This window comes from Polyodon spathula, chromosome 25 (genome assembly GCF_017654505.1).
Source record: "Polyodon spathula isolate WHYD16114869_AA chromosome 25, ASM1765450v1, whole genome shotgun sequence".
Classification (NCBI taxonomy): Eukaryota; Metazoa; Chordata; class Actinopteri; order Acipenseriformes; family Polyodontidae; genus Polyodon; species Polyodon spathula.
The window spans coordinates 20738272-20810360 of record NC_054558.1 but is presented as its reverse complement, the minus strand read 5'-3'; the positions used below and the strand labels follow the sequence as shown (position 1 = coordinate 20810360).

Genomic DNA, 72089 nt, shown 5'->3' with positions numbered 1-72089 from the left:
TGCTTTCACATTCATCTGCAAAGACTAATACAGCAGCCTTGCAAACAGAATCATTACAATCAAATGATTTCCAGCCTCATTTATTTGTTTTGTTTGGTAGCACCGTACACAATCCCCTAATGCATTAATAAAAGCAGATTTGGCAATGGTTATGGCAGCAGAGGGCATCAGAGGGAGGAATGAGAAGAAACCAGAGGGGAAAGCAAAGGGAAGGACAGCACTGATTTCCGTCCAGAATTGATTATCATGTCTTCCTCCAGGGGACAGTTAGAACAAAGACGGGTGCAATCGATGGCTTCACTGTAGCTCAGCGAGGAAATTGGATAGGTTTGGTTAATTTGATCAGGCGCACTGAGGGGGTGTGGCGGCGGATCTCAGGGGTCGGGGACAGTAATAAACTGGCCTCGGCAGCAGACAAAGCTTGTCATAATGTGACTGAGCCATCACAGGAATGTATCTTACATGAAACGCTTCAGCAGTTTGGAAAGAAGCTTGATCGACCAGGTACTGCACCCTTGCTTAAGATCGTCTAGACTTTTAAAAAAAAACTTTTAAAAGATCTCCAAAACATCAATACAAGCTGGAATTTTGTTAAAAGGAGCTGCAGTTCAAATATTGCGTCTCAACCAGACCATTCACTTCTTAGTTGGGGGATACAATCTAAAATAAATTTTAAAAATCTGCCATGCTCTTCTACTCTGTAGAGTTCAAGCTCCAATACTTTTATTTCGAAAATTGAACCGAGGGAAATAGGTTTTCACATGATTTTGTATGTATTATTTTGTAATGGAAATATAAAGCCAGTATTAATCCTTAGTGCCCCAGGCACTTGTGTAGTGTTCCAGACCTTCAGAGGGGAGTTTAGAGGTCAAATATAGAGTCCTGGCAAACTTTACTGTAAACAAACACTGGTAAATTCACAGTCTAGTGGGCTAATTTATAGTTTCAAACAGAGAAAGGAGAAACTGTTTGTGTGGCTGCTACAAGAAGACAAACGGCAAGACGGAGTGAAATACTGTATATTTTCCTCCTTAAGCTTTGTAACAATAGTCAGGCTGGTTTGATGTTAATCCAGGACAGAAGGCAGTATAGAGAGTCCAGACATGGATTGTCAGTACAAGCGCAGAGCACAAATGCTTTAGACCATCCACTAGTTCAGCAGGTTTAGAACTGAACCTGTGTTGTAGGGGCTGGTAAACTTCTATTGAAGTGATTGTGCAGTTTGGGACCAGGGGAAGGTCCTGTAAATAGGAATTCTAACAGCGCTTCATCATCTTCCCCACTGCAGACACTCATTTCAATAGCATGTGCACCTCCAGTAATTAATCAAGCCTCACACTGGTTTTTCATCTGTTTCTTGTAAAGGGATCTTGAGATTTGGCAAGCAAGGTAAATGAATGAGGCATTACCAGGAATTTCAATTAATCTTGGCTTCCAAGACATGTTGTGTAACATATATGGAAAAACAATTAAAAATCCATTATTCACAGTCCTTAATATCAAAACTCATTTTATTACCTGGGATCATATTTGGAGAGATAAGCAGCAATATACTTAATACTACTGCAATATCAATATCAATGATTGTTTTCTTTTTCATATTTGAGGCTTTTTAAATCCCCTCAGGATTTAAAAATGTTTTACATGGAAAGCAAAAATGAAACACATTTATTAATATGCCTGCTGATATTGATGAATTTCTCCACAGTTTATGACTCGTGTTGTTATTTAGTTTCTTTGTTGCTGTTAATTTTCTTCTATATTTACTTCCTTTGATACTACCAGTAGCGTCAAGAGATTATTCTTTTATACAGAACGTTTTATTTGAATCATTCTTTTACTGTAATGGTTTTATTTTAGGAAAGACTGTGACAAGCATCACAGAGCTGTAGAAATAGCGAACCTCATCTTTTTTTTGTTTTTTGCTGAAGATGTTGCTATTTTTTCTGCAACATATAAGTTTGTATTTAATTATGCTACAAAATAGAAATGTTGAGGAAGAATCCAAATCCTCTGCTTAGTTCAAACAAGTTGTCACAGGCCCAAACCCAGCTGACACATTGCTGTTATTGCAGATAAGACATTTTATATGGAGCATTTTAAAAGTTATTTAATTTGATGTGTTTGTTTTCTTTAGGCTTCACAGTATGTTTATAAATGGCAGGTCTACGAGCATCGGCATGACTGGCTCCAAAAGCGATTAAGTACAGTCACAAAAAAGATGTCTGCGCTATGGAAATTACAAGAAATAAGAAGAACCATCATTTAAAAAAATATAATCCAACCCTTGACCAGCCTTGGATTACAATCCTTGTGTAAATATAATCCAAACCCTGACCAGCCTTGGATTACAATCCTTGTGTAAATATAATCCAAACCCTGACCAGCCTTGGATTACAATCCTTGTGTAACAGGCATACCAGTATGCTATGCATCTTGTACATTTTATCACACCGTATATAGCAAGCAGAAATTCTTCAGAAATGTGTAAAATATTGCATGCTATACACCTAGAATTATGATAATATAATTTTAGACTCAAGAATAAGTATGTGTGGACAATGGGGGGGTCATTGTCCTCAGCAATATCACCATCTTCATTGAAACGAGATTTTATCATGTATTACCCACCAAAGAGACATCCAGGAACTTTATCAAAGTTAGATTGGATAACTTTCAGCAGTGATGTGCATTGGATCATGCTGATTGCCATGCATGTGCTGCAAAGATAAATATTTTCTTTTATCAAGTGCAAAGCCAGCTCAGGTACTCAATATTTTAGTGAGCCTCTTTTCAGACTCTGTTAGACAAAATTGGGAGTGTTTTTAATCTTGGCTCACATTCTTAACCCAGAGACATATGGCCTCTAAGGATAAGGGAAGGATGCTCTGTGAGGGAATATAAATTATTACCAGCCCTTTCACTACCAAATACTAAACAATATTTAGTGGCACAGGAATGATTAATGAATTCATCTCTAAAACTTGTGTAGCTGCTACCATTGCCTCTTAGTACAGAACCATAGCACTGCCATAATATTCTAGTGACACTAAAAATCCTTTTGGGAAATGTAAGAATGATATACTACACACACCAGCATATGTTAAAAAAATAAAAAAGATACCTTATTATGGAGAATAATCAGCACAATCTGATGGAGAGTGCTGTATACATAGACACTAGCAGCTTAAACTAAGACAGTGGTAATGCCATCCCTCCCTTCCTACTCTTTCCATTTTTGCATTTCTATTCACTTGAAAGGTAATATTTACTTGACATATGGAGCATCATTTTTCATTTGCCTGCAAGGGACTGAAGGACTCTAGTGCCCGACCTCCTGACAACAAATTAAATTTGAAGCAAGCATTTCAGGTGTCATTGATACGCTTGTCCTAAATTTCATTTTGAAAGGAAGCAAAACAACAGTGCCTTGTCCGTGTCCCACAAAAGACAAATAACAATTCAGAGTGCAGAGAAAATAAATTGAAAGAACTGCTTGGAAGTTGGTTTCTGTTGCAATGCTGCAAATATATATTTTTCTATCCATTATGTGTATGTCACAAGAGGCATACATACACACACACACCCGCGCGCACACACACACACACACACACACACACACACCCCCGCGCACACACACACACGCGCGCGCGCGCACACACACACACACACACCCGCGCGCACACACACACCCGCGCGCGCGCACACACACACACACACACACACACACAGATGTGTATACCGTACAGATATTAACATAAAATGTTCCCCTGCCATTAGCTGAAATGGATTCAAGTAGAACTGACAATGAAACAGCCCACCTTGTATTTCTTTTTTTACAATATTCTTGACTTGCTTTTCCTGGTGCTGTCAGCCCAGTAATGATCAATAATGTTGTGTTTAAATGATCCATTTTCATTTTTTGTAGCAAATATTGCTCTATTTAAACAGCACTGTTTATTTTTTTCTATAACGCATATTGACCAAACCATATATTAATAGAATTCAACAGTCTGACTTTGTTATGCAAGCATGGTTCAAACACTTCGGTTGGGAAAAACAAACTTAGCAACAAACAAAAGTAGAGTAGCGTAACAACATCCAACAACCCAACAATCCTCTTCTTACAGGATGACTGGTCCCTGCCTTTATCTGGGTGTCAAAGCCACAGAATCAATGACAGTGATTTAGTCCTTGAGCAAAAGAGGCTTCTGGAGCCAGCCCTCTAATTTATCAGGTGGGTCGCATTTGGTAGACACTAGGCGCTGACAGGAAATTCAATAGAAGGCAGAGCATTTTACAGCTGAGAATACCGGCCTCCGTCTGATACTGTCAGGCTAATCCCACTCTGGCTGTTAAAATAAAGGTCCTGAGCTTTCCAAGCTGCACAGGCTTTCTTTTATGTCTCACAGGTATAAAACGGCTGGCCCTCTCCTGATTGCTAATTTTCTCAGAGAGTAATTTGGAGTTATGAGTTTTATCTGGCTGCTATGTAGGCTGGATTTAGAGCTGGGGGACATAAAGACAGAGAAACACCGCCTGCTGAGCACATTCAGAGGTTACATTGCCTGGAGAACGGCACCCAGATTTGATTCTCTGTATAGGGAATCTCTGAAATGGAAAGTGAAACCCACGTTTTCCGCACACCCATACAGTAGTTTGGGAGGGCTTGATTGGCATTATGATTTCCATTACATGAGAGTAGGTGTTAAAACTTCACTTTGATATTGGATTCTGCCAAGATAAGCACCAACTAAGACATAGCTTCTTTTACTGTACACTAAGGTGATTCATCTATGTTTCCTTCCATCTGATGATGTAGATATCCTTCTGCCTGGTGTTGATGGCTGAAGTGTAATGCTGGCTCCAGGGATCAGCCTATTTTGCCTCCCTAGCGCATCAGCACACACAACAGCTGCAGTGCCGGCTCCAGGGAGCAACCACAGTGCGGCCTCCCCAGCGCATCAGCATGACAACCATCTGGACTGAGCTATGCATCGCAACTCTTGACCACTGAATCTGATGTCTCTGAGAAACTGCGTTGTGGAGGACTTTATTGGCATTATGAAAACTAGACTAAGGTTAGGGTTAGGGTTAGAGTAGTTAGGGTTCAGGTTAGGGATAACCTTAAAATCCTGAACAGGTTGTAAAATTGTGCTCTGCGACCAAATAAAGCAGCAGCTTTGATTGATTTATTTATTTAAACAAATTATTTCTGTCGACGCAGCATTGCAGTTAAGAAGGGTTATTACTGGATTTAAAATGCCCTCATTTTAAATCCACACATCCTGTTGACATGTTAAAGACAGTAAATAGCAATGTAGCAATGGCATACTAATTGGTCTATAATTTAACATAGCGCTTTGTAACCCTTTTGAGACTAGTCGATCCTGGAGATGGTTTCAAAATCCTGTCTGTGCCTGTTTCGGAAGAGGATTTTTTATATTATCCGTCACCTCCAGGGAAAACAAAAGAAAGGCTTAATTTGAGTGTCTGTCCTTTAATCGTAAAGCTGTTGCAAGATTTTAATGGGCTGCTTAATACACTGATCATGCTTATTCTTAGTACCAGTGTGTATTCTAAAATGCACATTCATTTTAATGAGAGCACACTTGTAGGCAAAGTCTCTATCAATGCCCCTCTTTGTCCTTTATTAAAAATACTCCCCGAGAGAGAGAGAGAGAGAGAGAGAGAGAGAGAGAGAGAGAGAGAGAGAGAGAGAGAGAGAGAGAGAGAGAGAGAGAGAGAGATTGTGGTGGCTACGGTTGACTAATGCAGGTGGATAAGCAGAAAGTCTCGATACTAACTACACATTGACACTAACCTTGTCAGATAACATGTAAAACAACATTGTCTCCTTCAACCCAGACCAAACAAAAAGAGAGGAAGCACATGAATAAAATCATAAAAAAGATCAAATAAAATGATAAGAATAAAAAGGTAAAAAAGTACGCTGAGAAAGGCTCAGTCCAGGGATAGAATAGCGTGCGGCTCAACAGGATTAGCCCGTCACAAACATCAAGACTTGCTCCTGAGCAAAGACAATTACTGCAGAGCGTTTGGTGGTTCAAATTAGCTTTGTATTAAATCTGGAGTTCCCAGGGAGTACAAGTGTATCTGCCTCTTTCAACTTGTCTTTCAACTTCTCTAGAACACCAATCCCCAGACACACCCTGATGCTAGAATTCACAGCCTGTAGTCTTTACCTTATTTCATAGTCATCAGCAGACTCTTGTGTTTCTTGTCTATATTATCATCATCTTTTCCTACACTTTCGTTGATCAAGTCAAGTCAAATTGCCGTTTAGAAATAATTCAGTGAAACTCAAAGATCCCTTCAAATACTTCCAATCTTTCTTTCAAAGACATCCCATGAATATTTCAAGTTGCGTTTAAATATTTCAGGATATATTTCAATATTATAACTTTTGTATTTTGAGATACATTTGTTAAGAATTTATGAAATCTTTAAATTACTGTGCGGGTTTTCTTAACAGCTCACCAGTACAATTACTCCTTACAAATTGCTTTGACAGAAAGAGTACGTTTCATCACTACCAACCCTAGATTTGAAAATTAACCCAGATTTCATCACATGGAGACTGAAAAGCAGACAGATTTAAACAGCAGCAGAACTAAACAGAGATCCCTTAAACTCCTTCACCTGCTCTTTCCACGGTGTTCTGTGTTACCAGTGCCTGCAAGCATTCAGAGTAGCTTTGCTCCAGTACTGTGTTCCTTTCATTCATTGTCTTTTGTATCTCTAAATCTGCCTTTACTTGGCTTTCAATTTGCTTTGAGCTTGTTGAGAGAATCCTAACTGCTGGGACTGTAATATGACCTTTCAACACTGCCAGCCACACCTGCTCTCTCTATATATAAAAGGACAAGAGAGGGGGAAGAAGGGGCTGGCAGAGTTGGAGCCATTGCCACAGGGTTTGAATAGGAGGAAAGCTGTCCAGTACCAGATTCTCTAGATTTGGGCAGATTTAGAGAAACATTATAACAACTCAATAGTAGCATAACCCAGAAAGACACTATTAAATAGAACTGTGAATATAATTTTATATTTGATGTCACAGTATTTACTCTTCAAGCAACCCATTCTAGAAGGTACTGAAGTTAGGCTGGCTGAGCTGGTAAAAATCTGCTACAATCTACAAATCTTTGGTGCTCTGCCTCTTTGTGAAGTTTAATCACTGAATACTTTCTGAGAATGAAGCTGTGAGCATTAAAAAAAAAACATTTCAGAAAAATAAAGAGAAAAACTATACCTTGGTGCTAATAGGATGCGCTGGTCCGTTTCAAAATCATTGGAACTACAGAGCAAGACTGAAAAGCCATAGTGAGGCTCGTTTATAATTTTAGGGACAGAAAAGGGGCTTGCTTTCCATGCAGCCCTGCTACAGTGGTCTGACTTACCCCGGACCCCCAAAAAACGGAGGCAACATTTATCTCAATAATTGATCCCACTCTGATAGTGAGCTCCAGCTTCCCATCTTGCCGAAGTGGACACCTTTGCAGACAAGCTCACACTAGAAGTGTTAACATCTCAAAGCCATTAGGGCATCCCTTGATCTTACACTTGGAGGAGAGGGGCCCTAGTTCAAGAGGTAGTTTAATGACCAAGACAGTGACAGTGGCAATGGCATGACTGAGACAATGACTCAGAGCTATTTACTCAAAACCAGTATAAAAACAATTCAGACATTTCCAGTCAGTGGCTTGTGAGGAGTCCTATGTTGTTTCTTACTTGTTTTAGAACTGTAAAATGGTGTTTTTCCTTTCAGACCAAAACTTCACCAATGCCGATTTAGAGTAAAATATTTAGAGGTTTGAGAATCTAGCCTGTAGCATTCGCAAGAGTACGTCTTTCACAAACAAGAAAGAGTAAAATATCTCATGGAAACTTCATCATCTTGTTCGATAATGCTGATCATTTCAATGATGCTTCCTTTTAAAAGAAATTGCCTCAAACGTTTCTCCTTGCTTATTAATACCCTTTGAATAATAAAATATAGAGAAAGAGCTCAGCTAAGTTGAGTACCAGCAAACGTGAAAACCAAACCTTAAATGATCCAACATCAGAAGTGGCATGATAAATCATTAGCTGCGCGGGGTAACTGGCCTTGATTCACAAATATCTAACAGCGAACATAAAATAAAAAAAATTCCCCAGAGGGCCTATTTGCTCTAACAAGAAATCAAAAAACTTTCTTGCTTCACCGCAGAGCCAGAAATGTTAAAAGGCTGATTAGCGGCTTGCAATGTTTTGGATTGATAATGTCTTCTGGTCTTGATTTAGGCTTGTGAGAACTCAACCTTTTATGATACATCCTGCAGTGTAAGCTAACAGGCTTGCCAAGTCAATGAAACGGCAGGGATAAGTACACAGGTGTGTTCTCTCTGGGACCTGGGGCTCAATCTCGCTCATGCATGTGTGATAGGCATTTGGCATGCTTCTGATGGTGCGCAGTTGGAGCCTCTCCTTATCAAAATCAATGAGCTCCCTTGTCTTTAAACCCTGGGATGTAACGTATGTTTTGTCTATGTTTCTTTGCTCCTGCACCTCTTCTCACCAATGGTGGTACAGAGGGGGACCCCTGTGCTTTAAGCATTGCTCCTGCCATGAATACATGCATTAGGAAAGCTTCAGCAGCTCTAGTGAGGGAAGCAATAGTATGTAAGTATTAGGATCCTACTTTTAGGGTGGTCCATCTGTTTTTGGAAGTCTCTGATTGAAGATAATGCTCATCCTGCCTCAAATTAGAGTTGTAATAAAGAACAGCATGCTTGGCAAATTACATGGGTGGATCCCATATGTTTTTCTTTATTTAATAATTAAGGAAATACATGCAAACATTTAAACTTTAGAACAACCGTTTAATTGAAATAGAATTACGTTTGCACTGACATAATTGCTTTTGAATTCATTTGAAGTATGCATCCATTTAGAATACATTCTGTACTTATTGGTGGTAAAGTATGTTTAGTTAATTTGAATACATGTGTTCATATTGTATTTTATTACGATACATTCAAATTACAGACACTTATTATAAAGTGTTAGCAAATAGGCTTTAAAAACAAAATGCCTCTTTCTCAAAGATACTGTACCAGAACTGCGTTTCATCAAATGTGTTATTCTACTTGTTCTAATGCCAGCTGAGGTTTGTCCATCTTTTAAAAGCCACATTACAGCTTGTTTAGTCTGATGAAACACACCTGAAATAATTGAATTATGTCCAGTTGGCCTCTGTTTAGCAGTAGGAATCACATTTTGTTTTTGCATAATCACAGTTGTGGAGGGCTAGTCCTCTCCAGCACGCAATGCCAATTGATATTTCAATAGGACCTGATGCTTAAACATCCACAGCATCTGTGGCTCTCTGTGTGGTCTAACCAGGATTCATATAAACGCACGACTGGACACCTGCATGGAGGTTTCCAGTCCTCATTAGTCACTGAATTAGAATCTGAGACTGCCAGTGTGTTCCCGGTACATGGAGACATGCCATGGCGCCATTCTTTACAGGCCAGGAAGCCAAAGGGACAGGAATATCTAATAATTGAGTGAGCCCTGGATAACCCGACCCCCTTGAATTTAACGAGCCCAGCAGAGCAGAGTGACAGCTGATCAATAGCTGTGATAAATTAACTTCTAATGAGCTCATCTGAGCGTGTAGTGCTAGGGAGAAGAAGACACCCTAGTCAGAGAGTATGACCAAGCTCTGTGACAAGCTTTTTCTTACCAGAGATCAATTATTATACAACACAGTGAGTATGGATTTTTGTATTTATTCAGGTGTTTTACAATTTAAAAGTGTATTATTCATTTTATTATTAGCTATTGGGTACGACATGTGATGTGACCTCAAACTGCAGACACTATCCTAATGTACTTAATGCACAGAATTGAAGGTTTAAAAACCTCACTGTAGCACATTATATTAAGTATCTTTAACTACTCTGCAATTATACTGTAATTATACAGATGGTTACATACCAATTGCATTCTAAATACATTTTGTCAAACTGTTGTGTAACTACAAAACAGGCTAGCAATTAACAACATTTTTCATGTTGTAATTAAGCATGTTCTTGCATTGTAATGGCACAGCCATGTGCGTCATGACTGTGTTACTACACTGTTATGACAGTGTGGGTTGGGACACTTAATGTAATTCGTCACTCTTATTGGTGTTATAGCAAATTTAATCTTACCAGTCATGCACTTATTTAGCAAACGTGGACTTTCATTTTAAAATACAATACCTGGTGACATAGCAGGTTAAAGGAGTCTTCAATGTCTTTGGCTTGTCATAAGGAGAAGGATATCATATTAAAGGAGGATATTAAAAGGATATCATACTTATCATCACTTGAAGTACATTTCTGCTAAAACATGTCCTTCTTTCAAAACTGCACGTGAGACCTACATTGTGCATGAGAGGTAAGATTTATATGGAAATATTGAATTATGTATGACCCCCTTTACAACTCCAAATAAATACATGCAGTTTGGCATTTAATCATCTCACTCAACCAGAGGTTTAAAGGTTGGCACCTAAATTCCTAAATGAGTTGCAAAATAATCTCCCAGTAATAATCTGGCCAAAGCACCCATTAAAATACCCATCTGGAGATAATCACAGCCTGAAATAGATTCCAATGGAAACGTTCCTGATTAAAAAGGTAACTGTCTGTTATGTATCCAGTGTATGCTGCTTGATGCAGATCCTCACCAAGATGCAGCTCCTTGTGGAAGGCCAGCATTAACACATGCATTAAGTGTATCTAATTACACTGTAATTACAAGCGTAGTTACATTCTCATTACACAAACACAGTTATTAATACAGTGTCATTACAAAAGATGCTAGCAACGCTCCCATGTTTTCATTCTGTAAATATCCTTTCAGTAGTGTAAGATGAATCCCGCAGTGCAAAAACTTTTATTGATGTTTATGCCATGTATCTGAAAAACAATTTGGCATCAGACCCGCCTGGTTTGAGTTGAATAGCAACATAGAACAACACAACGATTAAACTGTGGATTTGAACATCTTATCCAAAAGAATGGCATACACAAATCGAAAGGGTTCTGAAAATAATTGTTTATTGTCTGTGGGTAGTTCAAATAATGACCTACTTCACTGCCTAAAGGTTTGTGATTAAAATGAATTTGATATGTTTTATCAAACGGACAGGAAACATGGTTTTGAGGGCTTGGAAAGAGTGCAAAGCCTTGAATTCTTTTCCTCACCTCATTTTGGAAAACCCAATACTTATGTGACAAAAAGACATGCAAGCCAATGGAGATGAATGAATACATGGATAAATAATTCAATAGAGAGCAAAGTAATTGAAGTTTGGCTCCTGCTCTGCTTTTTAAGTACTCTATCTGCTCTGAGTTTAAAGATTGGGTGCAGAATAATTTATCTTGAGTCAGAATTAGTAAACATTGTGCCATCTGTCACGGCCTGACCCATTATCAATTGCCTGGGACCAGTTCTCTTTGGCAGAATTATACACATATACAGTATCAATCTTTTGTTAACCACGCCCCCTAAAAGTAACCTTAGGCTTAGGCCATCAGTCACCTATGAAAAGAGAGACAGACCAGCTAAACTTTTGCTGTAAAGTGTGCACCAGGTTAGCTCATCCCATAATTGCAGGCTGAGTCACATGATCAGGAGCACTCTGGTTCAGATCCTGAGAGCTGAGTTGCTGATCTTGGCTGGGGGCTCGCAGGAAGCATTGCATTGGCCTTTGCACTCCTTCAAGTTGGGCTAGAGAACCTTAGTTTAGGGTTAGTTCACCTTATCGTGCTTCGGTGACCCCAATGGTAATGTGCAACACAAGTCCTGGTCAAGATTGCCCAGGCTAGACCCTCATGTCCAAGGGTCAGTAGCTCAGTAACATCTGTTTTGAGGCTGTGTGGGTGAAAAGAGCCGATTACCTTGACAACAGGAATGCTGAGGTCCATAAAAAATTCGTACCAAAAAAGCAATGTCCTCTTTAACCCTGAACAAACTATAAAGCTCACTAAAAAGTAAAAATGGAAAGGAAGAAGAAGCAATTACATTTGGATTAAACAGATTAATGAGGATCTAGCTCTGCCATGGCACACATTAATTTAGAGTTTCAGGAGATTAAATAAGGCAACACAGGGGATTGGACTGCATGGAATTCTGTACCTCTGTCCTGTCTTTTCCAAAGGCACCACTACTGAATTCAATGCAATGTATTATTTAATATCAACCATTGTAAATTAGAGTAATTTTAAAATACCAGTACAGCAATTGCTTGGAAACAAGCATTGTTACTCAAACAGCTTTAAATTTGAATTGTACTCTTCTTCTTCTTCTCTTCTTCTTCTTCTTCTTCTTCTTCTTCTTCTTCTTCTTCTTCTTCTTCTTCTTATTCTTATTGTAGTGGAGCACACCAGTAAATGTATATGCTTGCACTGGACACTTAGTCTAAAGGTTTATGAATATGCCGTGCCAATGTTGTTTTTTGTGTGCTGCATAAATTAATACAATTGGTCCTGAAAGTTATTTTCTGTTTTTGTAAAATTTGTTATGTAAATTTCCAAGCACTCTAACCATTACTTTGTATTTTCTCAAGAAGAAACTTAAAAACAGCTTCTGGAGAGAAGCTAGACCTTCCCAACTCCATACTCACTCAGAGAGACCCTGCTCTTTCATTATTTGCCGAATTTCAGCTTGCTTAACCTGCACCAGCACTCAAAGGGGCTTCCATAACAAACTGCTAGATGGCAAAAGAAAGAACCAGCTGAAAATAAAGCTAACAAATTCAACAAAAGACAACGTTATAAAAAAGTTACAATGGTTAAACTGGGGCTCAGACAACATTTTATATAATTAATTAAATGGGGAAATCTGACAGATAAAGGTTCCTTTGAATTAGAGAGGCTAAGTCTGATGTTTTGTGTTTGAATGGGATATCAATAATGGTAGAGCTGTAAGCAATTGCTTGTGTCCTGAAAATTACAGGCAGCCAGATGGTGGCTTATGAAATAGCTTCACAGCATAAAGCACACTCTCAAAACATCAATAAGACTGTATAAAGTACTGTGGTGCTCATACGAACATACTAATTGCTATAGAAATTGTAAAGAAAAAATAAATAAATAACGAAAAATGAATATTTTTTCTGGTTTGCAGTTTAAAGCTTTGAGATTGAGAGCAGGTTATGCAGGAATCCAGTAAAGGGTTAACTGTTTTAATTTATCACTAACTAGTCAAAGCGAGACCGGAATGCCGGGTGTGCAGGACGTTAATACCACTTTTAATTTCCTGAATCCCATTCCATTTGTAGACAGCTGGTAATAAGACACAAAAGCACCACAAGCTGTTAGCTGTGGCCCAGATAGCTGGCCTTAAAAAAATGGGGAAAACCTCCATGTAATGCAAAGCTCTAGTGTTCGGTTGCCTGGGACATGGTTGAAAGGTCAACTGGCAGCTATTTTCTTACTCAGTACCAATGCACGCTGTTGCTTCTTTTTTTTAACAATGCGTGATATTGGTGTGATATTAATGGAGTTTTCGCTGAGCTTTGGGATTGAAAGCAATGCTACACAAAAGGAGTCACCTCAGAGCAGCCTTGCAACTTTTTCTAGTTCAACAGCTGGGAAATAAAAGGTACTGGGTATTATATTCGCACATAGAATTTTAAACACGTATATTGTTCCTGAGGAGGCTCACTCCCATTTGATTTTTACCAATCCATTCGCTCCCACTTGCTGGGGATTAGTGGGATCACTCAGGTCAACTGAGGATGGATTGTGAAACTTGGAATATGGTGAAGGGGTGGACAGGGGAGGCTGAAACAAAACCACAGACATCTGGTGGTTAATTTGTTAACAAGTAATTAGATACTAGAAAGCGCAGGAGGCGTTATTGTCTTGGTGCCCTTCAGAACCATTGCCAAGCCTTCAATTAAGTATATCACACTGATATATAATCCATATATAATAGATATATGTATATTTTTAATACCGGCCTTTACAGCTGTGTGAGATAAAAAAGTCTAACAATTTGAAGGTACCTGGCTAACAAAAAAAAGATCTTATTTTGGCCTGTCACAGTTTTATCCGGGGAGTTGCACTGATACTGAAGGACCAGCATTCTCTAGGGAGAGGAGAGCACAAGATGAAATGAAAAGATAAAAGGTAATATAATAGAGGGAGGAATCTCTTTGCTGCATTGAGCCGGAACAGTAGTCTTTGTGTTCAAGAGCAAGGTGCACCTATAAGTTTACCTAGACCAACAACAGTTGGAAACTGGAAGACATGTTTACTGTACACTTGCAAAGTTCTTTAGTGCATTTTCAATGTATTTTAACTCAGAACTGTCCATCATTCTTGTCTGAAAGAGCCACACAGATGACCAAAGGGCTCTGAAACAGCCATAACAGATTACTATATTAATTCAAGCTGCCTGTTTGAAAACGAACCCACAGCCCTCCTGGCCTCCCAGTGCTTCAGTGCTACAATCAAGGGAGTCCGTTGTGGATTTCTAGGATCTGCATGAACAGTGTGATAATTTAGTCTAATTCCTCCCACAGGGAATAGATTTACCTGGCTGAACTCTTCATTCTTTCCCCAGAAGATCTTCAGATTATGTGCGTTTTGTTGAGAGGAGGCTATGCATTTTCTGGCTGTAGACTGGATTATGACAAATTGACATAAATGCAATTTCCCTTTTTATTGTGTTACCCGTCTAATTTATAAAGTCCTGAAGGAGTCACGCTGAGCAGCAGTTGAGTAAAATACATTGTTTAAGAGGTGGGGATGGAAGCACTTGACATATTGCTGTGAATCATCTCTTTTTTGGTGCAAATAGTGGAGCTTCTCTTTGAAAAGGGAAATGACCTTTGTGTGTTTCAGAGTCCTTCGTAAGCTTGGATTCGCAATACAGATAAACGAGACAGGGCAGTGTTTTAAGAAAAGAAAAACACTTCAGCAAATAATCTGGCAGGCTAGAATTAATACAGCCAGAAAGTGGAACACTTTTCAGCAGCAGAGAAACTTAAGAATTTCATTTCTTATAATTAACAGCTCTGCACAGGGCTCAGAATCTGATCCCTTCCAGAAAGGTCCTTGGAGTTTTAGCTCGGGGCACTGGGTAATCAAAAAGTATTGTGCATACAAATGAAACACAACTTCATCTAATATATTTGAGATGCATCGATTGTATTTTATTTGTCATTAATTTAAATTGAGGTTTTACATGGACATTATGTATGTTATATAAAGTTTGTACTATAGTTTTCAATTGAAATGACTAATGTACCTAAAGTGTTAATTTCTAATTCTATAATTAGAAAGATATAGAATAAAGCACCAGGAAGGTGGATCATGAATTAGATATTAAGACATACATCTTACCAGGGGTGCAAATCATTTAGAAAATTGGTGGTAAACTTACAAAACAGTTTTTAGGGTTTTGTGTTACAGTAAATATTTTTTAACAAAATGTAACCCATATCTAATCACACCCATATTTGTAATCCTATTAACCTGCTTTATATTTCGTGAAAAGAAAATCCTGCCACATCGCTCTCCTCCATTGCAAAACTCATAACTGCCTGGAATATTATTTCAAGTTTCTCATAGAAAACAAAACAAAATTGTTAAAAAATCTGTTTACTTAAAAAAGAGGGGATTTTAGATGTGGGTAGATATAGTTTAAGTGTCATTGTTATTATAGCATTATTATTTACTGGGTAAAAAAAAAAATCTAATTAACAAAATGATGAACTGTGTTAGAAACAATCATGGGGTATCGCTTAAAATTAAGAACCCTGATGGCAGACCTGAGTAGTTTGACATTATTGCAACAATAGCTCATGAATTCAGCTACATTAATGGATTAGATTTGCATTAGCTGCAACAACTGATTTGGTTTTAACCTAGAATCTAGCACCTAGAATCTAGCGCCACAGCGCCACATTTACACCCCTGGGTCTTACACAGGTCTTAATGTAAGTGGCTTGTGGAAGGGAAGGGCTGTGATTTACAGGTAAGTTACATAGTGAAGAGGTTCACTGAGGTTCACTGAGGGGCGTCATGCCACAAGCCAATGTGATGTGTACGGCAGTGTGAAAAATGTTCTCGACTGTAAAGAAAAAGAAATAATCTGATTCATTTCCAGATCATTTTGAAGTCATATAGCATTCTCTTTGAAGGCAAAGTAAAAATAGACTTTTAGACATTTAATCCAGTGTCTTGCATGATATTACATAATCAAAAGTAAGCCTCTGCATGCTGATCCTGATGAAAGCCATCATTGTGGAGGTACCCAGTATGTGGGAGGAAGGTTAATTAAATTAAAAGACTCATGAAAGGCCTGCCAATTAAGCCATCCACCACGAAAAGTGCCAACTTAATTGGATATGCAGATATCGACATCTCCCCTAATCAATAAACCAACACACCTTCAAAGCGTTCCTCCAGCGCAGGCAGAAGAAGACCTCGGGTCAGACGTGATGCTTCCTTTCATGTTTTGTCAACACTCTGCAGCAGCTGCCAGCATATTTCCTTCAAATGGCTCAGGAGTGAGATTTCAGGTGATACACAACAGGACCCAGTTTCCAGAGCTTCAACTGATAAATGAACAACTTGCTGCAGCTTTCCAGTTTCTGTACAATGACTGTGCTGTGCGCACACATGTCAGATTTCAAATCTGACATACAGACAGCTGCCTTCACATACAGTACCCCCAGACAACTCTGAACCAAGTTTCATCAAAATTAAACAAGAGCTTGTCTAGACAGGCGGGCAGAGAGACTGACAGACAGGGTGCCGCCATATACCCCGAGAAGCTCCAAATTTTGGTGGTGAAGAGCTGAAAACCTAATTGAACTGGTGAGCTGCCATTATTCTGAAGCTGGCTCGGAATAGAAACAGTATACAAGAAACAATTATTATTTTTTTTTTTTTGCCATTAATAATCTTTTGTTTTATTTTAAAGACTGGTCAAAACAACAAATAACGAAACAGATAGTTTCCAAACCCGAGCAACCTGCCCCGGGGGTCGGGTAGAGAGAGGTTCGGGGGGGGGGGGCATCGTAGTGCTCTAGCAAATATGAGAAGCAAAACCTCCCCAGAGATATAACAGTTATTCATATTTTTTTTGTGCAATATATCAGCAAAGTGTAAATTAGCACCACTGGGACGCAATGCTGTGTTATTTTAGGACTGTAAATTATATTCCTTGCTTTCACAAGAGCAGGTAGAAATGAAAGCGTGCCATGGGAATTGCCTGTGTGATTTTGCCATCCTTTGAGCATAGCTATAAACTGCTTTTCCTCCTCTCATTATTTCAGTGTTTAGAAGTGCATATAGGTGTCTCGATGGTAACACTTTACAATAACTGTCTCTAACTACACTGTTATTGCCCACTAATTGCATGTGTGGGTTAGGCAGTAACCACATTTTAAATCCACAATCCCAGGTTGATAATCACACGTGTAATTACAAAAGACCCAACCAACCAGCAATGCTTTTCCTTTTTTTAAAAATAATTTTAGCAATAATTCTGGATGGTTTACAATTACTGAAATTTAGCAGTAAGTTTGTGTTTTGTCCTTCAGAGGCTGGTAGTTCGTCAATTGGCTTGGAGGTGAGAGTTGTTGTGATGAGGGCATAGTTCTTCTAAATCAGGAGGGACCAAAGCTGGTCCTTCCAGTCCTGGTCTTTGTTCCAAACCTTTGCTAAATTATTTAATTAAACCTCCATTCTGACCCTGAAGTAGTAGTTATATCATTTTACCTGTTACACCGTTCTAAATTGATATAAATGGGGGTATTTTACCATGATCAGTCAAAAGGAAGGTTCCAGGAATTCCCCTCACGGTATCTGCCTCCCTGCATGCACCAAAACAAGGCTTGTTTCAGTTTCAATCATTGGTTATAAATCGTCTAATAAAAGTCTGATCTAGCAGACATTGATCTTTAGCTGCATGCCCTGTTTGGCATTCCAGCAATGCCCAGTGCTGATTACACAAGCTCAAGAAAAGAAAGTACATCTGAAATACTTTTTCGAGGCAAAATTCTCCAGTCAATTGACTACAGTCTACTGTGAAACGTATTATTAGGTCGTTCTAAACTATAACTTGTAACCAGCCAGGGACAGCAGTGTGTGTTGCAATTCCCACCTAGAAGTACAAAAGCATTTCGACAAAAATCTTAATTTATGTCAAGCAGACAAGTGTGTCAGCTAATGTTTTCATTGGTATGTTTGTAAAAAAGATAAACTAATGAAGGCAAAGCTTTTGTGTGGGTTTATCTGATCCTCTTATACCCCACTGGGATAAGACAGAATTTGGATTTTTAGAGCATTTTACAGCACTGGGGAATCACCCTGGTTTGGATCAATCGGCTGTCTATGATAATCCAGGGGTAAGTGGTTGATGCGGTCCAAGGGAATTCCTTATTACTGTAAAATGCTCTTGATGTGTCAAAGGATACCACTCCAGGTCTATTTTTGTTCTTCTTCTGTAGACTTGCAATCATATTCTGGATTATTGAACATGGTGTTTAATCTGTTTTGTCATTGTTTGCATGAAACTGAAGTTTTATCTGTTAATTTTTTTTTTTTTAATGGAAGAATAATTGTTTTATTTAACAGTGTTTGCCTGCAGTGAAACACAGATCACTGATTAAACGTCTTACCAAAATGACAATAAAAAAGGCTTGTCAAGGCAACCAAGAACAGCAAAGAGTGAATCTATTTTTGAAAGACTGAGCCTTTGACAATGAGATTGTTTGAACTGAAGACTGTGGCTTATCCTAGTGCTAATCTTTCATTGCTTGATGTGTCTCGCTGATCTTGTCACTGGGGTACTTCGTGTACCGAAGAGGAAGGTAGAAAGAGAACAAGCTAAGGAAGGTGGTTAGGGGTGTTTATAGCACAGGCTGTTCCCTGAAAACATCACATACTGTATGATTACCTGAGGGGCGACTGGAACACTGCGATACCAATAGTCTGTCTTCAAATCACTGAACATCCTGAATATGTTTGACGTCTATTATATAAAAACTTATACTGTCTGGATTTGTATTCTATTTAATGTGTTATGACAATGAGAAGTGGTCTTAATCATCTAATGATTACTTAATCATAATAATGATTCAGCACTCTTGAATATTTACAATGCTTGTTAAAGTCACACGGAGGGGGCTGTCTGTGTGCAAACATGAGCAAGGTGGAATTTCTGTAATGAGACCAGTCTAAAAATTACCACCAGGGGTTACTTGAGATGTGCACCAGTAATGTCTTTTATCAAAAGTCCATTTAGCATTAATTTGAGCTCAACGCTTGGAGAGAATGAACATATTGGGAACTTTATCAAGTTTAGCCAGCACAGCAGCACAGTATTCTCACTGGAATTGCTTTTGTGGGACAAACCGCAATAAATCAATGATTCCTGGAGTCCGTTGGATTCCTTCCCTTTGTATGTGAGGAGTAACTTTATGTATGAGTGATAGATAATGCCAGCTCAGAGCCATTCATTGTACAATCCTCCCATTGAAATACCCCATGAGTGTCAATGACCCACTTTCCTACAAGATGTGATTTGAGTTCCGCAAGGCATAATGAGAAAAGAGTGCGTTCACCTTTACAAATCAAAGAGCCACACCCTGTCATGCACGTCCAGTGTATCATTTTGTTCTTAATCCTTCACACAAATAGATATCAGGATGTTAATAATAGCATGTTTTTCCCGTTGGCGTTGCTGTTCATGACAGACACACACAGACAATAGACACTGGGATTTAAAAGATTGAAAATTATTTCCTCCTTATGGGTTTGATGTCCCAGATATATAGAGTACACATGTTCCTTTCCGTAGACGACCGTAAATAACTGTGCTTAAAGGATTTCTGTTTTTCTATTTACTGTATATTGACCTGCATCTTATTAAGCACAATATTAAATATAACCTTGCAGAAGGTTAAACACGTTTCTCCAAGTAACTGCCTAAAGTAACAAATATCTTTAACATACTTTTTAGGCAGAATATTCCAGCTGTGATCCATAATCCATTGATTGGAGGACAGATTGTTTTTGCGGATTGCATTAGCATAAGCTTGCATGAGCTGGCAGTTGAACTTAAAGCTAGAAAGAAACTTTTAACAGGGAGACGGGAGTGTGACCAACACATTCAAATCATGTATAAACTTTTACTTTTCTTGTTGCATAGATATGTCACACTTGCCATACAGTTTTGAAGTATGATCACTTCTTGACTAAGAAAAAAAGAGGCAAAGTAAACGATCCATTGTTTAAGTAATTAACTTCTCCATTATATTTCCGGACATTTTTTTTCCTTTTCACCTACGCTAAATAATGCATAGCCCCAATTACTGTAATTGTTCATATTAATTAACTTCCCCTAATGCCTGAATCTGGCTCGTGCTGACCTTTCTCAGAGAGTCCTTAATCATGCACCCTACCAGCATCAAGCCAATCCAGGAGTAATCAGAGAGGATGGTAACAGCTTGAGTGAGGGCCCCTTAATAGCACCCAGGCTGTGCTATGAGGGTATCAGGAGTATTAGAGATCACATCAAAGAGACTGCACAGCGTCCACAGCCTAGGCTTCCACCAAGCAGATTTCCGCCCGTTTCTACTGACTTAACCTGTTATTGTTGGACCCATTGAGATACCCGTGCTGGTTACTAGTGCTCAGCCTGGTGAGGTATTAATCAGAGACAGAAAAAGAGAAAAAAAAAACATTCCCCTGAATCACCTCTATATCACAAATCACAAAACAGAGACTGTCAAAATATAATCTGCCAATAAGAAACAACACAGCGAAAACATGCATGTTTGATATGCTCTACAATGTATCCACACTGGTGGGCAATATATTTTATGAATATTCCAGAGTACTCAGGGATCTAAATCTTCCATATGTTCTATAACTTGAAAGTGTGTAGAATGAGGTTTATCAATGTACCACCTATTGTAGTAATGCATACCAAGGACAATGAAAGGACAATGAAAAAGAATAGAGATTATGGGTATATACATATTTTTAAATATACATTGTGTGTGTATATATCTTTACTATATACATGTGTTTATAAATGTATCTTAATTTTGGAGCAAATGAAGTAATTCCAGTTTTATTCTGTGTATAATCAGCTTTACCTTTCATGGAAAGGTATTAAAAACCTAAATAATCTGGGAAGAGAAGGATTAAGGACCTTGAGTGTTGGAGGATCAAGGTGTGTTCGAAACATATCCTGTTGACCTGCATTGCTAAGCCGATTCATGTCCCAAAGTCTAATCTTTCAAAACCACTCCTAAATATAAAAAAAATCTAAATCCCAGGGGGTTCGATCATGCTGCCTGTGATGACTAGTAACTGGAGGGAATACACCCCCTAGTTAACATCAGCACGTACAATAAAAACACAGTCCCCTGGAAACGTTTCCAAAAACAGGTTTAGAGGAATCCTAATTAATGACAATGAATGGGGGGCGGCTTTACAGTTTAATCAAGGCTTTGATTTAAGAACAAGAATGATAGGGACACTCTAAGTAAAAAAGTTAGGAGGCTATGTTTTTATTTATAGGAGGCGTTAGGATGGTTATGAATAGGATAGCACAGGTTCTGAGGTTTATAACACTGTTATATTCCCACTGGCTTGTGTTGACACTACTGTATACACGCGACACAGTAAGGCTGTTACTGAAACTCTTGGAAAATCCCAGGTTCCTAAATGAGTAAAAGAAATCAGGCATGCCGAATTGATCCATACTACAGTAATCTAACAGCACGAATATAAATACAATGTATGAGAATGCCTTATTTCAGCCCAAAGCCTTGCATTTTAAATGCACAATACTGCTATTTTGGGAGAGATTTCCATATTGCTTAAAAAACAACACAATAGGTTTAAACGCTGTTGCTGTCACAGGGATTAAGAACCTTAATTATTCAGACTTTCAAAGCATCACTTTTTTTTAATGAAAGAGGGAAATTAATTTCCGGTACACTGCCAGAATAATTTGACATGATCTGATCTAAAAAACTGAGTTTGAATCAGACTTCCCTGGAGCTACTGTGAGCCCTATTCACACAGCTTTAATTCACAAGTCTATTAAAGGATAATGCTTAACCCTTACATTATGTTAAACAATAACACTAACCATAACCCTAACCCTAACCTTAACCCTAACTCTCTAAACCTAACTCTTTTCTGATACAATTGTGTACTCACATATCCTTCAAAAACATTTACCGTTAAGTTAATTAGTTAACTATGCACAATACACATGTATTTACTAAGTAACTACAGCGCTATGTAATTACACAGTAATTAGAGACACTTACGATGTATATATATATATATATATATATATATATATACATACTTTTAAATACTGAAATATTACCAATTACCAAACAACCTTGCTGAGGAAGCTGTGAGAGTGCCTTAAAAGTGAACTGAAATGGAAGCACAGTGAAGGCATCGCAAGTACAATGAAATCAGTGTGACCAGCAATATTAGCGTTACCAAGTTTGACATTTAAATATCAGTCCTGCATATGCAAACCACAAGCGAAGAGAACACACAATCGTGTAATCAAAGAAAGAAAGAAAGAAAGAAAGAAAGAAAGAAAGAAAGAAAGAAAGAAAACTGATCACGTGTTGTAAAGTAGGTTTCCGATAGACTGAAGTGCTGTTGTGGTTAAAATCCATTAACATATAAGTAACATTTCAGAACATTAATAAAATGCAGAACACAAACAGCAAAGTGTTCCAATGAGTTCACAAACAGAGCACCAGACATTATGAAATACATGGTTTATTAATATAGCTTTTGAAGGGGTGACTGCTCGACCTATTTGACTTGTACCTATTCAATTCTACTAAATAGTGACTCCACATGAATGAATAGTGAAATACACAAAAGCGGTTGCTCTACAGGTAACCTTGGTTGCAGATCTCGCCAATGAACAATTTTCATTTGAATGAGCCTCAGCTATAATCCTTCCTCTGACCTACTGCTGTAACATTAGTGACAATTTGTTTACTATGGGAATGCTTTGCTAAAGCTGCTGTCATTATGGATTTTATTTCAGATGCCAAAACAGACAAGCAAATACTACATTTAGCTACAGTAGTTACAACATATATTTGAAGGTCAGTGCTAAGGAGGAGAACATCTGAGTTAGAGTTAGGGTTAGGGTTAGGATTAGGATTAGGGTTAAGGTTAAGGTTAGGGTTAGGGTTAGGGTTAGGGTTAGGGTTAGAGTTAGGGATAGGATTAGGGTTAGGGATAGGGTTAGGGTTAACGTTTTTTTCCTGCAATATGTATTTGTTTTTTTAGTTTTTGTATCTGTATGTTTTCCTCAATACCCGAAGTGTACAGCATTGTTTTAATTAAATATACTTACATACTTTATACAGTGTTATCAAAGATATTGCTTTTCCAGGATGTAAATTTCAATATTGGTTTACATTGGGTTTTACTGAAAAAGGTCTTGAAGAAGGAATACTCAAGTTTTATGTTTATATATTTTTTAAAACTACCAATATTTAAATAATAATAATAAAAAAGTATCTGTAATTTTCTTCCAGTAATAATTGGTATACACTTTTAAAAGACACATGGGTTGGGTATAAATCTGCATATATATAAAATAATAATAATAATAATAATAATAATAATAATAATAATAAATAATAATAATAATAATAATAATAATAGTTACATGTAATAATTATAGAGAGTGAATAATTCTAACTTCTTGAGATTTGGAACAGAAATCAGAGGTGCCTTTATTTGATCACAAAAGAACAAGCTGTGTTGTCTCTTGTTCTTGCAGCAGCGCTTTCATTTCATTTCATTTCTGCTTGCATGCAGAGACCACCTCTGTGTAATTGGGCTCACTTCCCTCCCACCACTGGGCTTTGGCTTGATCCCAAGACCTCTTGTGTTTAACTTCCGAGCGGAGCCTTTAACCATTCAGGGTACAAGGGACACGTGTCCTGCAAATAAAAGGATGCTGACTGTCTTATTCTTCCAGTGAGATAGGGACAGGGTGGATCTGGTTATCTAAATTGTCAGTTCTCCTTGTGATACTCGAGTCGCTCTCAAATGTCCTTGAAGAAGAAACCTGTTGAACAAGCACTCAATTCCTTGTGTACCTTAAGGGGTTAAACTCTATGCACGGGGATTACAGAATAGAATGTACTGGCATTCTGACAAATCATTAACTGTGATTGGTTGATTTGGATCGTCAGTGGATTTCCTTTTTCACTCATGACAGTGAACTACATATGGACATGGACACTCTGCTAAGATGTTAAACTTTTTTGTCATTGATCCCACCCCACCCCCAAAAAAAAAAAAATTAATAAAGCCATTGTGCAAGTAATGTACAATTCAACTTCAAAAAGGCGCATCACGGTCTTATCATCCCGCCTGCTAGATTTCAATCTGACAGTACAGTTCGGGTGCTTGGTGCTTCAAAACACATCACATTGGCAACATTGCTGCTCTTTGTCATCCATCATCAACTGTAAGGCGTGACAGTAAGGGTCCTTCTTTCAAAAAGAAATAATCTGGTCCAGATTTATAGATGATTGGATTAAGAGACCCTAGGACCTTTACCCCTGATTTGTGTTTGAACTGAATTCCAAATGTGGGCTACAACCGTTTAATACAAAGTTTCATTTTAAAATTTACGGATAAACCAGCCTTTTTTCATTTTACGCTGAAATATGGTCACGTTTAGTGCATGCAAACCACAGTTAAGCACTGTAAATGCAGGCAATGAGAACCCTGTATACCTTGTTTCCCAATTCTAAAGGCTTTTCCACTGAGGGCAAATTGCCCACATAATACATTTACCACAGAGGAGACTTGATGGTGATTTCCCAATAGGGGAAAACGTGGGCTCTGAAGCAAAAAAAGGCAAATGTTTTGTTTTTATTATTTCAGTTCCACCAGTTTAATGTCAACCTGTTCTGTTGAAGGTACATCTTTTAACACGTGCAAGATGCTCAAAGAAAGGGGTATCATGCAGCTTTGTGTGGAAAGCAGCAATCATTACTTGAAACAACTGATTGTGTGCTCCTGCATCTTATTCCCTGATGTATATTACAACTCTTAAATTGGCGAGAGGAAGCTGCTGGCACACATGTGTAATCGGCAACACTGGAGATTTACTGAGGTTGACATGTGCTTCATGATTTAATAGGAAGAGGGAAAGGTGGAGCAAAGTGAAGATATGAAGTGATTTATTGTGTGCATGCAAGAGAGTGGTTTTATGCAACACACTGTTTTAAATCATCCTATATAACATTTGCTTGTGGGAAGGATAAATATACAATGCAATTGAGGATCAATACATACCTGAATGAATGTGCAGCTGCATGTATAATAGATGATTGTGAATGAGAGAGTTAGTATATGACAGTGGGTAATTGATAAAGATGCAGGGAAAGCAGCAGTCATTTAAGGTAGTAACTTTTGCAGGCTCTCGTTTTAAAGTAAATATGTAGGTCCTGAAGTAAAATATCCTTCTCATTGTTCGTACCTCCTTTAGCAATACATTCATTTACTGTGCGCCAAAATCTGTTCAAAGCAATCTGGCAAAGTGTAATACAGCTCTGTCTGTCCAGATCTCCAGTAGGATGCCTGTGACACAGCAAACAGAAGCTGGACAGCGGGCATGGCAGTCGGTGGTGAAGAAAGGGGTGTGAGAAAATAAACCTTTTCCTCCCTGCATGTCAATAAACGTCAATTGAGGGATAATAATCCATCAGACAGCATAGAGTGTTTTAAAAGGTAAGGCTTATGCCTTAGTAAACACCCTGGGCCTATAATTTGATGGATGGGCACATTACAAGCAAATTGCACCCATCCCATAATAAATGCATTACATGGACAATTTGTGGAAAATCTGTCCATGTCATATTATGTACCATGTGGTTTATAATAATAATAATAATAATAATAATAATAATAATAATAATAATAATAATAATAATAATAATACATTCAATTTAAAACATTAACATAAATAAAAACAACCCTTAAGTGCTTGGTATTTTCGTAGTTTTGGCAACGTTGACAACTACAGTGTTCCTTATTGAACACACTAGTGGGCCTGATTTTCCATTATGAACAATTTGCCACCTCCGTATATTTGCTATGGAGTGAGCAATTTCACTGGAATTTGACCATAGTGGAAAAAACAGGCAGCCTTTTCTGCTCAATCTTGCTGCCCATTGGCGATGATGGATTATTGAAGGATTTGGAGGAAAAGGAGAAATGCCAGTTCGACTCTTGGCCACGGAATGGGTTTCCCAGATTATCACTATAATTTTGTTGTTAAGGGGATGGGGGGTGCTTTAAAAGATATCTGGAAATACGTCAAAGACATGTTACACAAACCTAACGCTCCCTCGTCTAAATGAACCGTCTGCTAGCTCACAGTGTGTAGTTGGGTTTAGAGCGAATGTACGCTGGAGTCAAGTGTTAATATATTTTATACTAATCCGACTAATTGATTCATATTCTTAGTATATGAGGTAAACATTGAAAGCCCACAAACATACTTCTTATCCATACTCCAAGGACGCACCGAGTTCAGTTGCCCTGTAAATAGGGAATATTTGGTTTGGACACGAAAATAAAATTAGTTTCCTTTACTATCAGTTATAAAGAACAAACACACTATATTTTACAAGTTGGGGATATTATATATGTGCCGTCTTGTCCTCCAGGGCTTAAGGGGAAAGAGGCTTTTAAAGTACAGGTGTTTGCAATTAAAAAACATAACTTGTAAATGTGAACCACACGTGTGCATGCTGTTTAACCATTAACCACTAGGTGGCATTTCTCCCTTACTAATAACAGTCAGTAGTGACAATCCAGACTAGTCTCTCCGGGTGCACTTGCTGGTGTACGTCAAGCTTTCATTTGTGTCCTTCTCTTCCTAAAACTGGAACTTCTGCTTTTATCTCGTCTGTTTTCAGAGCGTCTGCATTTCATATAGTCTGCATGCACATTTGTTTTGTGTAAGAAGCAGACATTTAATCGTGGCTTTTAAGCATAAATAGATAAAGTCCTTAAAATATAGGCGTTTTTCTTGCTATTAATCCAAACCCTGCGTGGGTCTAATATTTATTTTATTATGCAGAATTCTGTTTTTCTCTTTGAAATTACTACAATTATTAAAATTCTATTCTCTGCTAAAAATGTTTTTCGCCGTGCACCTCAACATTTATTCAATATTTCATAACTTTCTGCGTCTACTGCAGAATGCTGCAGCCGCCACCACAGGACAGATTCACCTGAGAACCTGGCCGTTCGGTGTTACGCTGCTCGATGCCTACGAGGCTCCCCCTCGCTTATTTTGTTCTGTCTAGTTGATTCTCTCGCTCCCTATCTCACTCACGATTTCATTTTATTTTTGTGTGTGCAAATCTGATCCAGTCTGATTCCCCTCAAGTCAAACCACGTGATCCCATAAAACATTCATCAGCTCTCAATCCCCGACCCAGCCCCATAAAACATTCATCTCCGCTTTCCCACTCACAAGCCCCCGCCTTCTCCTCCCATGCAATCCTGAGCAAAGGCTTATTGTGAGTAACTCCAGCGTCAATGTCCCGCAGCAAGCGCAGGATACACATACTCTGGGATATCTCCACTTTAGAATCACACCGAGGCGATTGGATCTGTCTTCCTTAACTCAGTGGATTGCTATCCTGTTGTTGCCACCCGTTCGAGGTTTCGTTACTCCCTGGATTGGTTAATTTTTTTAATTTTTTGGGGGGCTATAACCAGTTTCAAAAAGGGATTCTCCATCTGAATGTTTGCTACAGCCTTTGCACTGCCTGCCTCCCCAAATGACTGAGCGCGCTTTACCGGGGAGACTTGGTTCTCCAGTCTGTATCTTTAAAAAACGTCTTGCTAAAGTTTTCATGGACCGTTTGCCAGTGATTTTCTTGGATTTGTGATTATTCTTTTTTGGTATATTTCTTTTAATTCCTGCTTTATTTAAGTGGCACCGATCAAGTATCCTGCTCGCGTTAACAGGGTGCCTTCTGTGGGAGTGTGTTGCTTTTAAAACATGAAGATCACAGTTGTTGACGGTAGGTAACATTTAGTTCAAGATTTCTTAAAAAATAAAAATAAAAAATAAACTTTCGTTTAAAATGCAGGTGCATGTACCATATATGATCTTTGTAGGCAACATATAAAAGGAAGACGAGGTTTGCTGATCTTCTAAACCTAAGTTTTATAATAAAATGTTACTTAATCGGCACATAGATTAACTCAATCTAACCATACAAATGTACATTTAAACGGAGTTGTGTAGCTAGGGAGCTGTCTCCAGAATTATTGCATTTAATCTTTTAAAGGGCACAATAGTATCCCAAGTGACAGTATACTGCAGAAGAAGGAGAGACTTCCGTTACTTTATCTTTACAGTCCAAATCTTTTGCTTGTAATAACGAGGTAGTGTCGATCATTTACTGCACATCTCCTAAATGCTATGGAAAAAGGTCCGCATGTCGGTGGGCTTGATTCTCACTCAGATTAAACGTGATGTGCTACTGTAAGTGCCATTTATTATTATTTATTTGTCACACTTTAGTGATCTACCCATGTCCCTATATACATGTTTTGTTCCCTTTGCGTTATTATTATGTGCAGAGGTCTGATTTGGATACATGTAGTTATCGCAAAGGGAGATTGTGGATGCCTTGATAATGTGTACTTATCTATTTTAATGCTGTGTTGTAAAAAACAAATTCTCTCTCTCTCTCTCTCTCTCTCTCGGCGCTCTTCATAATCTCTCTCTCTCGCTCTCATCTCTCTCTCTCCTCTCTATATATATATATATATATATTGGAGTATACCTCAGCTGAAACAAGTTTCCAATGCAAGCGATAATACTGTATATCACGCAGTTATACAAGAGTAGCGCAATACAATAAGCATTCGATACGTGCATGACTCTCTTACTTTCACTGTACTTCTGCTAGGAAATTAATATTGATATAAATTCAGCTCAATCCAGTGTGTTCACACAAGCATAACCTTTACTCAGCATGCAACCTTTAAATACCCCTTTAATAAAAAAAAATACTGAAGAAGCTGTTCTTATCTGTCTAACTTACGCTTTTGAGCCCTTTTTGTGGGAGGATCGCTTATTTAAAAAACATCTAAAATGATGTATTTATATTTCTCGCGCAGATTACAATTGTATATTAGCTTTCAATAGGTACTATTTCATTTTTATTTTCGCGTTTCTAGGATTAAAAAAATAGATATTAAAACGGACAAGTGGTCTATAAAATTAGGGTACATATAAAGAAGCGTGGCAAAGAATAAAATCGATGAGAATCAAGCTCCCAGACCAACTCCCTTATTACAGAGCGCCAGTACATCCCTAATGACTGATTAAAATCCGAGGCGCCTGTAGAATTATACGTCTTGGAAACAGCATGCGCTGACTTAAAAGGAGCTTCCTTCTCTTTTTATTGTAAACACGAGAATAGATATGAAACGGGTTGGCATTAACAGTGCATCCCATGACCTGCCCGGTGTATGGGGCTCCTGTCTCAACAGCAATTCTTATAGAAACTATACAAGCTTTAAAAAAAAAAAAGCTCCCTGTGCGTTCAAGAACCTCAGTGTTTCAATATGAAACTAAAGGCGTCTGAACAGAACCATTATCATTGGTGTTTCTAGACCTAAACAAAATAAGGTTTACAGAAAAAAAAGCCCTAGGGAGCCATATGGTGCAAGCTACAGTAGAAAGGGACAGTGCAGTACTGTCACACCAGAGACTTTTTGAAATAGTAGTGATGGCAATCCAAGATCTTCTTACAGTATAGCCCGTTCTCAGGGACAAGAGACACCACAGGCCTGCTATGCCGGTTTTAATGCCGGTGCTAAATTAGAAGGCTACTGCATGTTATTTGTTGTGTACTGTGTCCATTGTCCATATTGGGACACACTTTTTATGTAACACCACCAAAGTCTGCATGCACAATGCCTGTTAAGACGAAACTGCATGCATGTGTTATGTATGATGCAACAATGAGAAAAATGTATCATTTATGTGCGATAATAATAATAATAATAATATAATAATAATAATAATATAATAATAATAATAATAATGGTTATTAAAACCAAAATATACTGTTAAAAAAAATAAAAATCAAAACAAAAAACGAGATGTCTGGTCTGCGTCTTAAATCATGCTAGGGTGGAGATACATTGATTTGCAATACTTCAGTCACTTAACCTGTCAACACAGTAGTTGGATTGTACCTGAATCAGACATTCACTTTATATATTCCAAAACACCTGTCTTGAAAACGCCAGGGAGTCTGTTGTGTGTGTACTGTAGAGCCATGAGTAGAAAAGCCATATTTTGGGCACACAATACTGGTACCAGTCACTACCATCTACCAGCTGGACTACAATTTAGCCACTGGAAAGGAGGAACATACGAGTATGAGCAGAATACATAATAAGGGAAGGGTTTTCAAGGGGTTGCAGACGACTTGTCTAAATGAAGGTGACAGAGTCATCTATACACTATATTAATCAGTTCATGTTCAACGTGTGTCAGTGCTGACATTCAACGTCTCAAACCGCACTGCAGTAACACTGTCATTGCATGTGTGCTTACATGGCAACTACATTGTAAATGAATTCCCTGTGTGTAAAGACGCTAGCAACTGGCAACATTTGTTATTTTGTAATGTATGCATGGCACTGAATTGTAGCTGCTCAACCTGATGTGTTATTACCTTGTTATTACACTGTAGTACTGTGTACTTAGTTACATGCTCCTATTATTACATGATTTAGTGATATAGCTTTTACCAACGACAAATGGACACTGATCTCCTGCAGCTCCAATTACATGTCTGTCGATCTATAGCATTGTACTGCACATGTGATGACAGCATTAGAACTGTGTGCACCAGTTCAAGTGCTATAACTTGCTTACAATGTGCAAGTATCAGTCTATTTCAACCGAAATAAAGGCATTTCTATCAAAATCAGGCTGCCTAAAATACATCAAAAGATTTCTAGCTAAGAGAAACCTCTGATGCTCACACACCAGTCCCTAAAGGATAAGCATCTTGCTGATAAAGAGGTTGCATATTCTCAAGCTCTAATTGAAGCTGTTCACATATGATGGATCTAATTTGCTGCTTGTACATACCTTTGGAGAAACGGCAATGTTATATAAAAAATGTATATATACAGTATATGTACACATTTCTCTGTGTTTGCTATAGTCCAAAGCCTTTCAGATTGTATCTGACTGATCAGTTGAGGAAGTCCTGGGATTTTATGAATAAGAATGAATTCACGAGGGAGGATTTGAAAAATTGATTTATTTGCATGGGAAGAAAACACAGTGGTTTTTTTGCTGTAATAAAAATTATGAGGAGGAAAAGACAGATTGGAGCATGCATTCTCGGTGGCCTAATTTAAGAGGTGGAGGTGCAATATAGCATTTCAAAAAGAAACAAACAACCAAACAAAGCAAATGATTATAGACAGGGATTATGTTGAAGTTGTAGTGGCTTGATAATGGTTTGCTAGACTGATAGAATGGATCATCAGGATTTAGACCCCTTTCCAAACGCAGCACACATAAATCTTTTAACTAATTGTTGATCCAGCCCATCTCTCATTCATTTAGATGTCCATTAGCTGCACACAATCAATTGGATTAAGACTAATTGTCAAAGGACTAAATGCCTCCTGTGTTCTTGAACGGTTGTGCAGGACAGCCCCTGTCAGCACCTCTGTATGTCCTACATAAAATTTTAATCATTTAGTCCGCTGCCAATGGACAGTGTGTCGGGAGGGGGTGGGGTTATTTTCGTTTTACTGATTATGATATGGCAGAGAAGCAGACTGACGGGGTTATAAATTGTTAATCACATGGAATAAAAAAGAAGGCTTTTAATTAGCTAGTTTACTAAAGTTTCAGGAGAGTTGATAATCTATTGTTTTTCTTTTTTAAGGAAGGGGACTCTGGGATAATTTTCAAACTACAGCAAGCTAAAAGTCAGTGGGAGCCTCAATTGATTTTCATCTTACACTTATTGGCAGATAGAGCCTCTGTGTCTATCGATGGGCTTGCTCAATGTTCTATTGTAAGTGACTCTGCATATAATGCACAGTTCACAGCCTACCTCTGATGGTGGTCCACTATGAAAGGCACTATATATATATATATATATATATATATATATATATATATATATATATATATATATATATATATATATATATATATATATATAAATAAAACAGACTCGCAATACCAAGTAAAAAATGTAGACATATTGAAAAATGCTTTGCACTCATGCAGTCTCCAAACTATGTATGGAATGGTAAAGTGCTTAACTTGGCTATCGCAGTGCTTCAGGGTGAAATCAATCTTTACAGTAAGCTTTTATGTTGTTTAAAGGTGCATGTTGACAATCTAGAGTTTTCTTTTAGCTCCCCAGGCCAACCCAATAAAACAAATGAACACATACACTAAAAATACAAAATCATTATTTTTATGCTCTGCATTTTTTTTTTCATGTTTGATTTTAGGTTTATTTTTTAAGTTTGATCAGCACTGGTGGCTTAATAGATGGTTGTAGCTCTGTCAGTGGATTACCAGTTGTGCTGCAGTTTGTTTATTCCTTTCCCATTGATCCATCTCAGAGACTAGTGGAAAATCAAATAGATACAGGCAGCAAATAAAACACAATCACCTTATACAAAGCCAGGAGGAATTATGGGTCCTCTAAGGGTAAAGTGCTTATTTAACCTTTTTACAGTCCACTTGAAGCGCTGCATGACTTTATTTTTCTGTGTCCCTACTGGATCCTCGTGAATGTGTTGATCCAGATTGAATTATTCCAGGTTATGTCTGATATATGCCAAGAAGACGAGCTAGCAGGCTTTGTGAGGAAACATTGCAATCCCCAATGAAAATTAATTGCGAATTAAGCATTTCACCAGAACACGACAGTTAAAACACAACATGCAGTTACACAGGAATTATAAAACAACAAATTAACAATCAGGGGGTCTGAATACAATATACTATGACTACAACTAATCTTTGAGTCCTGAGCATTGTCCTCTTGTCTCCTGTAGGTCAGCATCTCCATTTATTCTACCTGCATGTGTTCTCAAGGATTCGTATTTTGAACGAGCATGTTGAATTGAATTGGATATGGATCTTTTTCAATTGGCTTGATATAGCTGCTGTACCTTTTGTTTCCTACAGTGATAATTATTTGTCCCTTTTTGATCTGCACCCATGTCCTATTCAGTTTTCATTTGCTTTGCACAAGCTAAGACACTCCTAACACTTTCTATGCACACTTGAACATATGAGGCCCGCTGTGATATAGAGAGAGTCAGCAGACTGGAAAAATACAAGAATTTTAAAAGCATCCTTAACAGAGCCTGAAAGTGCTAGCATCAAGTGATGTGCAAAATATATCAGGGGTTGCAAATCAAGCATTATTAATATGAATATTATGAATAATATAGAAACACAATATGGACAGCCTACTTCCCTGTTACAAACCATAGTGTTACCACATGGCTTTTTTGTTAATGAATTAACACATAGTGCAATTCAGTTTAATTGATTCTACAAATTGGTTGTCACAAATGCTTCCATTCACAGCACGGTCAGACTCAGAAGCAGCCCATGACTGACTTTATCTGAAAACGCAGGTCCTCAAAAAAGAAAAGCCCATTGCATTCTTCACATAGTAGCTATAACTGAAGGATTCATTGAGTGTTCTTGGCGACAACCTTCTCCCTTGCCAGTTTAAAAACCCTGACTTGTCTTGTATTGTCTCCTCATGTTAGACTAGTTATCGTTTAAATAGCACATTGAAGCCTCATTGAAACTAAGGAGCTATTGATTGTTCACATATTTTGAAATGCTATTCAGCTGTACTGCATACAACTCATTGTTGCAGTGGAGATGTGCTACGCAAATCCAATAATTTCCAATTCTTCTTATTTGCTCAGCTGGAAGACGTCTGTGTCACACATTGCAATGCCATCCTGTTAGTTACGGCTATCAGAATTTACAAGTTTGGAACGTCGCCTGCCTACAGTAATCTATAAAAATGCAATTGCAATAATACCAAATGAATCATGTTTTCACTGGATGGGTCCAATTTGTGATGGCAGACTAAGGTTCCTTTGGCAAAATCAAAGGTCTGAAAATGTGTTTCTAAATTTAAGATAATTATTATTTAATGATCTGACAGCCCAGCTAATGGCTGCAGGACTTGTAATTAAAAATTGACTAGCAATAAGGTCACTGGAGTTCAAATACAGGCTGGTATAGATATCAACAGCTTTTTTTTTTTTTTTTTTTTATTTCTCTTGCTGTTAGTAAACTCTTATTTGTTAATGCATTGCTTGTCCTTCCAGTCTAGATTGCATTACGCTATTGCACACCACTGTTAGGCTGTTGTAGCTCACTAATGCTGAAGATCATGATAATCAAGTTGTCTTTCTTGACAAAAATATATTCAAATAGTCTTGAGCCTTTCCTAAATGGAAGACTATGTTCACTAGGTATGCCAAGGACAACTATAAGCAGCCATCAACGAAATGACAAAATTTCAGCAAGGAGTAGAAAAAGAAAATAAAGATTGGGTGCAGTCTTCAAAGACTTCGGCTTTCACTTCAGTGCTACACATCAGTGAATTCAGTCTGTTGACATCCATGCTACGTGCAGGAAAAAAAAGCTAAAAATAACAAAAAAGGTCTCGCAAATGGCTCTGATTGGTATATAGCAAAATGTGAAGAAAACTGAGGGTCAGTTTCACAGAGGAATTCAATTGAAACACGCTTCTGTGCCCGTGTAATGAGATAAATGCAGGTGTCTGATGTTTCTCACGACGTAAACAGGGAAGTGAGAGTTCTTACCTGAGACTTCAATGATTCAATCAGCAGCAGATGTGGAAAAGTGACGCCTTTGAATTTACCAGTGAAGTTGCTATCAGGCCCTGGTGGAAATACCAGCAATGACCAGCAGTGGTTTCAACATGCCAAGCTGGTGCAGGAATGCTGAATGACCACAAGGAAAAAAAATCAATTTAAAGTAAATTACTGCCAGTGATAATCTGAAATGAATCTCCCGGTAATTTTTTTTTTTTTTAACTAGCTGTAAACATGTGCTTTAATTCCATTCTCTTGGTGGTCACCATCTTTAGTGGCTGGGTAGGGTTGTACTGTATGTGTAGCTTTTCTGTTGCAGGTCTGTGTGGAATGACACAGGACTAATCTGCAGTGATCGCCTTTCAGGAGAAGCACATTTACCATTGAAATACACTATATTGAAAGAAAATAAACAGAACTTGATCTCTTAACCATCCACCGCATGGCGCCAAGATGTAACCAATAGTCCCTAATGGAGTCAGTTCCCATCATAACAAAAAATACCTATCCAGTCCCATTTGTGTCAGCCTTTCAGGTTTATAATTCAAACAGATGCTTCTTTTAGTTTTGTATTGTGTATATATATATATATATATATATATATATATATATATATATATATATATATATATATATATATATATATATATATATATATTTCTGACCTGCTGTGCTGGTCTTGTTTTAAAGTCTGATATGTTGCAACCGTTGCATTTTTCTAAGTAATTTTGCCTTTAAACTTGGTAGCCATGTGTAAGGAAAAACCCTGTTGTCAGCTATATAGTCCTCCAGAGAATACTACTGTGTTGTGCAGGGTTTCTATGTGCATTGAGTAGGCAGGGAAACCTTTGTGTTTAGAACGCTTAAATAGTGTAGGACAAGGAATTGCTGTAGCTGGATGTGGCAAAGTGCCCGCCCCTGTGTGTATTTTGTGTTATATGTTGTGTATTAATGTTGGTGTATAGTCATTGGTACACGGGATATAAACGGGTCTGTGTAACATGAGTGTTTAAAATGTATATTTGTATTTAGGCATGAGGATTGCACAGCACTTCACGTGCAAGTAAAACGTAATAATATGTGAGCATGGGGAATTGCACTTTATTAATTCATGTGCAGTTGTATCGCAACTCCAATTGAATGATTGAGTAGCAATCGAGTCTCGGTACAGCTGCATAAAAGCAGCATGTTTTCACTTACTCGGGGTTGTGTGTTCGGGGGAGACAGAGGTAATTGTAATAGTAGTGAGTAAAATAGAAGCTCACCGTGTTTTGTTTAGTGTTAGTCCGTTTTGTTTGTCTGTTTATTTTGGCTACCAGTGCCGTGTCCTGTGTTTTTGTTTTGTTACAAACCTTTTATTTACTGTCTGTTCATTCATTAAATGCTGAGTGAGACCATTCGCCCAGGTCCACCAAACTCCACCCCTCTGTCGTTTATTTCCTGGTTCCTGTTTCTGATCTGACGTCCCCCACTCCAGCCCTCTTTGTGACACTGGAATAAAACTTAATGGATTTATTTCACACTGCAAATTAGGTATCAATATTTCGGCTGCGATAGCCTTCTGTCCACGTGCACTAACAGTCAGCGTGTACAGTTTCTTTTACAAAATGATCATGCTAAATGCAGTTTCTGTTTTGTTGCTCAAGTGTCATATATACATATGATATGGATTGCATCTCTGATGTGTCAGCCACAATTAATCTCACATGCTGTTGCACGCATTTCCCTTTCAGGACAGAAGGCCAAAAGGACAACTCAAAGAATGCTAAGATACCATTCAAACTCAGTCACACAGAACAGTGAAGCATTGAATGTGAAGCGCTTTTTGCTTTTACTTGTAAAAAGGAAAAAAAAAAAAAAACCCAAACATGTTATGCCAACACTTAAAAGGCTTGTTTTTTGTTTGAAGTTTAAGAACGTGTGCTGAGTGGAGGGGCCTGCAGACCCTTTCAGGGACTGTCACGCACGGTCTGTACTCTTTCAAAAGCAGGATGTTTCTCCCTGCAGAGGGAGTCAATGTCCCCCCCTTCATCAGACATCTGTGTTGTATTGTATCTTCCTGGAAACATTGATGCCAGGTTTGTATTGTTATAGGAAGGACACATTAGTCTTAGCAGCTATAGGCAAAAGCCAGACAACTACAGGTACAGTGCAATCAAATTTGGTACCACTACATCAAGTCTCTCTAATTACTGTGTATTTACATAGTAGTTACTTCAATAACCACATTTATTTTTAAACAGTGTTATTTACAATTATGGAGGATATAACCTTTAATCAGGGAATGTTTTGTTATATTTAGGCAATTTAAAGTTATTAATAAAATATTATTATTATTATTATTATTATTATTATTATTATTATTATTATTATTATTATTATTATTATTATTTAAACGGCAGTGAAAAACATCAGTTTATGAGTAAAGGACACTGATAATTGTAAATGCAATAAGGTGAGTAATAAACTGCCTCCATTGTCAGTTGGTTCAAACAATTTAACAACAAATGCTATAAAACTATAAATAGGGACCAATGAATAGGATCAAGAATCCAAAAATAGATGGATGCAGTAATTGCATCAATTAAATATGTGATTAAAACCAAGATTAACTGAGGTTATTTCTTTAAATCTCATAATAAATCGCTTGACAGCCCTAATAATAACAGTGTAATTATGTGTAAGTACACATGTATTTACTATGTAACTACTATGTAAATGCACAGTAATCAGGGGCAAATAATGTAAAGTGTTACCTAATCGTGCAAAGTGGTGCATGCGATTATACTTGGGCACACAATGGTTTCTGTGAAAATGCAGTAAGCCCTTTGGTTTCATGGATAAACCCAGGGTCCTGTTCCTTAGTATACGTCCTGCAATGGTTGAAGATGAGAGCAAATGCAAGATGTGAGGGCTAAGGTGTTTATACACCTGCATTCGTTGACAACAGTATAGTAAGTTGTGTTATTAACACTGATAAAATACCATATTAACTTGACATGTTATACTGTAGCACACAACTAAGTGGGGAGGTTTAACCTGCAAATGGACCAGACTTGTATCTGTTTATTGCCGTATACTGGATAATACCACTCTGCTAAAGTCTTAATCTCAAATGGTAAAATTGAGTTATAGAAATAAATAACGAACATATGGGTAAAATTAATCATGTGCTAAGCTTGGGCTTTCAAGTTTCAGCAGCATCTGTCAAGTAGCCTTCAGAACCTGACTTTAAGGTATGATAATGAGCAGAAAAATCAGAAAGAACAAGTATAATACATGAGAGTCCTGCAGCGCCACACTGAACTGGGGGCGTGTCTAGAATACATATTTGCTATTTAAAGGTTATGCCGGATACTGTTTTGGAAATGATGAGTCTGAGGGAAGATAATCCGTGTTGATCAGCTGCGAGGATACTGTAGGAGACGTGTTGCAAGACAGGGTAATGTTGAGTAATATTTAAAACATACCTGTTTAAAAATCACGCTTTCGTCGCGGGGTGAACACTTAAGGTTGACCTTATCTCAATTAAGGAGACCTCGGAATACTAAGTCTCAATTCACCCAAGGCAGCATAGCTATGCTGATTCTCTTCTCAATTAGCCACGGACATCCCATACGCCTTTCCTCTCAGGGCCTGCAGGCTCCTCCAGCACAGCTTACATACAAATGCATACTGGATAATGCAAGACAATAACCTCGGAAGTCAGATGTGACTGTAATTGGAGCTTCTGCTTGCCATGTTTTTGAGCACGCCTGACATCTTGACAGTGCAATACACTACTAGAGAATGGGGGATCGATCTAGCTAGCAATTGTTAAAGGCTCTTTAACTGCCTCTTATGGAACAAATATATATTTTTAATATATGGTAGAAAAGTGCGATCCTTATACTTTTCATATATAGAAAAGACCCCTTTTTTTATATATTTTGGTCTGTGATCCATATATTTATTTTATATGGATTACAGACTAATGCAAATATATGGTGAACCATACATTTTCAACATAAAAATATATGGATTTCAGACTAAAATATATTTTAAATATATCCCATATATTTTAAATATATAAAAAGGGGCCACTTTCTATATACATATATGAAAAATATAAGGATCACACTTTTCTACCATATGTTAAAAATATATGTTACCTTAAAGATATTTCAGACAACCCTAGAGATGAAAAGCTGCTGCAGATTCTTGTGGCCTTCAATCAGACCATGCGCTCAACAGTTAAGTTACCAGGATGCAGCAGTTCATCAATAAAGTTGCATTTGAAAAACTAAAAAAAAACACCCCCACAAATATTTTTCATACAATAAAAAGGGGACCATTGATTACATAATACAGTTAATAGAAGGTAAGAAGGCATTGTAAAGCATTGGGTTTCATTCCTTTAAGCCAGGTGCCTTTCTAAGAAAGTACCATCAGTGAGCATGTTATTAAATATGTTATTAACAGTAAGAGATTATGATGAAAAATAATAACACTGAATTACAATATACTTCAGATTTTTTTTTTTATTCTGTAACATAGCAAAGCTATTTATAACACAGTTCATTTATATAACCACTTCCAAGGTTTTATGCAAAAACCAAAGGCATCGTATATAACTAATAATCTATAAACTCACTAAATGTTTACTCATAAATCACATCATTTTAAGTGAAACCGTTTATCTAAGGTTGATGCTCCAAAGTCTCATGGGATACCTGTACATAGAGTCTCTACAAAGGGTTCTTGCCAATAAACAAACAAATACATAAATAAATCCACATCTGTAAGAGATTCCCTTTTCCAGGTCGTTATAAAATCAATTTTCCACTGAGCTGTTATACATCTGAGCTCAAATAATTACCATGGGAAGAAACAAACAAACATGGAATCCTTCCAAGGAATCTTGTGAATACTGGCGCTAATATAAGCTTGTCCGTGTGCTTGTTGGGACATATCTTGAAGTGTTGATTGCTGGCAGAGGTGCAGTCCTTCCTTGCATGCTGGTAATACCCAGGGGATCAGTCTGAACACTAGGGGTCAGGATTGTGTCATGTTATATACCACAGCAAATAACGAAATGGAGATGAGAGGTGGGACTTATGCAAACTGGCAAGAAGTGGGATTTGACTACATTAAAAGAAAGGTTAAATATTAATATTAGTGGATCATTTTGTATTCCCTGTTGATTCAGTAATGTCTTTATTGCAGCACTCAAGACACAGCCGAACTAACCATTGGAATTTCTTGTAAAGCTGTAACACAGTTCTTCAATTTTAACAGCGAGGGTAAAAAAAAAATAAAACTCTTTGCTAATAGCATGTGCCCTCTTGTGTATTGCGTTGTCTTATTGGATTCCTATTTTTGTTACGCTTGCTTGGGATGCGGTTATCACTGCTGGGATTAGATCTATGTTTAGTTTCTTCCAAGAGGCTGCTACAGTATCTGTTTTGAGATGTAGGAGTTTAGCAGGTTGGTGTTTGGTCCCATTTAAAATATAATACACATACACATTCTGATTTAGACTTCACTGCGGAAACAGATAACTCGTCTGACATAGTCTGCACTTTGGTTCAAGCTTTACTTTCCCTAATAAAAAAAACAAAAAACTTAAAGTATTAGTGAATTAGCATCACATATTTTAAGCCTTGGTATAAAAACAGTTTTGCTGATGTTACAGCTGAAAACTTGTCAAACAGAAACTGAGCTGTAGTGTTAATTTGTTGTTATCCTCTCCGCCTTCTTAGTCTGGGGTGTGTTGAGCTATTTTTAGTTTGCCTGCTATGCTTGTGATTCTGGAGAGCAGATTCAGACCTGCCGAGGCTGCTGTTGTTGTTTTCCATGAACACAATTTAAAGTGATATCATTGCCACGTTCCTATATTTCATTTCTTACCAGGTTAGTGTTCTATTGTGTGTGTTCTGTATGTTGTTTTTTATATTTATATCATTATACAAACTACTATTCCAGCCACATTTTGCTTATGAAAGGACCCTTAAATTTGTCTGTGGGGAAGAATAGCAGTATTGAACAAATTTGACTAACCCCAACCCTAACCCTAACACTAACCCTAACCCTAACCCCAACCCCAACCCTAACTGCATAGACACTGTTTTTACATGAATAGTTACAAAGCATGGTATTTTCTGGCATATAAATGGTACCATCATTGTATAAGTCAACTACACACTTTTTAATTGGTGTTACATGTCTAATCATAAAAGCCACCAACCTTTAGAGATTGAAGAGAAGAAAGCTCCTTTTCATATCAGCTCCATGTTTCCTGAGGTCCCTCTTCTTAATGCAGTCTCCATTTCCTAATTGGGTTTCATTGCGCTAATAGCGCTTCTTAGATTTCACACTGGGAAGGCACAGATGAGGCTATTTCTGAAAATGATGCCAACATCTGAACAGGACTCTTGGCAGGGATTTTGGCTTCATCATTAAACACGATTAATAAAGGAACAGATTTTAAGATTTTAAGATTTTTAAGCAAGCCTGTTTGTCTCAACGACTGATATCTATTATTTCTTTCTTTCTTTCTTTCTTTCTTTCTTTCTTTCTTTCTTTCTTTCTTTCTTAGCAGGCGCCCTTATCCAGGGTGACACACAGTTGTTACAAGATATCCATTAGGTCTGGGTCCTGCCCCCTTTGGGTATGTGTAGTAAATTAACTGTTCAAAAACCCTTAGACATGTGTCTGTGATTAAGTAGTGCCAAATTAACATGAACACTCTGCATGTATGTTTCTTCTTGGAGTTGGCAGTGTCAGGAGTGCAAATCATTTTTGGAAATTGCCTACAGGGACTAAATTTTCAAGCTCCCCTCCCCTGCTCCTTAATTAGTTTTTAGTGTTTTGTGGGTGAGGGTGGGTGGGTCATGTGAGTAAAATAAATACATAAATAAATAAATAAATACATAAATGCATAAAATAAACATAAACACATCTACTGGTGCCAGAGTGTGAGCTCTATATGAGGTTCCCTGGCACTAGAAGCCAGAGGAGATGTAATAAAGAGCCTTTGTGGAGCGGCATTGGGGTGGTACGCTGTGAATGCACTTTGTAATATTGCCCTCATGAAAGTTTACTGTGTACATCTTCAACTGTGCATTTGCCACACTTTTGGTTTTTACCATGCTTTACCGTACTGCTTTGAGATTAGACTTAGAAAGCCTAGTAATCTTGCATTGTGATATGCAGGCAGCAAATGGAAATGCTTTATAGATTTGATCATATTTATTGCGAGTTTAAACATTACTGTAGTTTTTTCTTTCTACTTCACTACTGCATGCTTATGACCCCCAAGGAACACCATTTGATATTCTGGGAACTGCCTTGAACAGGATATACCTGGAAAGAAATACCAGTGCAATTTGAATGATTAACACAATTGTGGCTTGGTCAAGACTTTAGCACAGCACTAATGGCTTTTTGGGTAGGAAGCCAACCTTTAATTTAAGGACTGCTATGTCCACGTCAATTGTTTCAATCCTAGTTCTATATATAATATTACCAGCACTGTATAACTGTGCACATTAAAACCTTGGCTTATCTTGCATATAAGCTCATGTGCCTTTTTGCATGATTATACGATATTACGGTAGTTTTATCCTTTTAGAATTTATTTTACAAACTTTACACTGGAATAAAGTATTTTGGAACCTTTGCATTTACGATTTATTCCCCTCATACCACATTTCCAGCTTGAACTCCTCAAACCCTGCTTTTGATGCTCTCCTGTTGAATAGAGTTGGCAGGTCTGTAGAGTATATGGGTACACCATCGTTTCAGTGCACAAATGCCTTCTGAATCTGATTTTCCTTATCATGAGTCAATGGGGATTCAATGCTACCCTGTAAGTGCTTTTTATACTTGTCATACATTCAGTATATTTATGTTTCCTGCATTCTGCCTGCTATCTGTTTGATTATAGCTCTTCCGCAACAGCAAATAAATGCAAACTCCACATGGGCTGGTTGAAAGACACCGATAATAGTGAACCGTTTCACCGCAAGAGATAGGGATGCATGGACATGGCCCTTAAATGAAAAGGTAATAGATCAATGGCCGGCTGATGTACAGCAACTGCTTATCAGCACACCAACAAGGCTGAAGCGTAACTTTAACACTGAGCAGAGGTATCAGAGTTCATTGACCCGGTGTTATCTCATCCCTCTGCTGCAAATCGATTTTCTCCAGTGGGTCTCACGCTAGGGAGTTCTGAGCCCCTAGGTAAGGCTAGAATGTAATGCTTTTCCTAAAGTCAGAACCGAAATAAATCTAAAATAATTGAGTGCCTTTTCACTCAGCTAGAACAGAGCTCTTTGAATACAGATGCTGAGTTCCCAGAGATCTGTCCTGCAGCGTCACAAAACCTCTGCCACACATCACAAGATGTGACTTTTAAATAGTTATTATCACTTTAAAAAAAAACGTCATAGATTATCTGTGGAAATCAGTGAAATAAAAAGGGAACACTGTGCTTGTATTTTAGGGGGCTTCTTGTCTGTCTGTGTTTTTTTCTGTGTAGTAGCATGACTCCAGTAAATGTAGCCAGAATTGCGAGGGATCTACTGAAAGTTCATATTCACTTTGTAATAAATGTATTAGTTTCAGTTTGTTGGATTCTAGAGTATTGTGATCTCAGGTTGCATCAATCTATTGAGTCATGGACAGCTGCTCTGCATTACTGGAAAAGGTTTATTATAAGCACATATCATTTCAATACATCAGTTATACAACCTATCACAGCGTGCATGAGCTATAGATAGTACAGTCTTAAACTGCTGCCCTGTTTGTTGGATTACGATGCCTGGCGGTACTCAATAGATTATGCTTTCTTTTGCATTCTCAGACTGGATGAAAATGGTTTAGCAGAGTTCATGCATTTATCCTGCTTAGGAACATTATGAATTTGACTTAAACTGTCCTTTGTGTCTAAATTATCTATTATTAAATGGTGTATATGAACTACAATCTAGTTTCCTCAATGCAACACTGAGATTATGAATACAAAAATGTACTATTTTTATTACAACTGACAAAAACAATACCGAAAAACAGTATCAGCAGCGGTGTCGTCTCCTGTTTATCATATCGGTCAGCCCGCTGCTGGTATTGATATGTTAAAACATGGCTAGACAAAGGTCAACAGCTACCAACACCAACAGAGGGCACAAAATCCACAAGCCAACGAGAACTTCAAGCATGTATGAAAGCTACTAGACCTAGTCAATGAAAATCGGTTGAGCAGATCTAGAAACAAAAATGCTGTCCCACTTCCCCATTATCAGATCTGGTGCCTTTGTTCCAGTTAAGCAGTATATTATAGTCGTGGGAGCACATACAGTGCCTCTGCATTCAGCCTCTATAAGATCCTAGGCTCGTATTCCTACTGTATAATGCCCACATTTTGGTCTTCTGTACCAGAAAGTCATCTAATTAATATACTCATACTGCCTTGACTAACTAATAATGCTGAAACGTATCCTAATGGGTTTAATGCATGTTTACAATCATTTTCTTTTACTGCAGAATATGAGAGAACATTAAACAAGATCATTTCTGACACATCTGTTGTGAGCCCTCTGCATTGCAGGCTTTTAAAAAAATGAATAACCAGTTCTTACCAGCCACTCATCCTGCTGGGGACCTTATGCATTCTTTCAAAAACTCATCTTTTTTTGTTAAATGTACAATTTATCCTTTCAGTATAGAAAGAAAAGCTAAGGCCGGGCTTCAAATGCTGTGCCGTAGCACATCATGGTATGCTATTGTAAATATACTTCTCCATATGTGCTCTTTAGTAAGTATTACACTGCGCAATAAAAAGTAATGATCGCTAGTAGTTAGTTTCCTAACATGTTTCACTTCTTATGTTATGGTAGAAAAAATTGCTATTGAAATCCTTGTCCTTGTCATCCACTGAGTCGGCGGTCGTTAGGGGAATCATTTAGTCCTTTCAAACTGTACACAGATTAAAAAATAATAAAATCTGGTTATTTTTCAGTGGAAATGACTCATGCAAAAGGTAAAAAAAATAAATAAATCAAAGGAACATTTGATTTAGCTGAAATAATGGATGGTATCAAAACAAAACAAAAAAGCCTAAGATCTGTTTCATGTGTCCACAGGTCCAAGAATAAAGAACGAATGTGCAAATTGGACATTTGCATGTAGAGCAGCTACCGGTTGTGAACAATCTACCAGAAATAATTAGGAGCGAAGGCAGTAAACAGTACATTAGGCACTTTATTGAATGTCTTGAAGGCGGAGCCATTAAGAAACTATTCCTGCTTATCATTTTCACTCCTCTCCAAATCGCTGTGAAGATTAAAGGGACACACTTGCTTTTTTCCCTTTATTTTACTATTTTACCTTTTTCAATGTTTCCATTATTATCACTGGCCTTTCTTCATTGTCACATGTCCTCAGTGCAGTTAGATCACAGCTGATTAGGTACCAGGACGCATTATCAAATTAGTTTCTAATGATTATTCCTCTTTTTTAGTCCATTTGAGCTCGAGCTTAAAATACACAGCAAACTTACAATATTCATGGATACAACACTGTACAATTCAAAACAGTGCATGCATATACAGCAGCACCTTTTAAGTGCATGTCATGAACCCAGCATCTCATTTAAATGCATGATTAACAATGAAACCTAAAGATATCTATTGAATTTGCATCCTTGATGTCACCCAGTGGCCAGTTCCACAGCTGTAAAACATCTCAGAAACAAGCTCTCCTACCAGCAGAATGTAATTAGTATGTCAGAACTAAGTGTTTTATGCGTATTGTAAGACTGGTAAAGCAAAAAAGACCATAACACGGGGAAATCTGAAGAGTACTGTCCATTTATAATTGTCCTTGTACAGGTTTTCAATTCAAAAACAACACGTGATCTCTCGTGTCTTCTTTGATGTGGATTAGTGCATGGTCCTCGCTGTGATAAAAATAGAGCTGATCTGAAGACTTTTCTCTTGTAGTTTTTTAATTTGCACCCTTCTTCTCCCTCCTTCACTTTCCTAATTATTAATGAGCCATCTGTTCACGGAGTACAGTGTCAGATCTGAAGCAGGTGCCGAAGCTGAGTCCTCGTTAGCTTATTTACTAATTGTGTACTAGTCAGCATTCAAGACGTTTGCCACTCTCCTCTGTCAGCCAGCTGTATGTTCGTTTTCATGTGAACCAGTCTGTCTAACGTCTAAGTTGACAGCTCAATGGGGAAGATGTGTGCATGCATTTCTATCAAAGATACTGGCTATAAGAAGGATTGTAATGTAGCCAGCCATCATTTTATTCCAGCTTTATTTTCCATTTCACCCATAGATAAGCTCCGTATTGATTGACCCTCAGAATCTCTTTTGATATTGCTAGCTCTAGGACCAGTTTGAACGTAACTGTTAAACTGATTAGCACTGGGGGGGATTAATTATTAGCACTGTGATTGGGCAGGGTTTGGTGGGGTGGGAGGGTTAATGATTAGTACTATGATTAGGCAGGGTTTGGTGGGGTGGGAGGGTTAATGATTAGCACTGTGATTAGGCAGGGTTTGGTGGGGTGGGAGGGTTAATGATTAGCACTGTGATTAGGCAGGGTTTGGTGGGGTGGGAGGGTTAATGATTAGCACTGTGATTAGGCAGGGTGGGGTGGGGGTGGGAGGGTTAATGATTAGCACTGTGATTAGGCAGGGTTTGGTGGGGTGGGAGGGTTAATGATTAGCACTGTGATTAGGCAGGGTTGGTGGGGTGGGAGGGTTAATGATTAGCACTGTGATTAGGCAGGGTTTGGTGGGGTGGGAGGGTTAATGATTAGCACTGTGATTAGGCAGGGTTTGGTGGGGTGGGAGGGTTAATGATTAGCACTGTGATTAGGCAGGGTTTGGTGGGGTGGGAGGGTTAATGATTAGCACTGTGATTAGGCAGGGTTTGGTGGGGTGGGAGGGTTAATGATTAGCACTGTGATTAGGCAGGGTTTGGTGGGGTGGGAGGGTTAATGATTAGCACTGTGATTAGGCAGGGTTTGGTGGGGTGGGAGGGTTAATGATTAGCACTGTGATTAGGCAGGGTTTGGTGGGGTGGGAGGGTTAATGATTAGCACTGTGATTAGGCAGGGTTTGGTGGGGTGGGAGGGTTAATGATTAGCACTGTGATTAGGCAGGGTTTGGTGGGGTGGGAGGGTTAATGATTAGCACTGTGATTAGGCAGGGTTTGGTGGGGTGGGAGGGTTAATGATTAGCACTGTGATTAGGCAGGGTTTGGTGGGGTGGGAGGGTTAATGATTAGCACTGTGATTAGGCAGGGTTTGGTGGGGTGGGAGGGTTAATGATTAGCACTGTGATTAGGCAGGGTTTGGTGGGGTGGGAGGGTTAATGATTAGCACTGTGATTATGCAGGGTTTGGTGGGGTGGGAGGGTTAATGATTAGCACTGTGATTAGGGAGGGTTAATGATTAGCACTGTGATTAGGCAGGGTGGGGTGCGATGGGGGGAATTCAACTACCAGCACCTAGGCAACAACCATAGAAACACTTGGAGCTGGAAACTGTAGTAGCGTTGATATGGTTAGGGCTCAATACAATGTATTACAATTACAATTGTCATGTATGTACAATACAATGAACGGTTTCATAAAAAAAAAAAAAAAAAAAAAAAAAAACAGCATGGGAAAGTGCAGAAATGCTGAACATTTCAGTGTTTAAGATCTTTTGTCTTTATTCAGTGGAGTACATTTTGCTTGCAGATAGGCAGACAGAGGTGAACTGAACAGATCCTCTATCTTACAAGGATCAACTGGCAAAATGGAGGTGGAATAATACTGCCAACTCTGATTCAGTTAAACAGCCATCTCCCATGAAATCCATACCCCTGCCCATCTGATCCCATCCACAGTGGATTAAAAAAAAAAAATTCAAAAAATTCCCCAATACCAGACAGAAGCATATATATGCATTATAAAATAGATACATAGATATTAAACTAATACAATTATGCACACAGTGACTGAAGGGGATATATTACTTACTTATTCAAAAGGTGTACATTTGAATAGCCAGCCGTTCTAAATAACACAAAGTCAGAAATGTATAAGCATCACCCACGCACTGGTCAAATGATTAACTAATGGTTAAAGCATAACAATGCTGAAAGTACAATGTAGATTCCACACAATTCCTCAGTGATAACTATCTGTATAATAACTATGTAATAAATGTAGAGTAGATGTGACTTCAGCTGAAAGTGAGTAGGTTATATTCAAATAGTTCTAGCAGGCAGGTAATCTATAGAGACGATATAGAATCTGTATAGACTATTGGTCATGCCTAGTTCGTGAGAGCTTTTGTCAAATTCAAGCTTAATATTAACTGGCAGAACAGTCTTTGATTGATTTCATGTAATCATGGCTATATTACACAGCTACATTTGAACAGCACAACCACTTTAAGGGGTAAGTTGGTTAATCTTTCAGCTTTACATCTAGGTTTTGGTCATCCCAGTCTTTGAGACACTATTGGTCATCAATATTTATTTTAAATCTGACCAGGGTTTCAAGTCCTGTAAATATTGACCATGCCCAGGATCATGTAAATTGGAATTGTTCTATTTTGCATGCTTTCATTTTGTATTACGGTCTGGTTGGAAAACGTGTTGAATCATCCAGATAATTGTGTGTGTGTCTAGAAATGTCTGAATCAAATTAATCAGATATGAGAGAGAAAGCAAACAGATATGGGAAAATGGAATGGCATTGAACCATGTAAAGAAATAATCATTAGGATTCAACAGCATATTCATATTGCTGAACGAAGGCTGGTGCTGGGCAGGTGTACGTTCATTTCACCCTTTACATGCAGAGTTTGGTATTTACGACCTTTTTATTTGATGTACCCCATCAATAGGCTGCCTGCGTCAACCTTCTCTTTGGTATCTATGTGAATGTACAGCAGACTTTTTGGTCTACTTACCTTTAACATTGAAGCTAAATAGCACTTAACACAAGTCTTTCAAAAGCAGTTCTCTTTTTCAAACTACATTTAAAAGCAGCTCAGAATTTTTAATGCCGAATTTTGCCTGGTTATACGGTTGCTGTAGAAAAGTTAATCGGTTGTATATTTTGCTGAAAACCTGGTCTTATATTTTGGCACAGCATTGGCATTGGGGTGTCCTCTACTGTAAACAAGGTGGAGGATAACCTGTCCAAGGTTATGGTGGTGTATTCTGAATTTGAATGGATCTTGCAGTAGAGTGAGAGAGACTGCATGGCATTTCTATGTGTGTCGCCCCGCCATTACAGACCTGACCCCTGTCAGTGAGACAAGGTAAAGAGCCCTATAATGAATGCTGAAAAGCCTGGCTCTTTTGCATAGTAACATAAAATGCAGGCTTCAATTAAGAGAGCAGCAGGTAAACACCTTAATAATACTCTACAACACCACTGCTGCCCTACCAAAGAAAACAAAAACTGGTTTTACTTCTCAAAAACCATTCCACATTTCTGTTACTGACTCTTCTCCTGGCCTCATTCCTGCCCCTCTTGTGCCTGTTTTTTAAGCACATTTTTTTTTGTTGTTGCAGGGATTGCTTGAGACTTATGTGTTTAAGGGGAGTCAAACATTCGGAAAATGACAAGGCCTGCTAAGCAATCCGATAGGCTGGAAAGGTTGCGATGTCAGACAGATGCTCTTGTTTGATTGGCTTTCTGTTTTATTTTATGTTAATCTATGCATTTACAGTGTAGTCAGAAAACTGATGCAAATCATGATTCAAATTTAAAAGCTCAGTGAGACTCTACTCTGTATCCTTATGAAACATAAACTGATTATTATCAAAATGCAGTATATTACTGATCTTCTCTCTCTCTCTCTCTCTCTCTCTCTCTCTCTCTCTCTCTCTCTCATACTCTTTAGGGAGCAGACTCCTTTTCCTGGCGCTGTGGCTAAATTCCATAACCCAAGTCAAGTCCTGCCCAGGGGTCTGTGTGTGTTACAGTGAACCCAAGACCTCAGTGGCATGTCAGCAACAAGGACTGGTCTCTATCCCTACGGATATCCCCATTCGAAGCCAGCGGATTTTCCTCCAGAGCAACAAGCTGACGGTGGTGAAGTCAACCAGCTTCAGCTCCTGCCACAACCTAACAGTGCTCTGGCTTTACTCCAACAACATCACTCACATTGAGGCGGGGGCCTTTTATGGACTGGAGAGGCTTGAGGAGCTGGACATTGGTGACAACAGCAACCTGAGGACCATCAGCCCCACAGCCTTCCGAGGACTGTCCAGGCTGCACACACTGCACCTGCACAGGTGCGGGCTGTCCGAGTTGTCGGTGGGGGTTTTCCGAGGATTGTTTTCTTTGCAATACCTTTTCCTGCAGGACAACAATCTGCTAGCCCTGCACGATGACATATTCCTGGACTTGGCTAACCTGACCTATCTTTTCCTGCACAGCAACAAAATCCAGATCTTGTCTGAAAACATCTTACGCGGCCCGATCAGCCTGGATCGGCTGCTTTTGCATGAGAATCGGGTGGCCTTTGTGCACCGTAGGGCTTTCCATGACCTGGGAAAGCTGACCACATTGTACCTGTTCAAAAACAACCTGACGGTGCTGTCAGGAGAGGTCATGAGCCCGCTAGTATCCCTGCAGTACCTCCGTCTCAATGATAACCAGTGGATCTGTGACTGCAGAGCCAGGTCGCTATGGGAATGGTTCAAACGCTTTAAGGGATCCAGTTCTGAGCTGGAGTGCCATGTTCCTGCAAGTCTGGCTGGGAAGGACCTCAAAAAGCTAAAGAGCAGTGACCTGGAGGGATGTCTGGATACCTCCCAGCAGATCAGAACTAGCATCTTCAGCACCAAGACCCGATCAGGGAAGCTGCCCAGCACTGACACTCCACAGAGGGAAGGGTCTCCCGGCTGCTGCGAGTCTGAGAACGATAAGTCCTCTATCTACAACAAAGGGATTCCTGACCCTTCCTCTTACAACAGCCGGCAAATAACCAACAATCCACTCAAGGAGAAAGAGAACATCGCCAAGACCAAATTCCTGGAAATAGATCCAACCAAGAATGTGACTCACAATAAACAGAGGCTGAATGACGCCCCAGTCGGGACCTTTTCCAATACTCTGGACAATTCCCTGGGCAAGTTAAAGCCAGAGTTTATAGACAACTTGGAGCCTTCCACGGCCCCCTCAAAGAAGAAGTGCTCCAAAAAGGCCAAGTTGGATTCCCAGTGTCCTAAAGGGAATGGATCCCAAGCCTTGGGTCTGAACCTACTGGTGCTGCCCATCCTCTGGCTCTCCTTAGCCATCTGTTAGGATACGACAGACTGAACTCATCCTTTCATAGGAAGAGCAGTGACCTCCACAAACTGGATCCTAAGAACAAGAAGCTATGATAAACCATGAAGACAAAAACTCAATTAAGTGGATGCCTTTATAGAATACATCAAATCTAATGTATATATTAATTGGTGCCCAGATAGTTTCCGTTCTATGTGCTGTGTCTGGACTGCACTTCTGCAGCCTCCCCAAGGCTTTTGCTGTAAAGCAATCAACATTTCAACAATTCACATAATAGACGATGAATATCAAAATGAACAGGAAAGAGAAAAATAAAAGGAACTCTCTTAGATGCTTCTAAAACTGAGAATGTTATGACGTTTTCTAATAACTACTTGACCGGAAGATGTGGCAGATTTTTTTTAATTTGCAAAAAGAAAAAAAAGGTAATGCTGTTTTGGTTCTTCTGTTTATAAATATAAATATAATAATGAAGATTATTCTCCTTTTTTCGTTATATTATTTTCTTTTATTATTATTATTATTATTTTTTTTTTTGTCACACCGTGGTTACAGGCAGCATTTGTTAAAGGATGCTGTCTCTTTGTTCACTAAGATTGCAGTATATATAGATATGCATTTTATTTTACTTGTGTACAAGTACAAATATATTATAAATAAAGTCTTCTTTTTCATAGATTCGACTCTGCAATGCTTTCTTACTATGCAAGCCGGGAGGTAGATTAGTCACAGAATGGGGAGTATAATATGTGCTTTGTTGCCTGGTAGATGCCAAAGTATTATCATATGCTTTCTGTACTACCTGTAAAGTAACGCTGAGGGTGAATGGGTGAAATGCAATAGGAGTCTTATTTCCATCCCTGTACGTGATGAGCACTAGTCTAGCTGAACCCCTTCCCTGGTAGCAACCCAACAGCCCTGTATGTAGCCCTGCATTGTGTTAACTAGGTGCAGCATGGCTGTGACCTCTGCTTCCCTGCAGCGGCAGCACATTCCAGGAGAGCACGGAATAGGGTTCCACTTGCTTTCTCCAAGCTTAGCACTAGAGGGCTGCACATTACAATGTTATTTTAAGTGTGGAGTGTGACTGTCACATTGAACACAGGTAAAAAACACAAAGGTAATATCTCCATCTCTCTCTCTCTCTCTCTCTCTCTCTCTCTCTCTCTCTCTCTCTCTCTGTGTATATATATATATATATATATATATATATATATATATATATATATATATATATATATTAAAAAGTGTTATCTGGATCAAAAGCAACAGACCAAAGCATCACAAGATTTCATGCAGAATTTTATTTTTTAAATGTTATTTTTAAATCTTATTGTGAGAAAAATGATAAGATCAGTGGTATATCTCATTTCGTGAGGGTCCTGAAAGACAACACAGGAGGACGTGGAATAGACAGACGTGCACGATACAAATAAAGGCAAAAGAGGACAAATGGAGCTTTTTCATGATGACAACCACGTATTTTATAACACAAATTGTATGCTCTATTTTATATTGCTGGATATTTATGAAAACAGGTGATAAGTTCTGGCATATTTCATGTTTTACTGATAATGGATTATTTAACAATGAAAGCTCACTTGTTCACTGATTACAAATAACATTAAAAAGGGTTTCAATGGTCTTGATCACCCCTGAGTTTGGGCGCATAGCAGCAAAAAGCTCTATTGCCCATGTAAGTAAGTAGGGTTTCCGGAAAATATAACATTCCACGTCCCCACACGTTGCTACAACTGCTTAAATAACGTACCTGTACAATTTCCTTTCATTGTTAACATACTGACAACTTTTTTACACTTCTAACTTTAAAGTATGTTTCAAAGCTCTTTTCAAAATGGTCCCTCTATTGCACTGGGCTTTGAGATCTGTCCTCTCAATCACTGCAGGAAGCGAAAACAAAAAACATAACAACAAGTGCTCTGGCTTTTCTGTTCCGTACCACATCATGAATCTTTATTGCTGTATTACCTGTTTGAAAATGTGGGCAATAATCCTTATACTATCAGTGCACTAGTGTAAAAAGTTGTTTATTACAAGTCATTAAATAGCAGGGCATTACAAAAAATGTGCTGTTTGTAATGTCATTGCTTCTTAGTTCTTCCAGCAGGGTTGGGCACAATAACACATGCATGGGTGCTTTGTGTTTGAGAAAACAGCTCATATCGGCTCAAAATGAAACTGAACTGAAGCCTCTGTGTTTTTCTTTTGTTTCCGTTAAACGTCCGTCAAATCCAAATCCAGTCCAGGTCTTACCCTTCCCTCAGATGCTTTGTGGTATTAAGTTTTTAAGCCTTTGATATTTTGCAACATTGCTCTCCAGGGTTTCACTGTAAGCCTCTGCCTGACTTCCTTTGGGTACCAATTATTCTGAGCTGTAAAGAGAATGTACTACCAGCAGCAAGATAAAACACACCTTGTAGTTCCTCAAATTCTGCACACGATCAGAAAAATAGAACACACCTTGTAACTTCTCAAGCTCTGCACACGCTCAGAAAGATAGAACACACCTTGTAACTTCTCAAGCTCTGCACACGCTCAGAAAGACAGAACATGCCTTGTAGATGCTCAAACACTGCACACGCTCAGAAAGATAGAACACACCTTGTAACTTCTCAAGCTCTGCACACGCTCAGAAAGATAAAACACACCTTGTAACTTCTCAAGCTCTGCACACGCTCAGAAAGATAGAACACACCTTGTAACTTCTCAAGCTCTGCACACGCTCAGAAAGATAAAACACACCTTGTAACTTCTCAAGCTCTGCACACGCTCAGAAAGACAGAACATGCCTTGTAGATGCTCAAGCACTGCACACGCTCAGAAAGTGCCCAAGGCACTTTGGGTTTCCTGGAGAATTAGGGTACTGACCACCCCATGCCACTCTAGAAGGAAGGAAAGAAAGAAAAAAGGAAAGCAGGAAAGAGAGAGAGAAAGAAAAGGTTATATTGTACGTACTGAAAACATGTATGGGTTTATTTTTGTTATAAATAAAAAAGGGAATTAGCAAACATCCCAAAACAAATTGATAGGTCCAAAAACCAGGTAAAGCAAGATGAATCGTGTCTGTAGCACATTGACGTTCCTAAAAACACAAAATGGCTCATTATGTGCCAGTGGCATAACATTGATAAATGTAGGCAATTTTTTTTTTTTTTTTTAAGAAAATGTTTTTGATTTAGATAAATGTTGGTTAAGAAGCGTGAATTCGGACTTATGTTGATACATGGTGATATGAAATCAGGATTCAAGGGAAAAGATTAATAGCATCAATATCTTGAAAGCACCATCAATGTATTTCAAGTTTTTTTTTTCTTCAGTTCATTATTGTCACAGTTCCAAGAGCACCAAAACCCTGACAATATGGAATCATACTTTTGGTGCAGAAGATTATTGCAGGTTATTCATCTTTTTATTGCATTTCTTTTTAAAAAAATGATGCTAAACAGCTGTCACCTCTGGATTCCCTGTTGCACACTCTTTCAGTGGATTCCAGGCAAAGGGGGTACACCCTGCCCCTGTGTGTATTGTATTATTTGTTGTATTATTATTTAAAATGCCTTGTTTATGTGTGTTAAAACACATTATTTTATTGTTAATTGTTTTGCAGCATGGATGGGATTAAACATCCCCATCCATGCTAAACTCGTGCAGAATGTGACCATCTCCAGATTGAATAAATTATTACTAATTTGGATACGGCTGCATGTATTTAAACCCTCAATCAGCCAAAGCTGCGGGTTTATACACAGGAGACCGTCTCCAAATTTCTGTGTTTTTCCCAAACATAACACTACTATAAAAAATAAGGGGAATGTGTGTGTGTGTGTGTGTGCGTGTGTGTGTGTGTGTGTGTGTGTGTGTGCGTGTGCGTGTGCGTGTGCGTGTGTGTGTGTGTGTGAGATGGGAAGATACACATTTAGATTGCCTGTCTCTATGATAAATGCTCTAGATAACAGATTCTTTGAAAGGAAAAGTACATGTAAATGATGCACTAGTGACCTATAATAACACTTGATGATGTTGTTTGTTACCTTTCAGCTCAAAGTAGTAGCAGGACAATGGCTATTTGGTTCACAGTGTGAAATGGTGGCAAGTTAATAAAACTACCTTTGGGGAGTGAAAACAAACTGTACAGTCAACAAAGCTAGCAGAGTCAAACAGAAAGCTAATCTGCTGTGGGGCTTTAGCATCTTGAATTGTTTCCAGTGTTGTTTAGTTTGCAGGATGTGACTCTGGTGGTTGTAGATTTTCATGTTGTCACACGTTAGCTATCAGAGATGTAGCACACACAGCAAACTTCCCATCACCTCCACACTGAATATGTAACAGCGTGATCTTTGCTAGGTTAAGAATTACCCAGGAGTTGTGTATAACAGTGAAATGGGTTAGCACTGTATGAGCAAGGACGGTGAAACATTGGTACGGTCTTTTATCACGTCTAATAACTTTCAATGGGCCTAAGTTTGGGGATTTGAGAAGGGATCAAAGAGATGATTTCAGTCTCGGGTAGATACATATGCACAGGGGAGGGTCCATGGCATATTGACTGTGGGTTGGTTGACCCTCCAGCAAGGTAAGGTTAGAATCTCAAATCCCATCTGAGCGGATTAGGATGGGAGCTTGATGATACTGTGCAGGGGGGGTCACCTGTCAGTGGGAGTGGTTACTTTCTCATCCTCAGTGAATGTGAAGCTAGGAATGGAGCACCACCTGGCACTGGGATTCCCCAGAAGATGTGTTAAAGAATGCCCTTTATAGAAATGATTTAGATTCATGTATTTTACCTGTAATTCCTGGCCACAGTGATAGAACATTAACCCCTTGTGTCCTGAACGATTACAAAAAAAAAAATCTGCAACTCACCTTAAATACCCATGTTCAGCTCCTTTTGAGTTTTTATTTGAATCAGTAACTGTATTTTTTTTCTGTATTTTGAATGATTCAGCATAACGACATTCGAGTATTCAAATCTATTCTTCCTGTGCTAAACTACATAGGATCTGTCAACTGTCAATTTTATATATAGTGAGATATATAGTTTAAATGATGTCCTTTTGCTCTTCTATAACTCATAGAATACATATCATTACATTGCATTATTTGCCCAACTGCACAAGGAAAACAATTGCAATGTGTTACAACAGGAAAAGTTATACCAATAAGTTAATTACATCTGTAATGTCTTACAAAAGAAAACTGGATGTATACCGTTAGATTCTCAAAACCCAGCGAGCTTAACCAAATCTGAAATAACTCAGACATCTCACTTGGGGACTTGTGAATAATCTTACATCCAATCATATTAGTTTTACAGCTGCTGTTGATTCCTTTCTGAATTGTATTTTTCCGGTAATGAAGATTTGGTGTTATGAGCTTTAAGAGTCTCTCCCAAAGTGATTTTTTTTTTTGACAGGCAACGTTTGACCAATTTACCCACAACGACAGGAATGCTTGAAAAAGTAAATGAAACCCTCTTCTTCTCATTAGAGGTATATCGCTGATCTTAGTCCCTGTGATTTAGGTAAATGTGAGATGGGTAGATGCTGAGCACCCCAATGTGCACGGCTGGTCTCGTTCATTAGAAGGTTCTGAAGTCTAATTAGCTGTATCTGATCTCATCTGAATAAAGCTGTGAGCGCCCGCTCTGGATGTACCTCCAGCATGGTCCATCCACTTAGTGATGTTAATTTCAGGGCAAGGCTACAAGCTGCAGGCTTGCAATGCTGCTATTGCCACAGAAAAAATGACAGTAATGACAGTCATTAAGGCAAAGTCCACCTGTCTAACCATGGTTGACCACACACAACCTCTATTGGAGAATGACTAATGGACACAGCAAGAACACTTTGTATTAGGTTTCTTGAACTATAGTGTAATTGCACTGTAATAACACAGTAATTACACTTATGGTTATGTACAGCTGTGGCCAAAAGGTTTGCATCACTTAGATGGATTGAGATGTAATTAAAAAAATAAACACAACGATATGAACATAATTTATATCTTTTATGTAATATCATGTAAAAAAAAAAAAAAACTACAAAATTATTTTACAAAAGTCTACTGGAAGCCATTATAATAGTACAGTATTTCATGTTAGATTTCAAAATGTCGCATTTTTCAATTTCTGTCAGTTTTTCGTTAAGAATATGGAAAACTACAAAGCGGTATGTAATTCAATATTGAACGTAACATTATTCAGCAGGTTTCATTCGACTTTATGAAGCAACAGTTGTTAATAGGGTAATGCAAAACTTTTGGGAATAGCTGTACACACTGCAGCAGTGAGTCTTCGGACTAGAGACTCTGCATTTACGATTGAGCTTATGCACAAAGCAAGTATTGCGGAGGGAATGGTGAATTAAATGAGGCCATCATAATAAATGTATGCCACAAGATATAGGCGTTAAATGTAAAATATTCATGGCGCTGCAAACCAAGAAGAAGGATGTATTACACAGCAGTGCCTAATTTACAAGTTGTTATTAATACTAATAAATAACAATGCAGGGGACCCTACACATTCAAAACATGCTGTGCAGCTTTATACTGTAAAATAACAGCATGAGGACCCAAACCCTTGCAAATTGCTTCTCAGGTAGTAAAGTGTCGCAGTTTGCATTGGAATGCTCAGCAATCAGATTGGAAATCATTCCCATGTAAACTTGACATTTGGAGTACCATTACAGTTTTATGCATGCTGGTATTTGAATGAAAATTGCTTGAACTCCTCAGTTGAAATCAATAGCAAACAGCATCTTGTTAAAATGAAATCATTGTTATGGGGGCAATGCAGACTGTTCAAGCACCCCATTGAAGTCTGGCCAAAAGGTCTAATTTGGCCAGTGGTAATGCCAATGCTAATAAAACGTTGGTTAATATATAACAACCATTGCATGTCTCCAGAGCTTCTCTTTCTCCCAAACTCAAGCTCTGTTATCATCCAGCTCTAACACAGCAACCCACTCCCTCCATTTAGAAGACATCACTACCTAGACATTTTTTTTTATTTGCCAAGCAACCCACGATCTATGGAAACTGACAGGAATAATTTCTTTAGCTTCTTACACACTGTACTCAAAGAGCTGATGTTGGCATGCATCTGCTTCTGTTTCCAAGACGGCGTATATTTTTCACATTTCACAAAGTGAGTATGTTTCATTCAAGAGAATAGGTTTTGCACCTGTAACTTCACTGAAGGCCACTAATCATTGAAGAATGGAGATGGTGGCCCTACCCAACTGTAAATGGATTGATTTTGACCGTATAAATACACTCATACTTTTGGAGTTTGTAGCTGGTATAAAATTGCGGATTTAATATTTAATTGACATGTAATTGACGCACCGTCAATGTCAGGATTCCCGTGGTAGAAGCACATTAGAACAAGCAGTTTTATAGCATTGCATTCTATAATGGATGCTGTGCAGACTAGAAAAAGAGATGGAGGGTTCAGGGGGTGTTTAATTAAAACATAAGGGGATATTTAATGATGCAGATAGTATGAAGCCCCAGAAGATGTGTTACCAAAAGATAGGACCAGGGGGTATTGATGGAAGATAAAATCAAAACAGAAGTCAGGAAGCCATTTTTCACCAGGAGAATAATAAATGTCTGTATGAGTGTACTGTAGGCTCCAACACGGGTCATTCAAGAAGCAATTAGATAGCGCCCTGGGGGAAATGATGTGCGGAAAATGGATGGACCTACAGTATGCCATGAAATGGCTTAACTCATCTCTAACACTCTACTACATGCAAAGAAGGTGGTGTCTAGTAATATATTCTAGCCATGTATACTGTGCTGTATACTGCAATGCTGTGTTATTTTGAATAGTCTGTGTATGTAAACATGCTGAATGATTACTAATGCATAAAGACATAACAATCCAGCTACATGTGTCAACAAGAAGTAGCATGATGTAGATTTTAGAAAGAGTTACAACAGGCTGCTGCAATCTAGCCCTCACAAAAGCAGTCAAGACTACCAATATACTAAAAGGATCTTTAAAAGAGGAAAACGACATTGCATAAATACCAGTTTAATTCCAATAGGCCAGCCTACACACACCATCGATACTGAAAAGCAATACTCACTATCAAAGTATTTTTCAGTTCAATTAACATACACAAAGTACATTTATTTCAAAAGCATAGCTTCTACACTATCAGCAACACAAATAATAAGAAGGTAAAGTGCAAGCAGGGTCTAAAAAGTTCTGCAGCCAGGATGCGCCCTATAGGCTGGACATCGCCAGTTCCAGTCCAGGCTATTCCACCACCGACCATGGATGGGAGTTCCCAGGGGGCTGCGTACAATTGTCCGAGAGCCACCCGGGGCTTTGGTCGGCTAGGGTGTCCTCAACTCACCGTGCACCAGCGACCCCTGTGGTCAGGCCAGATGCCTGCAGGTTTGCCTGTAAGCTGCCCAGAGCTGCGTTGTCCTCTGATGAGGTGGCTGTGTGGTGGGCCTGCAGTGTGTAAAGAAGCGGTCGGCCGACGGCACACGCTTCGGAGGACAGTGTGTGTTCGTCTTCGCTGCTCCCGAGTCAGCGCGTGGGTGGTATCGGTGAGCTGAGCCTAAAAATAATTGGCCATTCCAAATTGGGGAGAAAATGATAAAAACAAAAGAAAAAAAAGTTCTGCAGCGAAACCAAATTAAATGAGATCATATATTTAATTATGGCCGCAAAAGTAGTCAAACCAATTGTCTTCTGGACAGCTCAGTAAGCCCTACAATCAGCTCAGCTCATCTACAGTACATTTTCCTAATATTTCTGATTAGCTCGCTGGTTGCCATGTTAAATGACTATTCCAGCAAAATATGCTTCTGAAAAGACTCCTTGGGCTGAATTCTTTTTCTAAAGTGAGGTGGAAAAGTATATTAGTGTTTCGCTGTTCAATTTAGTTTTATTATACTTCTTGTCATTTTATAAAATTATATATTTGTGCTTGTCTTTTCATAACTAGCAGTTCTGTCCATTTTTGGCTGACAATTTCCCCAAATATCTATCTATTTATATATAAGTATACACATTTTCTCCTAAGTGTAAAACGCTTGATTATCTTTAACATGGTAACATGATCCTTAATCATTTTAGATTTTTAGAATGGGGCAGGTTGGTTTGGATTATACAGTCAGCCAGAAGATTGGTATTCATGGCTCACAAAGAGCAACATTTCTCTAGGTTCCCATGATTACTTTACTTCTCTCTTCCTACTTGATTTCTAAGCAAGATGTATCCTTAGTGAATCAACCATAACCACAGGATTTTCTTTTCCTCTCGACTGGAGCTGACTTGATTTGCTGCAAGGAACAGGGTCACACCATCATTTATCTATCATGGCAGGTGCGCTATTTTTAAAACTGTCTACTGCTCTAGTAGCCTCTCAGTAAAGAGGCAACATGAGTACCCACTTCATCTTCTTTTCCTCCAAAATATGTGGAAAGAAAGTAAATTAATCATGAAAAAAGGAAAGTCACTCCATGTAGCTTGTACTGCTTTGAGGAACTTTCTATTTTATTTTGAAGCGCCGATATGAGGTTACATAGTTATAAATCATCAAGGATTACAGTGCCAGGCATCCCTTTACTAATTTAACATAATTTGAACAAGGAGTCACTCAGTTTTTTCTAAGGGGCTGTACTGTAACTTAAAAAAAGTATTCTTTAGAAGTCAATTTCAGGCAAGTTGGTTGGCTTTAATGATAGAACACCCAAGAAGCCTACAGGAAACAGAGAACACCTTTATAGACAGAACTACTGTTACCATGTTAAAAGTAAAACCACTAGAACAACACAGTTTCACCTAACCTTTTTGTTCATGAATGGGTTCCTCACAGTTTCACCTAACCTAGTTGTTCATGAATGGATTCTTTCAGTCACCTGAATCTGAGTGTTGTCATAGTTTAATTATTGGTCAGACAGTACCCATGTATCAGTGTTAGATACCTGTTTTAATCATGAGGGTAGTAAAGAAGCACTGGGGGGTGATACGTTGGAAAAATGGTACAGTAGATATTTTACGGAGCTGGATTGAAAGTTAAATTGGATTTTGACAATATTACACTTTTGAAGCTCCATCTTTCTTGTGAGACATTGTTGTAAGTGACCCTGCAGCTTATGCACAGTTCACACACCCTAGTCTTGTATCTTGTAAAGCGCTTTGTGATGGTAGTCCACTATGAAAGGGGCTAGATAAAAATAAAGATTATTATTATTATTATTATTATTATTATTATTATTATTATTATTATTATTATTATTATCAGATTCAGCTACATCGAGATGTCTGGACTGGAAGTGTAGTTACTTCAAGAAGTATCTCAGAAACAATGTGCATATATTTGCATCCAGTACAATATGAAGGCCAAATCTATAAGTTTGCTTATAAAAGAGCATGTTTCTTTTTGAAGGTTAAGACCTGTTATACTATTGACACTCCACACATTAATTAATAAAATCGAGCTTTAAGATGGCTAGGATTGCCAACAAAAAGAGATTCTAATTATGATTCATGAGGGAAGATTATGGATTAGCGCTGGCATTTACTGAGCAGCATTTTCCCAGGTGGCCCCTTTCTCACCCGTCCCCTGGTCAGCTCTACTGCTTGCCAGTTATTAACAGCAGTGCTGAATTGCCTTCATATTTACACCCTTGACTGCCTCTGACAATTCTTTCATGCACTTTAACAATGGCATTGCAAGGAATGCAGTCATTTCTTTATATGCTTTCTACGAAAAGCATGTCTTTAAAATGTTATAATGGGTTATCCTTTGTTATTAATCGTCAATACAGTACCATTTACAGATGTTTTCAAAAGCACATCGCCCCAAAGCAGCTTCAATGTGCATATATAGAATCTCTCTTTGATGCTCAAGCAGACCACAGCTGGATTCTTAACTGGGCAAATGGAGAACAGGCATGTTTGTTGAATCTAGGACATATCAAGGACCTACATCTGCTCATAAGCCGCCTATTGATTTATTATGGAATTTTGGTTCCTTAGAAGTGCTTTATTCTCCTAGGAATCTTTTTTTAATTATGGTTTTTAGGTCACAACAGAAATAAGCCAGATAAAATATGTACTTGCCTTGAAGATAAAATAAAATGTTAAAAGTAATGCAAGGCATATCCAATTAAGCTGCTCTTAGACACACACCTAGCACTGCACTTTCCAGCAGTGGGGTTAAAGCTGTGACAGTAATTACAAATACTGTCAAATACAGGTAATGTATTTCTTTTATGAGTAATTAATAATACATTATATAAGTGTGTTACAAAGGTTTGGTAGTATCCAAAACATCCTGTAGTTATATGTCCTTTGATAATTTGGATGCTGGATTCATACCAGCCATCTGATTTAAACAGTGTGAACCATGATTCATCACTCCATGTGACACCTCTCCACTGCGCCCACTGACAGTGTCACTGGCACTAGAGAAGGTGCTGACTGGCATTAGTTCCATTTATGCCATTAGCTCAACCATGGTAACGGAGCTCATAAATGGATTTTCATGCTGCCCTCAAGCAGACAGATGCCCCTTGATGCTTCCTAGATTCCTCTAAGATCTTGATATTGTCAACTAGGTAGAACCAAATCTAAATCTCAAACAGAAAGATGTACATTATTATGGTCTAAATATATTCTAAGTGTTGGTTTAGACTGCATCCTAGTGCTGACAGGCAGATTAAATGTTTTGAAATAATTGAAAATAATTATAAGCCCTAGTGCTGAGGAACAATTTCCTATTGTAAATCATGCTTGTGCAAACAATGTTTTAAAGGTCTCATAAGTAATATGCTTTAAAGATAGGAGGTAATTTGTAGATTTCATTTATATGAACCACTATACCCATTTAAATGCATGTCTATTCTTCTTTTTAAAAGCCTGATCTGGACCCCTCAAGGGAGCGGCTTGGGGTAATAATTGATTGAAGACAAGGTGGGCTTTAACGAAACTCCCAATCACTTTAAAATGAGGAATCAGGAAAGATCAATATTTTCCAAAAAACAAACATGTGCAAGTGGGTTTCTAACTACCATTGCCTGTATTCTAAGTGTCTAAGAGTAGTTGTCTTCAGTCTACTTCTCCCAAGTGCCTGGATATTCATTTAGGGTCTCAGTGCTGCATCTGGGAGGCATGTCTTGATCAATATTTTCGACACATTGGTGTTTGTCTCATTTTACTGACTGATTGTTCAATTCAGAAAGGTTAATGAGTGTAAAATGGTATGTATTAATATGCTGCTTCAAATCTTGAATTCTCCAACGCTCTCGATACAGCTCACTGTAGGGCTCTGAACACTATGATGCTAATCTATTTGATAGATTAATTATTTACTTGTTCATGTTGTTGTTTTTCTGTTTAATTTGTAACACATGCATACAGTACAACGCTTGACCTGTCTACCCAATTTTATTTGGCATCTCCCTGAATTACAGATTGGGTTGATCCTGTGATGTGAAATGTGATCCCTGCAGCACTGCAAGCTGTGGGAGCAGCATGATTACCAGAAATGGGGACAGGCAAAGATCTAACAGTCAATTTTAAGCAGAGTAATTCCCTATTAAAACCCATGTTGCTTGGCAGGGACAGGCCTCCTCAATACATTGTAAACAGAACTCCGTTCTAACAGGATCCGTTATAGGTGGAGAGCACCTGCATATATAGGGCAGCGTGATATAACAGACACCTAGGACTCTTGTCAAACTGCTTTGGGAAAACATACAATTGGATTGATGGTTCAAATCCGACACCTGTGTACTTAAACACATTGTTATAGCAGCTGTGGATGCTTATATGTGTTTCAGTGTTTATTCAAGAGAGATCAGCTTCACAGTCCTTAACATCCACTCTAAATTCAGTTGAATGGGTAAGGATATCATTTCTGCAGGTTTCATGACAAACAAAGGCTTCCATGTGATAAGCTTCACTCTTCAGAAACTCCACATCCTATTTTACTTTTGCACACAACAAAGAACCATTGAGTGGAACACCAGCTACACAAAATCCCTACTAGACTAGAAAGAGTATAATTACTGTATGTTATGACTGGCCTGTTGACAATGCTAAAGCAATGCTACGTGGTGGAGAGTCAAAGCCCCCAGTAGAATGACCAGCACTGAGATATCACTAATGGCTGGTGAAGGAACAACAATAATATTTTAATTTTTTTGTCTTTTTAAAATTGAGAATTGGAATTTGTGCCCTCTGTGATTTGTGCTCTAACAAAATTTCTGGTGTCATACAGAAAGAACAATTATGTTTTCTCTTTATCATACTTAGAAACATCAACATTTTTAAAGCACGTTGCTTAGGAGAGGAAACGATTTGCTCATTGAAATATATAAAATCACGCTCACTGGGAGTGGCATACACATAAAGAAAAACAGCAGCCTTGTTTCCCAGTGAAATACAGCCTTGGACACGAAGCGCTGCCCTCCACTCAGTGTGGATGCATTCTGAGAACACTTTATCTTCTAATTACAGCAGAAAACCAAAATACAAACACACAAGGAATGAAGGGGTGCTCATAACGATAAAACAGCTGTAATTTCAATTGCATTTTCAATTGATTTAATGCACGTGTGCTGTAGAAATAAAATGCATGCATATTTATAATGTGGAATACTACTACTACTACTACTACTACTAATAATAATAATAATAATAATAATAATAATAATAATAATAATAATAATAATAATAATAATAATAATAATAACACTATGTAACACAATTTTTGTTCCTGGGTAGTAAGTGTTATTTCCTAATTGCTTATGCCTCAAAAGTATAGAAAATGGCTATTATTCCCCACAAACTTTGCTTTTGTGACCAGGACAGTGATATTTCAAAATATCACTATTTCCAATGGGAAAACGGGCAAATGTGTGTCTTTTTGTTCACATAAAGTCAGAAAAAAAACAACATATGAATCCAAATTAACATGTATTTATACTAAAGTAATACAAAAATGACTACAAAAGATTTAGAAGAGAGTAGTTTTTTGAGATTTACGATTATACTGTATTCTTAATAATGTAATAATAATAATAATAATAATAATAATAATAATAATAATAATAATTATATTTATATTATTATTATTATTATTTATTATTATTATTATTATTATTATTATTATTATCAGATTCAGCTACAGCAAGATGTCTGGACTGAAAGTGTGTTTACTTCAAGAAGTATCTCAGAAACAATGTGCATATATTTGCATCCAGTACGATCTGATCTATAATTTTACCAGTGAGACAGCTTGCTTATAAAAGAGCATGTTTCTTTTGAAGGTTAAGACCTGTTATACTATTGACACTCCAAAATCCAGCTTTATGATTGATAGGATTGCCAACAAAAAGAGATTCTAATTATGATTCATGAGGAAATTGTTATTCAGAGGCCACTCCTATGCAATCCAATTAAACTTGATTGAAATGTATCCAGTATTCAGCCATCATTTGCTTGCACACTACTCTGCAACACTTTTACAATGGATAAGTTTTTTAAGGGATGCTCCAGGGATCTATACAACACCAGAGACACTGCAATGTTCTCATCGCCACTCTGTGCTTAGTAACAGTTTAAGGTCTGCACAGTGATTCCACAGCAAGCCCACGTCCCTGCTGTTCGTACAAAGAAATGTGTCCAGTGTGGTAGCAAGCATTGCTTTCCTCTGCAGAACTACAGCACTGCAGAACACAACGGTGATCACCCTGCCGAGGAATGATTGAGGATAGATTCCAGCCCATATGAGCAGGTCCTGCCCACTCATACACAGTAAGTGAGTAATTAAAAATTAATCTCAGTGGCTCGGCTTCCTAATTGACATTTAAGACTCACCATTTGGTGCAGGGATACACATATTTCCCGGATGAAATGAAGGTAATTTTTTATTCCTTTCCTCGCTCCTTGGCTCCTAATTGCTCCACCCTGTACAATAACTGGCCAGAGTTATCAGAGTATGGTATTTCTACAATGTTAATACACTCTAAGGGCATGCACTCTGCTACTTGGCCCCAGTAATTCAGCTGGAGTGCTTTTGCTTTAATGGATGAAGCTTTTTGTGGTTTTAATAAAGTGTCAAGGTGGCCTTCATGGAAAAATTGGTTACTGTTCATTTTTCATAGCATGCTAATCTAATGTAACGGTAGGTGTCTGTTCCTCTCGTGCCTTATCCATTCACTTCATGTATCTGTAAAGGCAATGATACTTATCTAGTAACTTTTGAAATGTTTAATTCCCAATTGCTTCATGGACCAATACAAAGTTCAATTGAATCCCCCCTCTGGCAGAATTTCAAATCTCTACCTTGACATAACAACGTGAGACTGTGAGAGTATAGCGCCAGTCCAACTGGAGATGTGGCACACAGGCAAATACCTGGATGGTTTGATTTATATGCAGATGATTGAGAGCTATTCAAATTAACCTTTCACCTTAAGGCTTGCTGTCAGTCCCTGTTTAGCAATCCACAACAATGAAATCTTGTACCATAGATAGAAAGTGCCAAGTGCATTTTAGCCCAATGGACTGGGAGACTGAGTTACACTCCCAGTTTAGCCACTGGTGCTCTGTAATCCCTATAATTTATTTTAGTATTCCAACTCAAATAACTACAGTTCTATAATACAAAAAATAGCCTTCTCTAGACATGACGATGAGGGTCATCCCAGGTTAATTGCCTCTCTTAAACTAACGTTCATTTTTTACCTTCAGTTTTGCAGCTTACTTTTCACTTAACTGAGCGCTCCTCTCATCAGCCTGTATTAAATTAAGGCTGGATTGGGTGCATTCTAGGGAGTTAGTGGGTATAGTGGAATAGAAATGACCTGAAGTGATTTAATTAAGTATAGATGTTATAGCAGATAAGACAATCACAATTGGAGTCTCTTAATTCCTTATCCCCTGAGTCCCTCACAGCTGGGACTGGAGTCTCCATACTAAATCTGTTGAAATAAGAAAATCATATTTTGACTTGTGTCAAGCTCCTGTCTGAACCCTTAGGCTAAAACAATTCATTTGTGCTAAGGAAGTTTGCAAACAGCAGTATTTGTATATTCTTGATACGTTTGTACATCAAAGCAGTAATCTGGCTGCTGCTTTTCCCTCTGTGTTTTAGGAAACAGCTTTGCTCTAACACTGCTTGCTTACTACCTCGGTTAATCATTTTCTGTGTCATTCTGAGTCAGTCCTAAATGAGGTGCATTGTGATTGCTTATGACTTGCACCATGGTTTTGGAGGTTTATAATAATAAGGAAAACCTTTGCCGGTGAACCAGTCAATGTGAATGGGAACCCTCTGCCCCACTGAGTGTATGTAGAGTTATACTGCTATTTGCACTGCCCAGATTTCCTCACTATTGGTCCATGAGCCATAAACAGGCGCCCTTCCCTTCATTTACAATGAAAAACTCTTCTAGCTGAAATGTTTTTTTTTTTTTTTTTTTTAGTATTTCTAAATTCAGCACTACTAGGATGAATGATTTACATCAAGTATTTACTGTGAATGACCTTATCTGTCCTCTGCCTTGTTGCTCCATGCTTTAGGGCTGGCTGCTGTGTTTTTACCATGGCATAATGCAGACCTCTTTTACAGCTGTCCTGCAGATTGCCGAGTTTGTGTATCATTAATACTATGTCCTTTCAAGTGCAAACACCCTTTCAGCTGTTTTGGCCTCTAGTACTTTTATCCCAGCTCTACTGTTCACACGGTGAACACCTGTGAGCGTGTATATTGATCCATAAAATACTTCTAGCTTGGGAATATTTGTCTTTTAAATGGTTACTAACAGCATGTGCTGTAAACACACAAGGCAGCAATTGTTTTTACTCTAGTAAACCACAGCAAACTTGTTGTTGACCAACAATATTTTTGTATTTTGATTGGTTGAAAAAAAACCAAAATGTCTTATTTTAAAATAAGTGCAAAAAAAAAAAGAAAATAGTGTAAAACTAAAAAGAAACTAGGTAGAACAATAATGTAACGGCTCCTTCCTTTAACTAAGTTGTTTATTTCTAGTTCTATAAACTTTTGCTCTCTCCCTCAACACAAGGTGCCTTTGCACTTGTTTCCAAACAGAGTCCACAAAGTCTAAAATATTAAAATCTCTTTATAATCCCTGTGAGCCTCTTTCTTCTAAACAGGACAAAAAAAGATTAAAACCCCCCCCCCCCCCCAAAGCTTGGATCATGAATATCTTGCTAAATACAAAAGGCAGATGAAAAGAGACGTGCCAATTGACAAGAGAATTAATGTGCTTTTTTGTATCCAAGACTTTGTTTGAATAAAGCAATGTGGTTTGAGCATGTATAGTTCGAACAGTATATTATCTATTCCATCTCACAGTAGGGCTTATTTGAAAACACTCAAGCATGGAATGCAGCCCAGTTAAACTTACAATGACCTACTTCTGTTGAAATCCAATTCATGGCTGAAACAAACATGGATGGACAGAGTACAGTTCAAGTGCAATAATAATTACATAGTGCCACTAAAGTCTGAAATGTTCAGGAAATTGAGAGGGCAGCGCTGGACTCAAGCCAACGTCTCCTGGGATGCCACTGCAGTGTATGTGGAAGTCATGTGAGTTTGACATGCCTCTCTTTACTAAAGCTATAAAAAACTAAATGACTTCTTATAACAGAACAACTTTCTGGAAAGTCTTTTTTTTGTTTTTATGTGGTTTGAGTTTGTTTAGTTTTCCAGTCTTTTTTTACATTGAATAATGTGAAGCCCATATATCCTGATCTTAAGTCCTATGGGCCGCTAAACCATTTCAAAGTTTCAAAAATAGGGTTATGGTTAAATTAGATTAGGATTAGGGTTAGGGCTGGTGTTAGGTTTAGTGTTACTGTTACATTAAGCATTACAATTGCAGTTAAAGTTCAGGCTTTTCAACTCACATTGCAATGCATTGTGGAGTTATATAGTAAGCCTAGATTTGGAAAGGGATAGGGTTAGTGTTAGGGTTAGGGATAAGGGTAGCATTGGATTTAGGGTTAGAGATTGTAAAAAGTGCATAGGGTTAGCTTTAGTGTGAAAAAAGTTTGGAAAACCAAATGATCTACTGTATAAGCAATGTGTTTTGCTATTTAGTAATGAGTGGTGCATACCCAATAAAGTCTTACCTCCAATTTCCATTGCTTTTCTCAATGTCTTGCATTCTATGTTGAGTCTCCTTGGTTTTCAGAATGTATTACTGCCTCAGCAGAATTTATTAAAACCACATTCATGGTAACAATACCCACACACACCCACTTAGGCGCCATTAGCTTCTATGAAGAAATCAATAAATCAATAGTGTTTGCGGACTTTGTCAAAAGTTAAAAAGAAGAATAAAAAGCAATCAGGTTGTGAAGAAAAACAAAAATAAAACAAAAATCTCTTTTCCTAAAGAATATATTGAGATGCACATAAAAAAAGTTACACCACTAATTTTGTTATCATCATTATAATTACAGGGACAAGCACGGTAACAGATGTTCGAGACAATTAACTCAGAAACCTTTCATTAATCATTTGTAACTAACAATAATAATGACAGTTTTACATCTGACTTCATTATTATTCAATTAAAAAAAGGGCACAGATGTGAAGAATTTGGAAGTTAACAGGTTTGAAAGATGCATAATAATAAAAAAAAAGGCCATGGAATCACAACTGAATGGCTTGTGTGTTTGAAACATGCTATTGAACAAAACAGGACAAAACAGGAAGTCCTTCTAGCACATGATCTGCTTTGTTTTTAGTTAATCTATGTGTTTATAGGCAAATGGACAGCACTGTTGACTTCAAACTCCAGGACTGGTCCACAGATTATAGACAGCAATGGACATAGTGTGTCTAAGTTGGTAACGACAAAATAATCAATAAGTAATATAATATATAGCCACTTGTTAAGTACACTGTAATAACATAGCAACAACTGCACAGTCAATAGTGTATTTACAATCCAACAAAATATTTAATTACAATGCATTTAATTCAACTTAATTTTCACTGTTGCAAAATGCCTTGACAACATGTTTTCAACCAATGCATTTTACAATGAGTGAATAATTTGGCAAGAGAAACTGAGAGCACAATACAGCAAGAACTGTTTCCAAAAACATGACTAAATACAGCAATGCATGGAGTCATGCGATCACAGATGTAATACATCAACCTTCATACAATGCATACCATGTGCTCATTTACTTTCCAGGGGGTTGCCGCTACCTCTTCTCTTATCTGATTTGTTTCTTTCAAGATGTAAGCAGGGAATTAAATTCTACACAAAGCAAAATAAAGCCAATGGGCATCTTCCTGATAATTGTTGACTACCAAACATGAGATTCTCATTTAAATGCATTTGAATTTCATTTTTAATCAACAATGTGATTCGTGTGAATTGCCAGCCAAGATAGTTTGAGCCATAGTTCTGAATCGGTGTCCTGTTACTGGTGCCTAGGACAATAGTTGGTGGAGAAGATACAGCCCAAAGCATATATATTTTATATTGCATATATTCTGTTAAACTCTTCAACAAAGGTACAGTGTTTAAATAATATATAAGATTTCTTCTTTCCATCTATATATTTTAAAAAAATTATATCAACCAAATATGCAACTGACCTTTCTCTAAAGTGTCTCTTACTGGAACTAGCCATTTCAACTAAGTGCATTTTAAAATCATCAGCCCAGAAGAGGAATAATTTATAAGGGGAGAAAAACAAACTGCTTCACATTCGAACTATTAAGCTTAAGAGTATAAAAATACTCTTAAAATATTAAGAGTATTGAATCTGAACCACTTCACTTCAGTCATTTGCATACAGCTGATGAGCCCTCTTCAACCCACAGTGCAAAACACGGTCTATTAATCCTTTGTTATTTACTGAACGTAATTGTCAATCCACTCCCCTATGAATTAGGGTCTTTCTTTCCAATTCAAAGGACTTGAGGTTAATACATTCAAGTAAAACAAGCTTACCCTGAATTTTATTTTGTCTCATGCAGGGTGTTAAGCCCTGGGTAATACAAGAACCACACTTCTTGAGTCAGTTTGAAATATTATATATGTAAATGCATGTGCTGTGTGTAGCTAGCACCTTGAATGACTGAGTTGCCTCAGGTTAAAACCCACATGTATAATTATCTTTAGTCCAACACACATCATTTGTATAAATAAGAGTGTAAGGAAACTAATTTGATGTCTGCAAATGAGTGCACACAATATCAATTGCTATGTTAGTACTTTTCCATTTATAGATTCTAGTATTAAAAAGTTACACACATATAGCTTAAAAATTTAAGCACATGAATGTAGCATCTAGTTATAAACAGAAATCAGATAATAATCAGTTACCTAATGTTCTGGGAGAAAGCTCAGGTACGGCGATGATCTAGCGTCAGGAGAGGATTCGGGAGAGGAATTGTCAGGAGAGGAGTGCCCGGCTTATATATATTGCCTGACTGTGAGTGTACAGAGCTGAACTTTGTGAACTCTGTTCACACTCTTATTTCCTAACAATATCTAAACTATCAATTTCTTGGCATGTGTTATAATATTGTTCCAGAAAAAGAACATACATCTCTTCTACACAAGGTTAAAGGTACCCCACTATATCAATTCCTTGTTCCTCTGTGTCCTGAGTTGGTTGAGTTGGAAAACATTCTCCCACCTTACAGCTGTGTTTGAGCACAGTGTTCTCAAGTGTGCTCACAATATTACTTTAACCTTCATTGACCCCTACAAGGGA

The 72089-nt window shown here is 38.0% G+C and overlaps 1 protein-coding gene across 1 annotated transcript; it reads left to right on the top strand.

The window, feature by feature from the left end:
- The first annotated feature begins 27675 nt into the window (after positions 1-27675).
- LOC121299581 (reticulon-4 receptor-like) lies at positions 27676-51711 on the top strand. The gene is made up of 2 exons (XM_041227381.1): positions 27676-28150; positions 49920-51711. The coding sequence occupies exons 1-2, from the start codon at positions 28129-28131 to the stop codon at positions 51326-51328; spliced, it is 1431 nt and encodes a 476-aa protein (XP_041083315.1). The 5' UTR covers positions 27676-28128; the 3' UTR covers positions 51329-51711.
- Positions 51712-72089: the final 20378 nt, after the last annotated feature.

Coding starts and splice junctions, on each gene's coding strand:
- LOC121299581 (XM_041227381.1), top strand. CDS start 28,129: ATGAAGATCACAGTTGTTGACG. Junction 28,151..49,919: donor GAAGATCACAGTTGTTGACG/GTAGGTAACATT, acceptor CATACTCTTTAG/GGAGCAGACTCCTTTTCCTG.